We start from the raw sequence: 71718 nt of genomic DNA on the forward strand, positions 1-71718 counted from the left end.
TTGGTTAGTAAATGTGATGGTTGTCAGAAATTTTCACAGCGAGCTCATGTGCCGGCTCAAGAATTGAGGATGATTCCAATTACTTAGTTGTTTGCAGTATGGGGGCTTGATATGGTTGGGCCTTTCAAAAGGTCCAAAGATAAAAAGACCCACCTCTTGGTGGCGGTTGACAAATTCACAAAGTGGGTTGAAGCAGAGCCGGTCAGTAAGTGTGACGCGGCAACAACGGTTCAATTTATTAAAAAGGTGATTTTTCGCTTTGGCTTTCCCCATAGCATCATAACTGATAATGGCACTAATCTGTCCAAGGGTGCTATGAAAGAGTTTTGTCAACGTGAGCATATTCGACTTGATGTTTCGTCCGTAGCTAACCCTCAGTCCAATGGTCAAGCTGAAAGAGCTAATCAAGAAATTCTAAAAGGCATCAAGCCCCAGCTTATGGTTACATTGCTAAGGACGTCGGGTTGTTGGGTGGAAGAGTTACCTTCTGTGATATGGAGTATCAATACTACTCCCAACAGATCCACGGGTTACACGCCTTTCTTCATGGTTTACGGAGCAGAGGCGGTTCTCCCTAGTGACATCCATCATGACTCGCCCCGCGTGGCGGCTTACGTTGAAGCTGATAATGAACAAGCACGTCAGGATGCACTTGACCTGTTAGACAAGGAGCGTGACCTTGCGGTGGCTCGCTCGGTGATTTACCAACAAGACCTGCATCATTACCACAGCCGCCGGGTTAAGTCCAGAACCTTTCAAGAAGGTGATTTGGTGCTCCGGCTCATCTAGGATCAAACTAATATGCATAAGTTATCCCCACCTTGGGAAGGACCCTTTGTGGTCAGCAAGAACTTGAACAACGGGTCATACTACCTTATCGATATTCGAGAGCACAAGGACTCACGTAAGTCGGAGGAGGAGACCTACCGGCCGTGGAATATTGCTCATCTTCGGCCTTACTACACTTGAGCCGCCGGCTCTTATGATGTACATATTTTTGACAATGTATATATTGTGATGATTATAATAAAGCAGGGTCTCTGTTGTTTCATCTTCAAACAATCATGTGTTTTCGTCATCATAATTCAAAGACCAAATGGGGTCTGGATCGTATTCGAATCATAGCTATTAACCCCCTTTTGGTTGGCTTCCTGGTCGTATTCGAACCATAGCCATAAACATTTTGATCATTTGGGGGCTTGATCGTATTCGAATCACAGCTACTAACCCCTCTTGGACCAGCTCATGATCGTATTCGAATCATAGATGTTAAACATTTAGATCATTGGGGGCTTGATCATATTTGAATCATGGCTATTAACTCCTTTGTTCCGGCTTCCTGGTTGATTCGAACCATAGCCGTAAACACTTAGATCACTTGGGGGCTTGATCGTATTCGAATCACAGCTATTAACCCCTCTTGGTCCGGCTCATCATCGTATTCGAATCATAGCCGTTAAACATTTAGATCATTGGGGGCTTGATCAGATTCGAATCATGGCTATAACTCCTTTGGTCCGGCTTCCTGGTCGTATTCGAACCATAGCCATAAACACTTAGATCACTTGGGGGCTGGATCGTATTCGAATCATAGCTATTAACCCCTCTTGTTCCGGCTCATGATCGTATTTGAATCATAGACGTTAAATACTTTGGTCACTGGGGGCTTCCTGGTCGTATTTGAATCGTAGCTGTCGGTACCCCTTTGATCGATGCAATGCCAAAAACCATTTGGGGGCTTCCTGATCATATTCGAATCATAGCTGATAACCCTTATGGTTCGGCTTCCTGCTCGTATGAGCATAGCCTCGTTTTTGACATTTGGCTTGATTTCTTTATGTTTTTCTGGTTCTTCTTGATACTATCTTGCCTTTTGGTTTAAAGTCATTCCAGGCCATGCAACCTTTATTTTCATAGCTCATATTTGAAGCTTACCCGTGGTTTCTATTACCCGGTTTAACGAGAGGCGACAGCTCGCCCTTACATGAAGATATCCAGTCCTTGGAAATATTGGCTTCTGAAGCTTTGGGCCCTCACCCTTACTGCACAAAGTATCATAAGCCGGTAGTACAATTCAATATCATAGGTATGATAATGTTATTATTATATTTCAATTCGGGTTCAGCCAGCCCTATCTATAACTATGTTAAAACATCAGTAGTTATATGTGAGGTATTATGACCCACCCTGCGGTAAACGGCCAAGGGATCTTGTGATCTATTTTGTGTGCAAGATAATTCAAATTTTCATCCACACGAGTCAAACAATATGATAAGTGTAAAGAGGATAATTATAAAGTGGCAGCTTAATAGCGTTGAGCATAACACAAACGTGCACGATGGCACGGTAGAGCAAAGTTATTGCTACCCTATTACATGACTCCCGGAGTCCAGATGATTAACTATATTTTCATAAGGTCACAAATATGAACCGCCCAGCGGATCAATCTTCTTGATGGCCTGACGCTTCCGCATAATCCCTCTCCGCTTCTTTGTCCTGTTCTACATCCTGGAAGGTTGGTGACGACCAGTCAATGCCACTCAAAGCTTGGAACTCAGCTTCATCATCAATTAGCTTGGACGGGTCAACTTCAGGAGCAAAAGTGTGCTTATAGATTGGGGGGATCAGGTCTTTCACTTTGTAAGACGGTCTTGGCATCTTCTGATTTCCAACACCGTAAGCCGGTTGGTATTTGGTGAGGTCTGTCTCATTGGCGATCAGACTGGCCAAAGGACGTATATCCTTCACGAAAGCAGCAAAGTCCTTCTGGTCAAACGGAGTGACATCTTCCTTGAAGCTTGGATACCCAATAGAGATATCAGCTGAGTCTAACTCCGGTAACCATGCTTTAGCTTGGCTTAAGGCAATCACAGCCCCGGCTCTCGCTGATGATCGCTTCATTTCATTAAACCTCTCGGGCAAGACGGAAAGTTTCCTTAACACATCAACCAAGAGTGTGAGGGCTTCATTGGACGGAGAAATTGTGGCCAATGCGTGCTGAGAACCAGTGTAAAGCTGCTCCACCAATGTGCAAACCACCTTTCGCTTCACAAGCATGTCTTGGTTGAGGTTGCTACTCCTAGGGCCTGCATAATAATCACGGATGGGTTAAAAGCAGGTCATATCATCAAGGAAAATATTCAAATTTTATAGTCATAAGGCGACTTACCAAAGATAGCAGAAACCATCTGAGACACCTGGCATTTTAAGCCAGTGAGTTTAGTGGTCGCTTTCTGGAGAGCCGCCTCCGCCTTCTCAGCCCATTGTGTCAAGGCAATTTTCTCTTGAGCCTAGGCGGTTTTATCAACCTCAACGCCGGCTTTCAATTTTTCTGCCTCAGCCACACTGAATTCGAACTTTGAGTTCGCCTTCTGGGTCTCAGCCTCTTGTAGCTCCAGGTGAGTCTTCAAGTCAGAAAGCTCTGATTGAAGTTGAGCAGTGGTGTCTGTTCATACACCGGAGCAAAATCATAATTCAACGTTAGTTCAAAACATTAAGTCCCAAGCCTTTTGCAAGTAACAACACTTGGCACTTGGGGGCTAATGTCTACTGAAAGCTCTATTTATGTGGCGTCTTATATGAATAAGTCCCAAGCACTTTGCGAGCAAGAGTACTTGGCACTTGGGAGCTAATGCATATTGCTTGTATTGTTGCAATTTTACGACAACCCTTTGATGCTACAACCGGCCATAGCCGGCTCATGAGAACTACACAAGCTTTAAGCCGGATTTTGAAAGGATTGTTTCATAGGTTGTTATTCATGTTCATGGTGATCAAGTCTACATCATATTAAAAATAAACAGTAGACTTGGGGGCTAGCAGGATATGCATAACTTAAAGAATGGTGGGGCCTATACCTCAAATTTTTGGTGCATCTACTTCACCATGTTAACTTGAAGCTCACGGCTGCTGTGTACTTGACTGAGAAACCCAGAGTATATTTCACCAATGCTCAGTTGAGAATAATTGGCGACATAAAATCGCACTTTGCGCTACTCAAAATGTTCTTCCTTGGCAGAGTGCTTGGCCAGGACAGTAGGTCTCCCCAGCGCTGTAAAGCCGGTCTTAGTGATCACTACATCATCGCTTTGTGTGTCGGATGTCTTCACTAGATTGGATGCTTCAGGATTCAAAGGATCATCACTGGCTTGCTCCATAGGAGGGTCAGAAGTCACTGGCGGGTTATCAACCGACACTGATGGTGAAGGAACAAGGTCTTCAGGTGCTGTCTTCTGCTGCTCCAATTCATTGACTTTCGGATTTTAGACCGGCTTATTCATCTTTGCCCTCTTGCTGGGCTTGGCTTTTCCACTTCATGAGTCATAAAAGGTCGGTATAAGTATAAAAGGATCATAATGAGTAAATGATAAGTAAATTGCCATTACCCGGGAGTAGTCTTGAAAGCCGGCATATTAGATTGGATTGAGTCACCGGAAGAGGAATGAGACGTTTCCTGATAATTTGAGTTGGAAGCATTGAGTGGTTGACGAGTGAGACCCGCCAAAGGATAAAAAGAGTTTAATTCGGGGGTGACCTAATTTCGACACTTTCTCGGCGTGTTCAGTAAGCCGGAGGATAGTTCTACATCCTTCCTCGTCTGAGTCTGTCGCTGGCTCTCGTGCTGTTGTTGCTTCAAAAGAAAGTGTGGATCCACATGAGCTAAGGGTTGTGAAAATCTTACTTTCTGGGTTACTCTTTGAATTTTTTGTCTTGACAAGGGCTGGGAGTCGGAGGAAATGATAGTTACCTCTTCTTCAACAGCCTGACTCGTTCCCCTGATGATAATCAGTGTCAATAAGATGGTTGAAAAAGGAGCCAAGAGAATCAAGGGCTACCTCCGACTCAGAGGTGTCTTCCAGTTGAAGCAATTCAGAAGCGCTGGGCTTCTTTCCCCTCTTTTTGGTGGCTCTCTTGGCGGCTTTCTTAGCCTTCCTAGCTCTCTTAGCAGCTTCATGATCATACTATTTCTTCCAAAACTCATCATCAGCCTATGAAAATCATCAAAGATGAGCTAAAACAAGGTATTTAAGAATGAAAGTAAAATACGTAACCAAGTTTGGCGGCTTACTCTTGGAGCTGGGTTAGTCGAGCAGAAGGGGCTTAGGCCCCTTGCCGCGGTCTGCTAGGCTTTCATGGAGAAGGGATTTTGTCATCTCGTTGATGTCTTCGTCAGTTAAGTCCACGGAGCTGTGGCACAGTGGATCCTTTTTCTCACCCATGTAGGCACACATTAAGCCAGAGCGGCAGCTTAAGGGAATGACCTGCCATGAAACCCAGCATCGGACCAAGTCAATGCCAGTTAGGCCGTTTCCCAACAAAGCCTTGACCTTGGCAAAGGTAGGGGCGAGTTTCTTGCGTTCAGTGGTTGACATCTTGTCAGGAAGAGGATGATTTGATTCCAAATGCAGGGTGCAAAAGCCGAGCAGCTGGTTCTCGTCAGCCAGAGAAGTATCCTCGCAATAGCACCATGTCTGGTTCCAGTCCTTGGGGTGACTCGGCAGACGGGTGTAAGGAAAGATAGCATCCCTCCTGCGTTGATTTGAGATTCCACCAAGCTCCAGACTGGGTGTGTTTGAATACTCATTTTGCCGGTTTAAATAGAAATGCTCTCTGAATAACTCCACAGTGGGCTCCTATTGAAGGTAGACTTCACAGAACACATGGAAATTACAGATGTTTGACACGGAATTGGGTCCGATGTCTTGAGGATGAAGGTTGAAAAAGTGCAGAACGTCCCGGAAAAACTTAGAGCCAGGCGGTGAGAAGCCCCGGTTCATATGATCGGTGAAGACAATGACTTTGCCTTCCTTTGGCCGAGGTTTTTCTTCTTCTGGTTTTGGGGTGCGGTAAGACATGGAAACTTCTTTGGCAGATAACCGTTTTTCACAAAATCTTGAAGAGTGTTCTCCGTGACGATGGAAGGAACCAAGTTACAGGAAGTGATTGTTTTGGACGGCATTATGAAGAAAGAAACCTAGAAAGGAAAAGAACAAAATTGCCGGTTCAAATTTAAGCCGGAAGAAAAGTATTACAGCACATATTCAAATGGCGGCTTAAAAAGGGGCCTAATGGTATATGACTAGTTACAGCAGGTTATCTAAGCCGCCATGAGAAGTTTGATGTCTATCAAAAGAAAAATCTGTTGAACATTGCAATTAACTACAGCCGGTGATATGAGCCGCCATGACTAAGTGGATCTACCAAGATGCAGTTTTTTGCTAAGTACCGTACAAACAGGTTTCACATATTACAATTATTATTTCGGATCAGTGTCAGTTTAGAAAAAAGAAAATAAATCAATACCTAAAACCAGTACGGGGGAGTTCATAAGCTGTAATGAGATCTCTTTTCAAGGGAAAGGGGTCCACTGGTATTGAAGGGAAAGGCAAAACTACAACCGCACAAGTTCTATGTCATTTTTAGATACGGTGGAAGAACTAAGAAGGAACTACGAAGAACACGAAGAACAACCGAAACCCTAATGCGATCTGAAGCGTTGGAGGAGGAGCACTTACAGATGCAGATCCAAATACGGTGGAGCACCGGTATACTCTGGTCCGACACAGGTTGATGCAGTGGCCAAGGACGATGAGGATGAGGTGCTTCGCGGCGGCGGCGGAGCTCGAGTGGCAGAGAGTCGCGAGACAAGGAAGATGATGGAAAGGGTGGAGAATGAGAAGAGGTCGGTCGTGACTATTTATAAGGAGAAGGCTAATAAGTGGGCGTGAAAAATGAGGAGGCCAAAACATGGTTATCCAGCTGCCCAAGCGCCTCCATTGTTGGGATGATTATTAAAGTAAAGATGCGTTGAGATATGTTGGATATTGTGTGAATTTATGGCAGGCGACGTCATGGCGGGTTATCACAAATCCAGAAGATGACGTCATGGCGGGTTATGAATTCACAAATGGAGAAGGGAAGATTTCTTCTAAGTATTGAAGATTGACATGAACCAGTTCAAATCAATCTGGGGCCTAATGTTGGGGATATAACTATTAGGTATGACCCGCCCAGGAGGGGCCGGGTTATACCTATGGCGATTCATCATATGAAGCCCACGAGGAATTTGAGGATGGCGGTTTAGTTAAGGGCCCAAGGCCCAAAGGCGACTTAAGGCCCATAGGGGTAAACCGCCATATATGTAAAGACTTGTATTGTAAGGCATGTAAAGATAGTCACCGAGTCGGACATGTATCTATGAGCCGTCGGGACTCTGTGAGCCGCTGGGCATCAACCTGTGTATATAAAGGGACGACCCAGCAGCGGTTCAAGACAAGAGACAACAGATCGAAAGCTAGGTCAAGCGGATTCGCTCCCTGGTAATCGAGACATAAGCAATACCACCTCAAACTGGATTAGGCCTTTACCTTCACCGCAAGGGGCCGAACCAGTATAAACTCCCATTTCCTTTGTCCCGTTTAACCCCTTTAAGCTACCTAGTTGCGCTGGCTCCACGACTAAGTCCTTTTGCTAGGACATCTGTCGTGACCTTTCCACGACACTAGCCCTCCCCCTTTTCCTTCCCTAGGGCTGTCCAAACAAGTGGAGGGGCGCACCAGCCCCCTAGTGGGCTGGTCTATCCCTCCCTTTGGCCCATTAAGCCCATAAATTGCCGGGAGGGTGCCCGAAACCCCTTCCGGTGACCCGATTCCTTCCCGGTACGTCCCGAAACACTTCTGGTGTCCAAATACCATCATCATGTATATCGATATTTACCTCTCAATCATTTTGAGACTCCTCGTCATGTCTGTGATCTCATCCAGGATTTTGAACAAGAATCGTTCACCAAATCATATAACTCATATAACACTATATCGCTAACGAACGTTAAGCGTGCGAACTCTAGGGGTTCGAGAACTATGTACACATGACCGAGACACCTCTCCGGTCAATAACCAATAGCAGAACCTGGATGCCCATATTGGCTCCTACATATTCTACGAAGATCTTTATCGGTCGAATCATTATGACAACATACCTAATTCCCTTTGTCCATCGTTATGTTAATTGCCCGAGAATACGATCATCGATATCTTCATACCTAGTTCAATCTCGTTACAGGCAAGTCTCTTTACTTGTTCTGTAATACATCACCTCGTGACTAACTCCTTAGTCATTTGCTTGCAAGCTTATGATGTGTATTACCGAGAGGGCTCAGAGATACCTCTCTGATACTCGGAGTGACAAATTCTAATCTCGATCTATGCCAACTCAACAAACACCTTTGGAGATACCTGTAGAGCATCTTTATAATCACCTAGTTATGTTGTGATGTTTGATAGCACACAAGGCATTTCTCTGGTACCCGGGAGTTGCATAATCTCATAGTCGAAGGAATATATATTTGACATGAAGAAAGCAATAGCAATAGAACTGAACAATCATTATGCTAAGCTAATGAATTGGTCTTGTCCATCACATCATTCTCCTAATGATGTGATCCCGTTATCAAATGACAACTCATGTCAATGGTTAGGAAACCTTAACCATGTTTGGTCAACGAGCTAGTCTAGTAGAGGCTCACTAGGGACATGATGTTTGTTTATATATTCACACATGTATTAAGGTTTCCGATCAATACAATTCTAGCATGAATAATAAACCTTTATCATGAATAAGGAAATATAAAATAACATATTGCCTCTAGGGCATATTTCTTTCAGAAACCAGAATTGGGCACCACATTTGACTTGCTACAATTTCCCCTGTCTTTGCGATCAAATCATCTGAGAGAGAGGAGCTTCGGGCTTGTTACAATTTCATAACTGCACTGTACCACCTCAGTGGTTTCAGTCGACGAAAGAAAAAGGAAATCCTTGATGTTTCTTGTATCTATGTCATATGCTTATAATATTTTTGCTTTTAATGAATTGTTAGATCAAATGATTAAGATTGCACAACATGGTTCCAGGTGTTTGAGACTAACTGAACTTTGATAACTGCTGCTGGTATTGTATCATAGCAAAAATTCAATCGATCATGAATTGAGCAGTCCTCATTAAGAAGCGGCTCGGCGCGATGGCCAGGTCGCCACCAGACCGAACCTCGACACCCAGGTCGCCGCTGCCCACCAAGGTGGCCTCCTTTTCCTCTTTGTTGTATCCCATTCATAGTCATCGTCTTTGAGTTGACGTGATGATGATGATGATGCAGTAGATGGATGTTGAATAGGATAGAATATTCTGAGTTGATCGATACTGGGCAAGTACAGTCCAGATCCTCTTCATAAACAAGCTTCCTGAAAGTGTTCATTTTGGGGGCAGAGAAGTTCATCCACTGAATAAATAGCCCTTTATAAGCAAACTTGCTGAAAGTGTTCATCACAGATCCTCTTGATGATTATGTATTGAGAATAATTCTGCTCTTAAATTAGGCAAGGTAACACTTCAAAACTAGGCAAGGTAGGTATTAATCTGCAAGTTTGAGGGTAGAGAAGTGTTTATTTTCCTAGGTAGCAGCTTACATCTAGCATGTTCATCCATTGAATAAATAGCTCTTCCCATATGGGTTGATGTGATTTTATAGCAGGAGAGTGAAATTAGCAAGAGAGTGAATCCTTTATTGTTTTCTGTTGCCTTTTCTTTTCCACTTGTTTTTCATGTTATAATTTAATACAGTTTTACTATTTTAGCAAGTATGTTTCATTTAGCAAGGATGCTATGCTTCCCAGCAAACAAAATAAAACAATATCTAGAGCACGTTCATTTTTATTCTGTATATAGTGTTCTAAAACATAAGGAGATATTTGATCTCATTCGACATTAAACTATATGTAGTTGCAGGGCCCTTCAAAATCCATGTCAAAGGTTTCAACATATTGGAGATATTCAAAACAAGAAGAAATAAATGACTCATGTAGCCTTATCGAGTACATGTGGACTACTCGTAAAGTTGTAATAGCAATCTTTATGCCTTGACGTAAATTTGTCGGAAATTTTAGCATTGTTAGATGTACTCGGTGTCTTTGTTCACAGTTTTTTTTGTCATTTCTATTGTTTATTAAGGAAGCAAGTGATGTTCACCTCTGAAGCAAAACTGGTGCTACAGTCTGGTTGATTGTAGCCTGAACCAAGGTTATATTATTTTCAGATGATTTCAATCAAGTGTTGTAGCTTGTATAACTTGCAACCATATTTGCATGTAGCATTGTTATCATTGGACACACATCGTGATACCATACTCAATCATATATGCATGTAGTTCGGGAAAAAAGAATCAGATATACGTTTGTTAAGGGGAGTCCACTTTGAAACCAGATCTGAGGACTAGTAGTTGGATTAAGAGTAAGTAATGTTTGATTTGGTGTTCAGTAAGGTAGTTTCATGTCCTAGTCTGTCCCTGGTACTGATGGATCAAAAATGTTTGTGTGGATGCTATCCAAGAGTAGAAATAATCAACATGGCATGAATCATATATAGTTTTGATCTGTCGTTGCCGAAAACATTGTAGGGGGTTGGCTGAAAAATCATGAGAGACGTTTGTTATTATTGTATGTAATTAGGTAATTGCTGGAATGTATGATTTGGTCGTGCACTAAATTCCTCTGTTCTGGCTTAGCCTGCACAAGTTGAAATCGGAACAGGTCCGAGCCCAACCGGACCATGAAAAAGGGCAAAAGATGAGACCGTAGAAGACCATGGTTGCGGGCATCAATAAATGCAGTCTGCATGGCTATCAGGCGCACTATACAACAAGTCTGAAGAACATATCAATACTCCATCTTATACCATCATACATTCAGATGACCAACAACTCAGATAATATGATCATATAGTAGTACAACCCATATGGAATTTTTGCTATGTTTACAACTTACCTACGATGTTCTATAACTGAAATCTCTATTTCTAAAAAAACAATGATATCTGTTGTTGTTGCATATGCTGCTTAACTTGCTTCTCACCTAGATTGAACTGAACGCATGAACACCTGGTGGAATTCGGTACTTTGGAGAGCTTCAAGATCACTGTTACTGGGGTAATGAGGTTAAGTTCTATGAACATCATGTAGATGCTCTCTTTGCCATGTTCTGACACAAAAGGCCACACTTCGACTACTACGTATACACTATCAATAAAACATATGCCAAGCCAGACCAGCGCACGGTAACCTAAAAAACAAACTATACCTTCCATATCACACAACACTCTACATTCATCTGAATTGCTTGCTTTCTCCTAACAAAATTTTCAGGTCCACTATATGAAAGAGAACCTGTTGGAGTACATTGATCCAGATGATCATACACTCATGGTCAAGCTCGCCAGTGGGCGGTCTGCTCGCTGAGTGTCGTATTATGGTAGGAACTGGCAAGAGGGCCACTATCGCCACCAACTGGTTCGAGTTTCATCACCGTGGCAACATTTGTGAAGGAGACTGTCGGTGTCAAAACCGGCGGATCTCGGGTAGGGGGTCCCGAACTGTGCGTCTAGGCGGATGGTAACAGGAGACAAGGGACACGATGTTTTTACCCAGGTTCGGGCCCTCTCGATGGAGGTAAAACCCTACTCCTGCTTGATTGATATTGATGATATGGGTAGTACAAGAGTGGATCTACCACGAGATCAAGGAGGCTAAACCCTAGAAGTTAGCCTATGGTATGATTGTTGTGATCGTTGGTGTCCTACGGACTAAAACCCTCCGGTTTATATAGGCACCGGAGAGGGCTAGGGTTACACAGAGTCGGTTACAATGGTAGGAGATCTACATATCCGTATCGCCAAGCTTGCCTTCCACGCCAAGGAAAGTCCCATCCGGACACGGGACGAAGTCTTCAATCTTGTATCTTCATAGTCTTGGAGTCCGGCCGATGATGATAGTCCGGCTGTCCGGACACTCCCTAGTCTAGGACTCCCTCAATAGCCCCTGAACCAGGCTTCAATGACGATCAGTCCAGCGCGCATATTGTTCGGCATTGCAAGGAGGGTTCCTCCTCCGAATAATTCATAGAAGATTGTGAACACTAGGATAGTGTCCGGCTCTGCAAAATAATTTCCACATTTCCCCGTAGAGAGAATATTATGTACACAAGTTCAATCTGCTGACGTATCTTGTAGCATGACGTCACGCCACTACCAAGCCTTTACTTGAATCGTTTTTTATTACACCACCTCAGCGCGTTTAGCGAAGCGGTTTCCCTGGCACGTCTTGTCGAAGCAGAGATCATGTTCCCCTTATTCCGGGATTCTCATCAATACGGACGTGGGTAACCCAACCGCGCCATTGATGGTGGCGCTTGGGAGATAAGCGAGTTTTACCAGGCCGGTGGGGACACATAGTTTTTGTTCGCCCATATATAAGGGGATAAGGATCCACCCTTTTTACCTACGCCTTCTTTCTCATTTGCTTATCCATCTCCGCGCACTCGAGCTCCAGCGCCCAAGTCCGCGCATCTCGTCTCGACCTTCTCCGACCATGTCCGGAGCGGGAGGCAAATGGTTGGCCTCCTCCGTTACGGAGGAGCACATCACAAAAATGCGCAACGCCGGATACCTTTCCGGTGACATCGCGCACCGGCTGCCCGACAAGGGGCAGCTCATCCCCACCCCCAGGCCCCATGAGAGGGTCGTATTCCTTCCCCACTTCCTCCGCGGACTGGGCTTCCCGTTGCATCCCTTTGTCCGGGGGCTCATGTACTATTACGGCCTGGATTTCCACGATCTGGCGCCAAACTTCATCCTCAACATCTCGGCGTTTATCGTCGTGTGCGAGGCCTTCCTCTGCATCCAGCCCCACTTCGGCTTGTGGCTCAAGACCTTCAATGTCAAGCCGAAGGTGGTGAAGGGCACTCAAGCGGAGTGCGGAGGCGCCATGTTGGGCAAGATGCCCAACGTCATCTGGCTCGAAGGGGCCTTCGTGGAGTCCGTCATGGGGTGGCAATCGGGGTGGTTCTACATCACCGAGCCGCACGACCCTAAGTGGGCGGCGGCCCCCGAGTTCAGATCTGGTATCCCTATGCAGCTCACCTCCTGGAAAGAGAAGGGCTTGCTATGGGGCAGTTCGGAGGAGCTGACAGGACTCCAGTCCTGTCTTCAGACCCTGGTGAACAAGAAGCTTAGGCTTGTCAATGTGATCCAGGTCATGCTCATCCGCCAGATTCTCCCCTGCCAACAATGGGCCTTCAACCTGTGGGAGTTCGATCCGGCACAGCACCGGACTCTGAGCGGGCTCTTCGACACGATGTATGAAGCCGTATGGAGGGTGCTGTTCAAGGGCGGAGAAGCCCCCGTGTCCGCGACTGAAGATCGCGGATTCAGCACCAAGCGCCCGGCCGGTGAGGTAAGCATCGTTATCCACTATGGGACAGTTGTTTTCTTTCATAGTTTGACTCTATGTGGGATCTAAAACTCCCAACGCCTTTGACAGGACTGGCAGAGGACGTCTGGACAGGTAGACTGTCCGGCTCCCCTTCCCGAAGACCCAGCGGATGCCCGCTTAACGGGGCTGCTGGTCCTGACACTCTATGTGGTGCCAGAGAAGAAGGCCAAGAAGAAGGCCACGAGAACTCGAAGAAGTTCCCGGCACCAGGTGATATCGGACTCATCGTCCGATGGCTCCGAGGCGGACTCCTCCCTCGAAGACGAGGAGGAGAAAGAGGACTCTCTCCCAGAGGAAGGAGAGAGGAAGAGGAAGGCTTCCTCGACAGGGGAGGCCGAAGGGTCCAAGAGGGGAAGAACTATTCCCCCGGACAGCTCCGCCAACGCCAACGTTGGCGACGAAGAGTGGCCCTCAAGGGCCAGGCCTCCGGCAAGATCGTAAGTATCCGGATTCCTGAATGATTTATAATTTCTCTTTTGCTTCACATAGTGTCCTTCTAATGACGCACACTGCCTGTAGTCCGGCCGATGATGATCTCCCCGCTTCATCGAGCGGGTCATTGGCTCCGTCGGATGTAGACTCCATCCCGACTGCCTCCACCCCTCGCGACGCTGAGGACGCCGAGGTGGGATCCCGGGAAGGGACCCATCAGGAGGAGGCTCCGGAGGTGCCACAAGGCAGCCTCCCGGACTTTGCGCCGGACTCCACGCCGGAACTCGAAGTGGTTCCGGAGTCCGGCAAGCGGCTCCTTCGCAAGAAGGGCAAGACTGTGACGCCGGCGGCCTCCGTCCAACCGGAGGAGCCGGACAACTTGTTGGAGGCGCTCAAAGGCACTTCCATCGAGGAAGAACACCGCACTATTATGAGTGCGGTGATTTAGAAGGTTCAGCTTGCTAAGAGCGGGCTGACCGAAGCCTGCAGTAGCCTTCTAACAGGCTTTGAGGTAAGAAGTTATAAATATGCAATGTAATACCGCATAGACAGTAGCCCCTGATACTCGGTTCGGTGTTCGGAAAGAAAAACCGGATTGAGGATCTAAAAAAGATATACGCAGGAGTGCTAAGAATTATGTCAATATGGGTTTGCAGGCTGCACTGCTGACCTCTGCCGCACTGACTGCAGAGGTCGGTGCTTTGAAGCAGGACCTCGAGCGGTTCGAGCAAGAGCTCGGCCTTGCCAAGAAGCAGCTCGAGGATAAAGAAGGTGCATAACACCACTTTTAAATGTATACCTTACAGAAAAGGATTTTGGTTGCAATAGAAATAACAAGGATAATGTGGGTACTGCAGGGGCCACGAATGAGGTGGCCACCCTGAAGGAGGCCGTGTCCGCGGCCGAACGCAATGCGGCCGCGGAACGGGCGGAGCGAGAGAAGCAGGAGGCGCGGGTGGCGGAGGTGCGGTAAGAGCTCCAGGCTCTCATAGAGAAGCATGAGAGTTTAGAGCGTGACTCGAAGACTCGAGAGTCCGAGCTTGCCTCGGCTCTTGAAAGTGCCAAAGCCGCTAAGGCCGAGGCCCATAAGGCCCTCCAGGAGATTGAGGCGGTGAAGAAAATAGCGGCGGGTAAGGCATTTTTCATGCAAAGCAAGCATGTTAATGTAAACTACCAAACACTTACCCGAATTCGGAGCTCTCCAGGGGCGTTTGCAGATCTGCCTCGTAGCGTGTCCGATGCCGCCGCATTCTACCAAGCCGAGGAGGGGAGCTCAACGGAGAAGGTCTTCTGGTCTCAGTACGCTGAGGCCGGCCATCTGGTGCCCCCTAGCGACCAGCTGAAGCAGCTGGTCGAGCTCCACAAGGTAGCCGAGCAGGCCATGAAGGGCCTCATAGTCCGGCTGTGGCCTGGGGAGGCCATGCCTGGGAGCTACTTCGGCCTCGTGGGGCGGTTGGTGGATGCGTGCCCCTGGGTGTAGGTCATCAAGCGCTCCGCATGTATTGAAGGTGCTCGTCGGGCCCTTGCCCGCGCAAAGGTGCACTGGGGCAGGCTGGATGCGGAGAGGCTTATCACTGACGCGCCGCCAGCGGGCAAGGAGTATCGTACGCCCGAGATGTACTACAAGACTGTCCTGAAGGGTGCCCGCAAGATTGCGGATGAGTGCCCCAGAGATGTAATTATTGAGTAAATTCGCAATGTGTTATCCTGTGCGCTGAAAACTTTGTTCATATGCGCTAAGCAATGCTTATTGATTTAAAATATTACCTTCTGTGCGGCTGTTTATTAAATCTGAGAGATGGAAAGTCGTCGGCTTCAGCCCCCATGCCACGAGTGCTGGGGTGTTCGGGATAAACTTGAGCACTCTTGTTCCCATTTTTGGGTCCATCTAGGGAGGCGCTCAACAGAACGAACAAGGCAACCGGACTTATAATGCTTGAACACTCTCACTTAGCCATAGAATTCTATAATTTTAAATTTTGGCGAAGCCCCTAGTATTCGAAAGACCGAGTTCGGGGCTCTATCCACGCCTTGGCCGGACATTATCCGGTTCTTTGCTCGAAGCGGCATAAGTCTTTAGGGACTCAAAAAGACCTCTCAAACAGCGACCAGTCTCTCGCCTTATCATGACAGTCAGTTTTAGCTTTCTCCACTGAGGCGCTCGCCCAGCTCAACCGGGGCGCAATCGCAGTGGTTCTCCCATTGCTACCTTAGCCGATGGAACGGAACGTAAGGTACCAAAACATGGGAGCCGGGCAAACCGAACTATTGACCCAAGACATGATTCGGAGCCGATTCATATAATGCTATAAGTTCGGGGTGCCGCACTTGTGAAAGTGTTCGGACTTATCACACCATAATGCGGGGAACATAAGCCCCTGGTGTATTCGGCCGTACCAAAATATACGGATGCGAGATGTCATTGATGAACATATATATAATGTAATGCAATTATAGGCAAAAAGCGCTGCATTGTTTATTCAAGAAATTCTGCTATTAGCGCAGAGCGATACAAATACTGCGGTAAGCAAGGGATTGGACTAATTAAGCGTGTCCCCATCCAGGGGTGGGCTGCGGACTGATGTATTTAACAAATGTAATGCTCGTAATGGAGACCACCTGAGTGTTCGCCGCAGCCTTTGTCCCTCCCTGGCTGTTGCATCGTGAGTTCGGCAGGTTCGCCGCCGGACAGAGCCTCTGGTGAACGGAGTCCTGTGTATAAAAAGAAGGAAAGAAAAAAAAGAGCGACACACTTGGGAGCCCCTGGTGTGGTCGAGCCGCACTCTGGGTCTGTTGTGGTCGTGCCCCTCCCCCTATGCCCATGGTATCTCCAGAGCGTAATGATGTACGCGGAGGGCTGGCCTTGCAATCATGCGAGGGCTGGGGTTGGGGCCGCATTGCTACGCGTGCTCGGAACGTGCCAGGTGGTCTTGATTGATGTTGCTCCGGGCGCGTTTGGCCGTGTCCAGTCGTTTAACGGCCGGACTCGAAAATTGCCTTAGAAGGCTGTTCTGTACTTCTGCCGCGAGAGCCGCTATATGTTCCTCCGTTCGGAGGGAGCGTACCGTATTACCGTTGACCGTGATGACTCCACGAGGGCCTGGCATCTTGAGCTTGAGGTATGCATAATGCGGCACCGCGTTGAACTTTGCGAACGCGGTTCGTCCGAGCAGAGCGTGATAGCCGCTGCGGAACGGGACTATGTCGAAGATTAACTCCTCGCTTTGGAAATTATCCGGGGATCCGAAGACCACTTCCAGTGTGACTGAGCCTGTAAAATTAGCCTCAACACCTGGTATGACGCCTTTGAAGGTCGTCTTTGTAGGTTTCTTCCTTGAGGGGTCTATGCCCATCTTGCACACTGTATCCTGATAAAGCAGGTTCAGGCTACTGCCGCCGTCCATCAGGACTCTCGTGAGGTAAAATCCATCGACGATTGGGTCTAAAACCAATGCGGCGAATCCGCCATGGCGGATACTGGTCGGATGGTCTCTTCGATCGAAAGTGATCGTGCAAGAGGACCATGGATTGAACTTCGGGACGACTGGCTCCATCGCATATACGTCCCTTAGTGCACGCTTACGCTCCCTCTTGGGTATATGGGTTGCGTATATCATGTTTACCGTCCGCACTTGTGGGGGGAAGCCCTTCTGTCCTCTATTGTTCGGCGGCCGGGTCTCTTCCTCGTCATCGCTGTGCAGCCCCTTGTCATTGTTTTCGGCAATTAACTTGCCTGCCTGCTTGAATACCCAACAATCTCTGTTGGTGTGGTTAGCTGGCTTTCCGAGGGTGCCATGTATCTGGCAAGAGCGGTCGAGTATTCGGTCCAAATTGGACGGGCCCGGAGTGGTTCTTTTGAATGGCTTCTTCCGCTGACCGGGTTTAGAGCCCCGGAATCTGGCGTTGACTACCGTATCCTCATTGTTGTCGTCGTTAATGCGGTGTTTGTTTTTGTTTCGACGCGACCTGCCATTGTGGTCCTTAGTATCCAGACTACCAGCATTTTTACTGAGGTTGTTGCTGCGAGCTAGCCAGCTATCCTCTCCCGCACAGAAGCGGGTCATGAGTGATGTGAGGGCTGCCATGGATTTCGGCTTTTCCTGTCCTAGGTGCCGGGCCAGCCACTCGTCGCGGATGTTATGTTTGAAGGCTGTGAGGGCCTCTGCATCTAGACAGTCGACGATTTGATTTTTCTTTGTTAAGAACCGTGTCCAGAATTGTCTGGCTGATTCGTCTGGCTGCTGAAATATGTGTCTTAGGTCATCGGCGTCTGGTGGTCGCACATATGTGCCCTGGAAGTTGTCGAGGAATGCGGCTTCCAGGTCCTCCCGACACCCAATTGACTCTGTGGGCAAGCTGTTAAGCCAATGTCGAGCTGGTCCTTTAAGCTTGAGTGGGAGATACTTGATGGCATGGAGATCGTCTCCGCGGGCCATATGGATATGAAGGAGATAATCTTTGATCCAAACCGCGGGGTCTGTCGTGCCATCGTAGGATTCAATGTTTACGGGTTTAAACCCTTCAGGGATTTGATGATCCATTACTTCGTCAGTGAAGCATAGTGGGTGTGCGGCGCCTCTGTATTGAGCAATATCACGACGTAGCTCAAGAGCGCGTTGTCTGCTGTGTTCGGCCCAGCCGGAGTTGCTGTGTCCGGCACGACGGTATTCGTCGTAGGTCGTGGGGCGCCCACGTGATCCATAGATAGATCTGGATTGTCTTGCCTTGTCCTCCAATATATCCCGCAAGTCCGGCGCGTTACCCCGTGGCTTCGTACTTTTTGAGCGGTGCCGGGGTACGGTTCTGGTGGAGGGCCTAGATGCCTCTCTGTCGCGGCCACGAGGTGGTCGGTCTGCCGTATTGTGCGCTGGTGATGAAGGTTTGTATGCTTCCTCCTCTAGTCGGGGGAGCAACTTGCGTTTTGGGTAGCTTTTGGAGGGGCGTTCGAGTTCATACTCTTCGGCCGCGAGGACCTCGGTCCATCTGTCGGCCAGCAGGTCTTGATCAGCTTGAAGCTGTTGCTGCTTTGTCTTTAGGCTATTTGCTGTGGCCATTAGCCTGCGTCTGAAACGCTCTTGTTCGACGGGATCCTCAGGCACGACGAATTCGCCGTCATCGAGGCTTGCCTCGTCTCCGGAGGGAGGTGTAATTATCATCCTCGACCTCTTCATCTGCTGCTCTCTCGTGAGGGCTGGCTTCTGCGTCCTCCTATGCTCAATCTTGCTAGAGGGGATTGTCTTCGGCACTTTCTGGGGTGTTATTATCTCCTGTGCCGGAATCTCCATTCTTGCTTCGGCGGGATTTAGAGCGGCGGCCGCTGATGTCGGCGCTTGGGCTGTTTCTTTAAGGAATCTGCCTCTGCTGCTTCTTAGCCGTCCCCATCTTTTGGGGTGTCCACCATGTATATGTCGTATGACGAGGTGGTCTTCCAGTGCCCTGTAGGCGCTGGTTCTTGATCGTCTCCGGCATCGTCGTCCATACCGTCGATATCCTCGGAGTCGTAGTCTAGCATGTTGGTTAGATCGTCGACAGTGGCTACAAAGTGGGTGGTGGGTGGGCTTTGAATTTCTTCGTCGTCCGCATCCCAACCATCCTGGCTGTAGTCCGGCCAGGGCTCTCCAGATAGCGAGAGATGCTTTAGCGATTTTAGGATGTCGCCAAAGGGTGAGTGCTGAAAGATGTCCTCAGCGGTGAACTCCATGATCGGCGCCCAATCGGATTCGATTGGCAGGGGCGCGGGAGGTTCGGAGTCCGGCAGGGAGTCTGGCACCTCGGAGTCATGAGCTTTATAAGGGACGAGGTCAGTGTTCGGCTCCATCGCCATGGAAGTTGCAGCTCCCGAGGCGGTGTCCAGCCACCCGTCCTCGATCTACGCAATCGGCTTCGGACTATGGGTCGGAGCGGATTCGTGTGCGGCCTCCAAGGTACTGTTCGGCGGCAGAGTTAGATCATGCCCATCGTGACAGTGCGGCACGCTCGGCTGCGACTCGGATCCATCAAAGATCAAGTCTCCGCGGATATCCGCCGTGAAGTTTAGGCTCCCAAATTTGACCTGATGGCCAGGGGCGTAGCTTTCGATCTGCTCCAGATGGCCAAGTGAATTGGCCTGCAGTGCGAAGCCGCCGAATACGAAGATCTGTCCGGGGAGAAAAGTCTCACCCAGGACTGCGTTGTTGTTGATTGAAGAAGCCATCAAGCCTATCGGTGACGACACAGAGGAACTCTCAATGAAAGCACCAATGTCGGTGTCAAAACTGGCGGATCTCGGGTAGGGGGTCCCGAACTGTGCGTCTAGGCGGATGGTAACAGGAGACAAGGGACACGATGTTTTTACCCAGGTTCGGGCCCTCTCGATGGAGGTAAAACCCTACTCCTGCTTGATTGATATTGATGATATGGGTAGTACAAGAGTGGATCTACCACGAGATCAAGGAGGCTAAACCCTAGAAGCTAGCCTATGGTATGATTGTTGTAATCGTTGGTGTCCTACGGACTAAAACCCTCCAGTTTATATAGACATCGAGAGGGCTAGGGTTACACAGAGTCGGTTACAATGGTAGGAAATCTACATATCCGTATCGCCAAGCTTGCCTTCCACGCCAAGGAAAGTCCCATCCGGACACGAGACGAAGTCTTCAATCTTGTATCTTCATAGTCTTGGAGTCTGGCCGATGATGATAGTCCGGCTGTCCGGACACCCCCTAGTCCAGGACTCCCTCAGAGACATCTGAACTTTTCGTTTCAAGCTCACTGCAAAGTGCCGCCTCACCGTGCACCACCTCTAGATGGACCATCGAAGCCTGTTGATGGGCCATCGAAACCTCTAGATGGTCCATCAAGGACAACGCAAGTCTTCTATGAATATAATCTAGCACTCTTAAGTACTCCTAATCAAGCTTTAAAATATCGATATCATGTTCGTATCGGTTTTGCTTTTACATATCAGGCGTCGAATATCGGGTGATATATCGGGCCATATGTAGATATATCGGAGAAAACATGTCCAATGTTTTTCATTATTCTTGTTTAACACATTTATTTTTAGTAAAACTAAATGTATGGTGTCAATGCTTTAACATAACACTTTTAGATTCCTAGTTTATTAACTTGTTGATTAAGAAACTATTAAGGAAAGATTCACAAAATCCTTACTCTATGGGGAAAAGATTCACAAAATCCTTACTCTATGTGCAGGGGGCGCCGTGATGTCAAGTCATTGGCAAAGATGCACACACAGATAATACCCCAAATGAACTAACATGGCATATCTCTTAATCATTTCTAAACATGTACCAAGAGTCACATTCAAGTATTGCCCCTTATTTCACAAGTTTTGGTTCATTGGCCCTATTAAACCTACAAAAAAAATCACAAAACCACAAAAAGGAAACAGAGTGGGAAATAGGAAATGTAGTATTCAGTAATTTCAAGGAAAACCCGGAAATAGGAAACACGCATAATCAAGGAAAAATAACTCCAATCCACATCACACGTTGACCATATATAACACAAATCACATATATAAGCAAGGATAAATTTGGTGTGCTAATCATGGTTTAATATTGAAAATATAACCAAGAAATCCAGCAATAATAAGCATTCAGTTCCATTATAAAGATGTACATATGGGACTGATCCATGCTAAAATGTGTTGTTACTGGAATAATCACTCTACTGGAACTTCCACCATCAAGTTCTTTGAACATTTTCATTGGTTAGCTTTAGGAACCTGCAAATCAAAAAAGAACAATGTAGTTACTATACAGTATCACATTTTAAACTATATGTAAGCACATATGCATGGTTCTCAATGAAATAGATGCAAACATAATATGCACACACTGATTCCCTCCGTTCCATAATAAGTGTCATGGTTTTAGTTCAAATTTGACATAAATAAAATATTGTACTCTTTTATTCCTAGATGACCATGGCATGAAAGCCATCATTTGGCAAGAAAAGAATGTTAAACTGAAACCAGCTTGAAAAAATAGTCCTCAAAGCTTTTCAATTGTATAAACACTATTCGAATTGTATAATGTTCAGAATAATATACACTAATGTCGGTTTCCCAGGAGTGGCAACCTTAAGATCAACACCCAAGATGCATATATATGTAATCAACACAAGATCCATCATTAGCCCACGTGTGCATAGATGACTACACAACCCGATGCATATTTCCAAGAAAATTTACAGTACTGTGATGTGCATATAACAATTCAACAACATTTTGAGCTAGCTATAACCAGTAACAATCGATCAACTGACATACCACACCACTTAAATCAACAAAACACAATCTCATCGTGGACTAGCCTACCAAAAGTATGAATGAAGAATATATTGTTGGACGGAAAAATATCCAACAAAGCTTATGAGTTTGTGTTCACGGTCTCCCCCAAGAAAGAAAATGGATGCCAACAAAGCTGTAGAGCATGCATTCACAAGAAAATGCAAGATAGCCCTCCAAGAAAAAACTACCATGAGTCCATGAGCATGAACTCATTTGAAGGTGTTGCTTTCTGTACCTTCCCTACTATACTATCTGCCAACAAAGGGCCATTTTCTAACAGTACATTAGTAACTGATGATTTAACATCACTACATCGATAACAATATCAATTGGCTTTGCTGCAATCACATCAAAATGAAACCACCTCTCTTTTTTCACAGGAACAATTCGATTTGGTCAATGTCACTGTCTTCTAGGCTAGGAGGGTGACATGAATGTTTCTGTACTTTCAGGTTTTGGACAAGTCTTGTGTCGTAAAAAATGGATAACCTGTGTTCAAACTATCTTGATGTCTCGGGATAAACATCCCCTATGCACTGATCGGTCTCGGTCATCAAATACAAATTTTCTATGACACATGTCTGCAAGCTAGCTGAAGTGCAGGGTGCAATTGGTCAATAGTCTAATCAAAATCATGACTTGGCTGCCTTTTGCGTTACATTTCTATATCAATATATTATATTCAGTTACGGTGTGTTGTGAGTAATAGTCTAGACAAAATACATAATTGAAGAGTTCATTGTGAGCCATAAAAAGGTACGAAAACAAAAAGAAGAATAGACACGTGAAAATTTACACAAAATAGAAGACTAGCACACAAACCTATCAGTGAAGTGCGGCATGCCGGCACGCACAAACCGGTGAGTTCACCTTGTTGGCTTTAGATAAGATTCCATGCGGCTTTGCACAAAGGAGAGATACTTTCGAAAGTAGCACGTACGGATGTAGTCACACCACGTCAGACGAAATGGACATATTCCATCCTGGAAAGAAGAATACAGATCAGAGGGTACAATATATATTATAATGGAAGGAACAAAACAAGTAACTTGATTTACCTTTGCAGCCTTCTCAGGAATATGTACATCACAATTTCTTAGAACATGAAACTGTCGCTCTCCTTTTTGTATTAGCTTTTTATTGTCATCCTCTTCATTCTCCAACTTCTCTTTGTTCTCCTCCTTTCTCTTCTCCAGTTTCAAAACCCCCAGTACCGAGTTATAACTGGCGACCTCAGTTAGGTAAGTGTTTTTTGTCATAGTGTCTACCCATGTTTCTATGTACGAGCACTGTCGGTGTCAAAACCGGCGGATCTCGGGTAGGGGGTCCCGAACTGTGCGTCTAGGCGGATGGTAACAGGAGACGAGGGACACGATGTTTTACCCAGGTTCGGGCCCTCTCGATGGAGATAAAACCCTACGTCCTGCTTGATTAATATTGATGATATGGGTAGTACAAGAGTGGATCTACCACGAGATCAAGGAGGCTAAACCCAAGAAGCTAGCCTATGGTATGATTGTTGTAATGTATGTTGTGTCCTACGGACTAAAGCCCTCCGGTTTGTATAGACACCGGAGGAGGCTAGGGTTACACAGAGTCGGTTACAATGGTAGGAGATCTACATATCCGTATCGCCAAGCTTGCCTTCCACGCCAAGGAAAGTCCCATCCGGACACGGGACGGAGTCTTCAATCTTGTATCTTCGTAGTCTTGGAGTCCGGCTGTCCGGACACCCCCTAGTCCAGGACTCCCTCAGTAGCCCCTGAACTAGGCTTCAATGACGATAAGTCCGGCGCGCATAATGTTCGGCATTGCAAGGCGGGTTCCTCCCTTGAATAATCCAGAGAAGATCATGAACACCAGGATAGTGTCCGGCTCTGCAAAATAAATTCCACATTCCACCGCAGAGAGAATAAAATGTACACTAGTTCAATCTGCTGACGTATTATGCGGCGTGACATCACACCGCTACCAAGCCACTGCTTGAATCGTTTTTTACTATATCACCTCAACACGTTTAGCGAAGCGGTTTCCTTGGCACGTCTTGTCGAAGCAGAGATCGTGTTCCCCTTATTCCGGGATTCTCATTAATACGTGCGTGGGTAACCCAACCGTTCCCGTCGCCACACCTCCTCTATCGAAGGTGAATCCCAAATGGTCACGGAGACGGCTCTTGGTATTTTTCCCCTTTATAAGAGGACCAAGGCTCGTTCTTGTTCTTCAATCTCGCATCGAATCTCCTCCTCGCTCCCAGTTCCAACACCCAGAGCCTCAGATTCGAGCGCTTCGGATCCTCAACCATGTCCGGCTCCGACCTCCAGGGCCGGTGGATGCCCTCCTCCGTCACGGAGGAGGACATATTGAAGTTACGTGAGGCCAAGTACCTGGCCTACGAGGTTTCGCACAGGTTGCCCGCCCAAGGGCAGGCCGTGCCCACCCCCGAGCCCGACGAATATGTCATCTTCGTATCCCACCTCCATCGGGGTTTAGGCTTCCCGACGGACCCCTTCGTGAGAGGGCTCATGTTCTACTACGGGCTGGATTTTCATGATTTGGCTCCGGAGTCCATCCTCCATATCTCCGCATTCATTATCATCTGCGAAGCCTTCCTCCGCGTCACTCCCCACTTCGGCCTGTGGCTGAAGACCTTCAATGTGAAGCCGAAGATGATCGGGGGGCGTCAAGCGGAGTGCGGCGGGGCGGCCATAAGCAAAAAGGGCGATGCCCCGTGGCCCGAGGGTTCCTTCCAAGAGGAACTCGGACTGTGGCAGCAGGAGTGGTTCTATATCACCGCTCTGAAGGGCAGCAAGCAAAAGCCGCCGCCTTCATTCCGCCCGGGACCTCCACGCCAACTGATGTCGTGGGTCAACCAAGGGCTCAATTGGGGGCCGTCCGAAGACGTGCCCTCACTGCAGGGACGGATTCGAGACCTCCAAGCGAGGGAGATCAATCTGGTCGTGGTGATGCAGGTTATGCTAATCAGGCATCTTCTGCCCTGCAAACGCCGTCCTCTCCGTCTATGGGAGTTCAACCCGGAGGGACCTCGGATTCTCCAACACTTCATGGGTGCAACACCCGTGGAGATGTACAAGTTGTTCTTCGGACCGCAGGTGGCGTGTCCGGAATTAGCCGAGGACGCAGGCCTAAGCCGCAATCGCCCGGATACTCAGGTAAATAGCTCAGAGTCCGGACATTCCGTTTATCTGCCTTTCTAGAGTTCGCCTCCTGACCCATTACTCTTCACAGGAGTGGGTGGCGCGATCAAGGCTGATAAGGTGTCCGGCCCCCCTCCCAAAGACCGCACTGGAGCCCGTGCTGGTCAGAATGCTGGAGGTCGCGCCCACAGAAGGGAGCGATGGGGAAAATAGAGGAGCTAATATTTCGCCCAAAGGGGCGTCTGAAGAGGGGGGAATTAAAAACCCCTCCCTCCAAGGGGATAAGAGGACCGCCTCCGAAGATCCGGAGGCCAAAGCCCCTAAGCGGGGAAAGAGATCTTCGCCGGGGGGTCCGGCGTCCGGGGAGAGTCCGGACACACAATCATCGCCAAAGGATCAGCCCTCCAGCGAGCCGTGAGTATGAAAAGGGGGAGTTAATTAGTAAGGAAATACCTCCATTTGTGCTTCTGTGGGTGACCGAAATGTTTATCTTGCAGGTCGGATCTGCAGCCTTCTCAGATGAGTTCATCTTCGGGGGACCTTCTTCCGGAGATGATGGAGAGCGAAACGCCTCCGTCTTTCACGCCGTCAGATAAAGCGGACGAGCCTGAAGTATCGTCACGGAGGGTATCCCCGAGTCCGGAGGGGCCAGAGAGTTCGGCACACACTAGTATCCGGCCGGGAGAACTGAAGAATCTGCTTGAGAGGGCGTCCATTTCAGAAGATCACCGTGCGTTGATGCGTATGGTGATTGGAAGGATTTCGTCCGCCGAGAGCGGATTGCGCAATGCCGCCATGAGTTTGCTGGCGGGGTTTGAGGTACACGAAAATGACGCATCCCTTTGTCTATTAACAGTTTTGCACATAAAAATGCGCCCTGTATAGATAGTAGCCCCCGAGACTCGGTAGGTTGTCGAAGACGACAGCGTGCCGAGGATCAAGATCGCAAGTAATTAATGTCGCCATTCCTATGCAGGTGGCGGATAGTCCAAGGGGTAGCCGGACTAGTGGAGTTGCCGAGTTAATGCGGCAACTTGACGTGGCGGATGCGGACATCACGCTTGTCAACCGGCGACTTGACGAGTCGCAAGGTAAATGAGTTGTCCGCAGTCGCTTTATTAAGGGGGTCAAAGCCCTCCTCTTGATAAATTATATGCTGTTGTACAGACGGTGCTGCTGCTGTGGAGAGCCTTCGGGCCGAACTTGCTCAAGCTAAGGAGCAAGCCCGAAGGAGTGACACGGCTGCCTCGAGGGCGGCCGAGGAGTTGAAAGCCAAAAAGGCTGCTCTCTGCCTAAGCAGGGAAGAGGTGGCCGAATTGGCCGTAAAAGTGAAAGATGCTGCCGACCGCAATGAGGCTCTTGAAAAGGAGCGCCTATCAGAGCGGGAAGACCTGAAGAAGGCCACCGCCGAGGCCAAGGATGCCCGCTCTGCAATGTAGGCCATGAGGGAGGAGCTGCGCCAGGCCGGAGATATTGTGGCTGGCAAGCCTTATCTGCTGCGTCGCCGGTTTATGGATCAAAAGTATGCTCAATTTGATCGGCTATGGAGTCCAGAGGATCCGTATATGGACTTAGCGGTAAGTGCGGCTGATGCCGTTGAGCACTTCCGGAGCCAGAAGGATCACAAGACGGAAGAGCTATTTTGGTCTCAATTCCATAGTCCGGATCGCTCACTTCCGTTGACCGACCGGTTGGCCGAATGGGCCGAGCTAAATAGGTTGTTCGGACTTGCCATGACTGACATCGTAGCTCATGTCTGGCCAGAGAGGCCCAAGGCGACGAGCTACTTCGGCTTACTGCAGCAATTCCTTGGGGCGGTGCCGCATATCAAGGAGATGAAGCGGTCGGCCTGCATCGAGGGCGCGCGGATGGCTCTTGCCCGCGTGAAGGCGCATTGGACGGAGATGGATGCCACCGCTGTTGCCGCCCCGGGCTCGGATGAAGACCGGCTCCCCGCCGAGCACTATTTCGGGGAAGTTATGCGTGGCGCTCATGTAATAGAGTCGCAGTGCTCAAAAAATGTCACGTTCAAATGAACGTTTTAGCTTGTAAAACGATGATTATGCTATAACTGCTTTTTATACTTGTGCGTCCCAAGTAGTAAAACTTCTCCTATGCGGCCGTTTACGTATACACTTGTATAACCTGAAAGATTGCAGTCTTCGGCTTCAGCCCCCACGCACAAGGTGCGGGGGTGTTCGCAAAAATAGCGCGTTTTCACACTTAATCCGACGTCTCGGTCTTGTTAAGGAGGTGGTAGCGTAGCAAACGAGGCAATCCGGACTATAATGCTTTATCACTTTCACTTAGCCAGTGGAGCTCGAGGGTGGGGCTACGATATAGCCCCTTGGGGCACCGCACTTCTCCGAGTTCGGGGCGCGTGTGTGCCTGACCGGGAAACGGTCCTTCGTCAAAGCGGGGAATTCTAAACATTCCGGTGGTCGATCGAGTGGTTGCCCAGTCTCTCGCTATATCATGACAGTCAGTTTTCGGCTTTCTCTACTGAGGTGCTCGCCCAGCCGAACTGGGGCACAATCGCAGTAGTTCTCCTGGTGCCATGTTAGCCGATGATACGGAACGTAAGGCAGCAAAACACAGGAGCCGGGCAAACCCAACATTTGACCAAAGACATGATTCGGAGCTGATGCATATAATGCCTAACTCGAGACGCCGAACACTCCCTGAGGTGTTCGGTCTTTATAATAATGGGCAGAACAATGCCCTAAGCCCCTGGTGTCTAGGTACAGGCATGGTCTTCTGACGCGGCCAATGCCAAAACGTCAGGCTCCGCTTTGGCTATAGGAAGAAACCAAGGGATAATAACAACAAGAGACAGTAAAAAAGGTCTACGCAGGGTCTTAATCTGAAAAGAATCCTCACAACGGGTCCCTACTGCACGTCTGCACCTGTGTCTCCATTGCGCCGTTATCCTGGACGGGTATGCATGTTGTTCATCTGTAAAAAGAGAGGAACGCTCAGTTTGAAAACAATTTGTGCGAAAAATATATGTGTAAAAGAAGAAATATGAATAAGTAAAGCGGGATTTGTACGAACCCGCGGTTGTTTGTGCGCACAGCCCACTGTGAAGAGGTGTGCGGCTAGGGAACCCCTAGCCTGCTGAAGCCGGACTCGTCTATCCGAGTCCGGGGTCTTTGAGTGACCCTCGCACTGAAATGATGCCACGCGGACCGGGCATCTTGAGTGTAAGAGACGCGTAATGCGGTATGGCGTTGAAACGGACAAAAGCCTTTCGTCCCAATAGTGCTTGATATCCACTTTTAAATGGGACGATGTGAAAAATTAGTTTTTCGCGCCGAAAATTGTTCGGTGATCCGAACACAACTTCTAGTAATATGGAGCCTGTGCACTTGGCATAAGGGCCTGGCGTCACTCCTTTGAAGGAGGTGCGGCTGTGTCGAATTTTGGTAGGGTCTATCCCCATCTTGCGGATTGTGTTTGAATACAGCAGGTTTAAGTCACTGCCTCCGTCCATTATGAGATTATGGGATTTAATATCAAGGTAGTCCGTCCCGCGCTTCGAACGCTTCTGGAATAGTCCAGGTGGTCAAAAGTGATTGGTTTTGATATCCAATCTCTATGGTCTGCTGGGTTGGACTGTGCGAGGCTCTTTTTAGGAAGTGCCGCACTATTTTTCCGTATTATCACATGAAGTGAGTTTACTGCTTTGACCTCTTGTGGGAAAGTCTTGTTTTCCGGTGCTCTGCTGGTGGGGTTTATCTTCTTCGCTTGACGCGTCGAGCCCCTTGTGTTCGGCGTTTAGTCGGCCGGACTGTTTAAAAACCCAACAATCCCTGTGGGTGTGATTTGCAGGCCTTCTGGGGGTACTGTGGATTTGACATATCCGACCCAAAATCTTGTTTAAGTTGGACAATTCATCGCTGTCATCCTTAAGAGGCGGTGTTTTGTTGTTTGGCCGCGAGCTTTTGAATCCGGCGTTGACTGCCGTGCTCTTTGGGCTTTTCTCTTTATTTCGGCGCTGCACTTTTCTGCGCCGTGATTTTCCGTTTCCATCTCTTATCTCGGATGTACTTGGGTCGCTGGTGCTGCATCTTGCTAGCCAGCTATCCTCTCCCGCACAAAAGCGGGTCATGAGGCTTGTTAGTGCGGACATTGTCCTCGGTTTTTCTTGGCCGAGGTGCCTGGCAAGCCATTCGTCTCGGACATTGTGTTTGAAAGCTGCTAAGGCTTCGGCTATTAGGTTCTTTTTGGTGAGAAACCTGTTCCAGAATTTCCGCGCTGACTCTCCGGGCTGTTGAGTTATATGACTTAGATCATCTGCATCCGGAAGGCGGACATAAGTCCCTTGAAAATTTGCTCTAAACGCGTCCTCGAGCTCTTCCCAACTTCCAACAGTGTTTTCTGGGAGGCTTTTAAGCCAATGACGGGCTGGCCCTTTAAGCTTGAGGGGTAGGTATTTTATGGCGTGGAGATCGTCTCCTCTGGCCATGTGTATATGCAGTATATAATCTTCTATCCAGACTCCAGGGTCTGTTGTTCCATCGTAGGCTTCTATTTTTATGGGTTTAAATCCTGCTGGGAATTCATGGTCCAGCACCTCATCGGTGAAACATAGTGGGTGTGCGGCGCCCCTGTATTTGTGTGTGCCGCTATCTTCGGACACTTGACGTGTTGCCTTGCTTCTTGGGGCCTTCTTCTTTGGCCCGTAGATGGACCTGGCTGGGCCATCTGTCCTTCCAAGTTCGCTGGTTGGTTTATGTGTGGCGCCGCCTTCCGAATTTGGCCTGTCATCCGGTCGTCTATCCAACCAGGCTGCCTCTTTATTTTTTGACTGTGGGGGCTCTATGGCTTCGTCGTCGAATTCTGGTAGCAGCTTGCGCTTCGGGTAGCTCTTTGATTGGTGCCATTGCCGTATTTATCTGCGGTTTTGAGCACTTTGTTCCATCTCATTCTGAGTGTGTCTTCCGCTGTTTTGAGCTTCCGCTTTTCCTTCTTCAGGCTTCTTGCAGTGTTGACGAGTCTTTTCCGAAGGTTTTTGCTCTCCGGCGGCGTGTCCGGCATGAGGTCGTCCGGACTGTCTTCTTGCAGTGTGACTGTCTGGACTGATTATCTGACTCGTCATGTTCGGACGGTTGCTTATCTGCATGTTCGTCGTCCACTTCTGTGCCCTGCTGTAATGCGGGGTCCTTGGGAGCGTTGTTGTTGTCGAGGCGGGACTTAGGGCGGCGTCTGCGTCGCCGTTTTGGTTGTTTATCGGCGGGGTTATCTTCTGCCGCAGCCCGTTGGTCCTCGTCATCGCTCTCCTTTGGGGTATCCACCATGTATATGTCATATGACGAGGTGGTCCTCCCATGCCTTATAGGCTCTGTTTCTTGTTCGTCTCCGACATCGTCGTCTATTCCATCGATGTCTTCGGAGTCATGGTCTAGCATGTCGGTTAGATCGTCGACAGTGGCTACAAAGTGGGTGGTGGGTAGGCTCTGAATTTCTTCGTCGTCCGTACCCCAACCAACCTAGCCATAGTCCGGCCAGGGTTCTCCTGATAACGAGAGATGCTCTAGTGAATTCAGGATGTCGCCGAAAGGCGAGTATTGGAAGATGTCCGTGGCAATGAATTCCATAACCGGCGCCCGATCCGATTTGATTGGTAGGGGCGCGGGAGGTTCGGAGTCCGGCAAGGAGTCCGGCACCTCGGAATCACGAGTTTTGCGAGGGACAAGATTAGTGTTCGGCTCCATCGCCGTAGCAGTTAAAGCCCCCAAGGCGGCGTCCATCCACCGATCCTCGATCTGGGTGATCGGCTCCGGACTGATGGCCGAAGCGGATCCATGTGCGGCCACCAAGGCACTGTTCGGCGGCAGAGCTAGATCATGCCCATCGTCACGGTGCGGCACGCTCGGCTGCGGCTTGAGTCCGTCGAAGATCAAGTCTCCGCGGACATCGGCCGTGAAGTTTAGGCTTCCGAATCTGACCTGACGGCCAGGGGCGTAGCTTTCGCTCTGCTCCAGATGGCCAAGCGAATTAGCCCGCAGTGCGAAGCCGCCGAATACGAAGATCTGTCCGGGGAGAAAAGTCTCACCCTGGACAGCGTTGTTGGTTGAAGATGCCATCAAGCCTATCGGTGACGACACAGAGGAACTCTCAATGAAAGCACCAATGTCGGTGTCAAAACCGGCGGATCTCGGGTAGGGGGTCCCGAACTGTGCGTCTAGGCGGATGGTAACAGGAGACGAGGGACACGATGTTTTACCCAGGTTCGGGCCCTCTCGATGGAGGTAAAACCCTACGTCCTGCTTGATTAATATTGATGATATGGGTAGTACAAGAGTGGATCTACCACGAGATCAAGGAGGTTAAACCCTAGAAGCTAGCCTATGGTATGATTGTTGTAATGTATGTTGTGTCCTACGGACTAAAGCCCTCCGGTTTATATAGACACCGGAGGAGGCTAGGGTTACATAGAGTCGGTTACAATGGTAGGAGATCTACATATCCGTATCGCCAAGCTTGCCTTCCACGCCAAGGAAAGTCCCATCCGGACACGGGACGGAGTCTTCAATCTTGTATCTTCGTAGTCTTGGAGTCCGGCGGACGATGATAGTCCGGCTGTCAGGACACCCCCTAGTCCAGGACTCCCTCAGGCACCCTACGAAGAAATCTTCCAAATTTCCATTTGGATCGTCGCCATCTTTACCACATAACATAGGTTTTACATTTGTCATGTACTCGGTATGCAAAAGAACCAAGAGTTCTGTCCTCTCTTTTGCTGACAGCAGGGAGCAATCACCTTTCCCTGCTTCAAGATTGGGCAGAGGATCTGATAGCAAAAGATCAAGCATCTCACTTAAATCACTAGGGATGAGGTCTTTAGGGAAGCATCCTCTTATTAACCCAACAACACACACTACATTGTCTTCTGCTTGATTTTCCTCAAAATGTACAAATTCCACCCCATAGAATTTGACTTTGGACCCATTCAGAAAGATATGTTTGCGCCCTATTATCTTCATTTTGATACATTTGTCACGAGAGAAGAGCTTAACAAGGTATGCAAGGATGGATCTGATGATATACTTGGCAATGTTTGTCACAAACAAACACTCCTCGCCAGTTTTTTATCCAACAATATGTTTTATTTTCAATAATGGTTGCTCTGCAAGAAACTCCTCAAGGCTAACATTATAACCCTCAAATGCTGACAAATCATGACCATTCTCCATAAGGATCGTATAGTTTTCGCCATTCAAGTAGAGGGAATGAGATGCTATGCAAGATCCCAATTCAGGTGACAAACTACAATATTGAATGGGACACACTTTAATCTGCAAATGAATTTTCATATAATATTATTAGCTAATAAACCAATATTCTACTAATATAGTGCATATTAGTTTTTTTAAGTCAAACTTGTAAATTTTAACCAAATTTATAGATAAATTATCAGCAACCAATATCAGGTCCAAATAGTGCTCTTTTTTAAAGTTCCTTTCACAACCAATTTTCAGTTTTTTGCAAACTTGTTTTGGGCACGCACATCATACATTCAGGCATCTTGTATGCCAAAAAAATAGATTGAAAAAATGCTATTTTATTTGATTTTACTTTTCACATCCAGGTGCCAAATCGCCACTCTTGGAAATGGACTTTTCTCTTCTAGATATAGATAATTTGTATATAAACTGGGCCAGAGTTTGTTAAGATTGACTATTGTGAAAACCAATGCACACTATATTATGGGACAGAGAGAGTAACTACAGTAAATTACGTTACCTTATTTTGTGGAACAACATCTGAAGGTAGATATGTGACAGCAGTCTCTCCATGAATATCCACAAGCTTCAGGCAAAAATAAGGTCCAACCTGAATGTTTCAAACATTTAATAATGTTTAGGCATGAGCAGTGCATATCTTATAACTGTTAGGTACGAGTTAATGAAATTAATAAGGATGAGAATTTACACCTCTTTCAGATCCAATGGCTCGCCTTCGGCAATATTGGGGAAATCATTAATCTAGATGATATAGAATAAACTAATATTAGGAAAAACATAAACATGAATTCATATTCATACCGAAACAGAGCCAGTCTTTCTGAAGTAGACTTATGGGTGTGTATTGGCATTCACAAAAATCTTTTTGAAGTAGACTTATGGGTATATTGGCAATCTCAAAAATCTTTCTGAAGTAGACTATGGGTGTAGTGGCATTTACAAAAATGTTAACATGACAAAAAACACTTTAAAGGTGGGCTGATTGGATACCTTTATATTTCTGAAGTAGACACAATCATCTATCCTTGTGAAGACATACATATTATCAGGAGCTTCAGATGTCTTGTGTTGAGGTGAAGAAAACACCTATGGAGTTTGACATAGCATTCAGGCATTCATACATGAAGTACATAAATAAAAAGATAAATAAACACTAACTACAACACATTCTTACCATCTCCAAAGCATTCTTTACACCAGCCCATTTTTTATCACTACAGAAGTTTAATGAGAAAGCACAAGCTGCACGCTTAACTTTCACTTCTGACATTTCTGATACAAATGCTGCAAAAGAAAATGAAAACATAATTAAATCATCAACAAAAAGTAAAAAATCACAATAATAATTTAAGATATGTGTGGAGGAGCGTTCTCGCACTAATTCACGACGATATGATGCAAGGCGTCTCGCATGACGTAAGGATACAACACGTCTACCCAGCTTATTCTAGAATAAACTGCCCCCTACCCAGCTTATTCTAGAAGCCCAACCAAAATTATCTTTTAGAAGACACCTAGTGAAGACTTAACTAGTAGGCTTCTAAAATGAAAATTTTGGTTGGGCTTCTAGAATAAGCTGGGTAGGGGGAACTTATTCTGGAAGCCCAAAAAGGCCACCAAAAGTACTGGCCCTAAGGCATGCCCAGCGCAGACGAAACCATCAAAAGGTGCCCCACGTGGGTAGCAGGCACTGCCAGGGGGAAGCCCAATGCCGAGGGTTCCATCAAGGTTTTGTCCTTTGCGGGTGCTGGGCACGCACTCGTGGGCGACCTGTTAAGAGGGACATCATCACCAAAGGCTACGCTCTATGTGAGGGTCGTCACACTCATGCCGCTTCACCCAACAAGGATTACTCGATATATGATATTGTGTGGGGATATTCAACTGGAATATTCCTTTAGGATTCCCTTAAAGCCCATAATATCCCTCACTGTATGTTGTAGATCAAGGGGCAAAACTGTAGTCTCACAACTCTACCCTCCATTTATTATCTAGGCTTGGTACTACGAAAATATGTGGTGATATATATTGAAAAACAAACTTTAAAATCTATTGAATTTTACCTGGATTTACAAGTAACTGAGTAGAATTATTTTTCGATATATTAATTATCCAACAAAACATCTCCTTATCTCTTTGAACCCACTGCCACAAAAATAAGACTAATGTAAACACAATGAAATGGACATCACACAATATACAAATAAATAAACTTCATGATTACCTTAGTAAATTAAATTTTTAGATGAGTTTTATTCTTCTTACCTCAAAGAAAAGACATAAACCACATCTGGTTCGACTTATCAGATCTTTCACTGTGTTGGGATCACATTCATATGCCTTCCCTTCACTCTTGTAAGGCAGAAGAAAGGTAATCGACCTTAGCAAATGTCCATACCTAACAAAAATATTTAATTTAGATTAATACGGATTGTTGCATGGTTGCATGGTTACAACACGCACATGGTTGATTCGTAGAATTTGAAAAAAACATAGGGAAACTTAGGAGTAGAATAAGTTTGTAGGATTGCGTGTTTGATAGCATGAATAGGAAAAACACATGAAACCCTAATAGGCATACTCAGATTAAGTAGAACATATGCAAAGGTAAGATTAAATTAATACTATTCTACTAGTTAATACTATTTGCCTTGATCTTTGTGCATAATAAAAATCTAATTTGAGGTGAGTGGATTGTAAAATTCCTTGTTTTCTCCTATGAAGCTCAAACCCAAAAAAATAATCCTATGATCCATTCCTTTGAATCACATGGATAAATAGTGTAACCATAGGGAACTTCCTATTATTATGCTCTTCCTTCACCTCTCTATGAATCAAAGTGGCCCTACAAAAATAACCTGTGTGGCATGTCTGGAGCATAAGCAACAATAACAGTCAATGATGCACTCAACCGAATGTCCTCTGGCACCGGCTCTGGCTTCCACTTCTTTGCCACCGGATCTGGCTTCCACTTCTTTGCCACAGGAGCAACCTCCGGACCATCCTGCCCGACCAGCACGATGTGGCCTTTCCCCTCTTTTCTCTTCTTACCCGTGAGCGGCTCACTGGATTCCCAGATCGATTCCCTCGATGATGCATTCGGTTCACTCACCGGATGTGTCTTCAGCTTCTTTGAAACAAGCACAACCTCCGGATCCTCTTCCCGGACCAGCCTATCCACGTCGCACCTTTCCCCCTTTTGGTACCCGGCAGCTTCTTCCGCTTCTTGTTCAGCTTCTTTGAAACAAGCACAACCTCGGGATCCTCCTCCCGGACCAGCCTATCCACGTCGCGCCCTTCCCCCTTCTTGGTACCCGGCAGCTTCTTCCACTTCTTGTTCACCTTCTTTGAAACAAGCGCAACCTCCGGATTCTCTTCATCCTTATCCCTAATTGAATTTTCCCCGGGGCTCAATTTGCCCTTCATCAGCTCTTGGAGTTTCCTCAACGACGACGGCGGCGCCATTGGTGGTGGAGGAGGAGATGGAGGTGGCGCAGCTAGGGTTTAGATATTCCCATTTTTTGTTTTGGAAGAGGAGGCTAGGCCTGGATTGGACCAGAACTAATATAGAGCTCTTTACGTCAAAAAATTGCCCCCGTGCAAGAACCGGGCCAGCCCATTAAGCTACGTGAACCGAATGCACTTCCATTTCCCATTTCGACCACGAAACACTTTAGCGACCCAAACTGTAGCGTTTCAAAATGTAAACATTTTTCTAAAAAAATCAGATCTGAAACATTTTTTAAAACGCAAAGAATTTTTGAAAATTTACGATATGTTTAAAAACCTAAACCTTTTATGAAAGCACAAACATATTTTCAAATTTGTGAACAGTTTTTTAAAAAAAGAACATTTCCTAATAACATGAATATTATTCCAAAATTGCAATGCTTTTAATAAAATAAAAATAAAAAATAACTTTTTTAATAATTGATTTTAAAAAAACATAAAGAGAAATGGGAAAAGGAAAAGAAAGCCCCGATAATAGGAAAAAAGAACCCTCTAAAAGGTTCCCAAAACTGGGACCTATAGTAGAACATTAGCAATCTATAAGCGGGGCGTCCCATTTACATCGCTTCCATCCCCTCGATTGTGCGAAACGCCAACATTTTTCACAATGGATTTTGTTGAAAATATGCCCTAGAGGCGATAATATTTTAGTATGATTTATTTCCAAGTTTATAATTATTGTTAATATTCTGTGCTATAACTGTTATGGTACCTGAATATGCAATTCGGAAAAAACTATGAGCATGTCTAGAGTTAGAAACGGTAAAACAAGATTCCTAGTCTTGCCTCTAGGAATAGCTCAAAGTGTTGACTGTAGATTCTGCTTTCGTGATCATGGGCATGACCATAATGCCGGCAATATTTGAGAGCATGAAGTTGGTAGAACACTCATGTTGAATTGACCCAAGTTGTTTGTTATACTTGAAGATGAAATCGTCTAAAGTCTATAGTCCATAACACGAGAGTTAACATTTGTATGACTCCTTAGACTATGAGAGTATCGAGTCACTCCATACCGGACGGTGAACTTTGGGGTTGTTCCAACGTCATCCGTAATAGGGTGATCACAATGGCAACTTATAGGTTCATCAAAAACATATGATGAGGGATTATATAGCCCAAAATTGGAATTTACTCCTTCGATGATGGAGTGGTATCCTTAGGACCCTCTCGGTGTGACGGCATCCACCATCATATGGCCAGACATAGCGTGAATTGGATCACGGGGATGCCGAAACACGGGAGTGAGAAAAGGAACAAAACCACTAACAAGGAGACTAGTATAGCGAACATGTGTTGGTCTCACGGGGATACTGATATATCTCACCTCAGTTTTTGTAAAGTACTATGAAGCAAAAGGTATAACATATTATAACAAAAGGTTCACTAGAAAATCGTTAATGTGAGAATAGGGGGAATATTTGTTGGAAATATGCCCTAGAGGCAATAATAAAATAGTTATTATCATAATCCTCGTTCGTGATAAATGTTTACTATTCGTGCTAGAATTGCATTGATCGGAAACTTAAATACATGTGTGAATACATAGACTACACAATGTCCCTAGTAAGCCTCTACTAGACTAGCTCATTGATCAAAGATGGTTAAGGTTTCCTAACCACAGACATGAGTTGTCATTTGATAACGGGATCACATCGTTAGGAGAATGATGTGATGGACAGACCTAACCATAAGCTTAGCATCACATCGTATCACTTTGTTATTTGCTACACCTTTCTTCATGTTAAGTATCTATTCCTTACACAATGAGATCATGTCACTCCCGGATACTGGAAGAATACCTTGTGTGCTATCAAACGTCACTTCATAACTGGGTGATCATTGATACGTCCATTTTGCATCATGTTTACCTACTGTTATTTACTATGTTTTCATGCATAATATGTTGGGGAACGCAGTAATTTCAAAAAAAATCCTACGATCACGCAAGTCTATCTATGTGATGCATAGCAACGAGAGGGAGAGTGTTGTCTATGTACCCTCGTAGACTGAAAGCGGAAGCGTTTTATCAACGAGGTAGTCGTACGTCTTCACGATCCGACCGATCTCAGCATCGAACGTAAGGCACCTACGTGTTCAGCACATGTTCAGCTCGGTGACGTCCCTCGTACTCTTGATCCAGTTGAGGCCGAGGGAGAGTTCCGTCAGCACGACGGTGTGGCGACAATGATGATGAAGTTACCGGCGCAGGGCTTCGCCTAAGCACTACGATGATATGACCGAGGTGGAATACTGTAGAGGGGGGTGTCGGTGTCAAAACCAGCGGATCTCGGGTAGGGGGTCCCGAACTGTGCGTCTAGGCGGATGGTAACAGGAGACAAGCGACACGATGTTTTTACGCAGGTTCGGGCCCTCTCGATGGAGGTAAAACCCTACTCCTGCTTGATTGATATTGATGATATGGGTAGTACAAGAGTAGATCTACCACGAGATCAGAGAGGCTAAACCCTAGAAGCTAGCCTATGGTATGATTGTTGTTCGTCCTACGGACTAAAACCCTCCAGTTTATATAGGCACCGAAGAGGGTTAGGGTTACACAGAGTCGGTTACAATGGTAGGAGATCTACATATCCGTATCACCAAGCTTGCCTTCCACGCCAAGGAAAGTCCCATCCGGACACGGGACGAAGTCTTCAATCTTGTATCTTCATAGTCCAGGAGTCCAGCCAATGGTGATAGTTCGGCTATCCAGACACCCCCTAATCCAGGACTCCCTCAGTAGCCCCTGAACCAGGCTTCAATGACGACGAGTCCGACGCGCATATTGTCTTCGGCATTGCAAGGCGGGTTCCTCCTCCGAATACTTCATAGAAGATTTTGAACACAAGGATAGTGTCCGGCTTTGCAAAATAAATTCCACATACCACCGTAGAGAGAATAATATTTACACAAATTCAATCTGCTGACGTATTCCGTGGCGTGACGTCACACCACGGCCAAGCCTTTATTCGAATCGTTTTTACTGTCCCACCTCAGCGCGTTTAGCAAGGCGGTTTCCTTGGCACATCTTGTCAAAGTAGAGATCGTGTCCCCTTATTCCGGGATTATCATCAATACGGGCGTGGGTAAACCAACCGTGCCATCAATTACGGCGCTTGGGAGATAAGCGAGTTTTACCAGGCTGGTGGGGACACACAGTTTCGTCCGTCCATATAAGGGGATAAAGATCCACTTTTCACACACGCCTTCTTCCTCCTTTGCTCATCCATTTCCGCGCACTCGAGCTCCAGCACCCAAGTCTGCACATCTCGCCTCAACCTTCCCCAGCCATGTCCGGAGGGGGAGGCAAGTGGATGGTCTCCTCCGTCACGGAGGGACACATCAAAAAGTTGAGGAAAGCCGGATACTTGTCCAGCGACATCATGCATCGGCTCCCTGACAAGGGGCAGCTTATCCCCACCCCCAGGCCCCATGAGAGGGTGGTGTTTCTCACCCACTTCCTCCGCGGACTAGGTTTTCCACTTCACCCATTCGTCTGGGGGCTCATTTTCTACTACGGCCTGGATTTCCACGATCTGGCCCTGAATTTCGTCCTCAACATCTCGGCATTCATCATCGTGTGCGAGGCCTTTCTCTACATCCGGCCCCACTTCGGCTTATGGCTGAAGACCTTCAATGTCAAACCGAAGGTAGTGGGCGGCCGCCAGGCGGAGTGCGGAGGTGCCATGGTGGGCAGGATGCCCAACGTTTTATGGCTCGAGGGCTCCTTCGTGGAGACCATAAAGGGGTGGAAATCGGGGTGGTTCTACATAACCGAGCCGCGTGACCCCAAATGGGTAGCGGCCCCCGAATTCCGATATGGCTTCCCTACACGGCTCACCTCTTGGAAAGAGACGGGCCTGACATGGGGTGATTCGGAAGAGCTGACCGGACTCCAAACCTACGTCCAAACCCTGGTGAACAAGAAGCTCAAGCTTGTTAACATAGTCCAAGTCATGCTCATCTGCCAGATCCTCCCGTGCCAACAATGGGCCTTTAATCTGTGGGAGTTTGATCCGGCACAGCACCAAACCTTGAGCAGGCTCTTCGACACCACGTATGAAGATGCCTGGAAGGTGCTGTTCAAGGGCGCCGAGGCTCCCGCATCCGCTACCGAAGATCGCGGATTCAGCTTGCAGCGTCAAGCCAGCGAGGTAAGATATTTTACCCTTTATAGGACACTTGTTTTTCATAGTTTGAATCTATGCGGGATATAAACTCCCCTACCTTTGACAGGCCTGGCAGAAGACGTCCGGGCAGGTTAACTGTCCAGCTCCCTTGCCAGAAGACCCAGCGGACGCCCGATTGATGGGGCTGCTGGTTCCGGCACGTCACGTGGTGTCGGAGAAGAAGGCCAAGAAGAAGGCCACAGGAACTCGAAAGAGCTCCCGGCGCCAGGTGTTATCGGACTCATCATCCGATGACTCTGAGGCGGACTCCTACCGTGAAGATGAGGAGGAGGAAAAGAAGGCCTCTCCCCCAACGGGGGGAGAGAAGAAAAGGAAGGCCGCCCCAACTGGGGAGGCCGGAGGGTCCAAGAAGGGAAGGACCCTTCCTCCGGACTACTCCACCAACACCGACGACGGCGAAGAGGAGTGGCCGCCGAGGGCTAAGCCCCTAGCGACATCGTAAGTATCCGGATACCAGAATAACTCATGGTGCTTCATTTGTCGTATAGAATCTCTTAACGCCGAATACAACCCGGCAGCCCGCCCAGGGACGGGCTCGACACTTCAACGAGCGACTCCCTGGCTCTGTCGGACGTGAATAGCACTTCACTTCCGGCCGTCTCCTCTCCTCGCGATGCGTATGACGCCGAGGTGGGGTCCCAAAAGGGGCCCAGCCAGGAGGAGGAGGTCCCGGAGGCGCCGCAAGGCAACCTCCCAGACTCCGGGCATAAGGGGGATCAAACCCCAAAGGGCTCTAAGTCCTGCCCTGGGCCGGACTCCGCACCGGAACCTTCGGTGGCTCCGGAGTCCGGTAGGCGGCCCCTTCGCAAGAAGGGCGAGACTGCGACACCTGTGACCTCCGTCCAACCGGAGGCACCGGATAATTTGCTGGAGGCGCTTAACGACGCCTCCATCGACGAGGAGCACCGCACTGTTATGAGTGTGGTGATCCAGAAAGTTTAGTCCGCAAAGAGCGGGCTGACTGAAGCCTGTGCCAGCCTTCTAACAGGCTTTGAGGTATGTATTTAAGATATGTAAAAATATTACCACATAGACAGTAGCCCCTGATGCTCGGTTTGGTGTTCGGAAAGAAAAGCCGAACTGAGGATCTAAAAAGATGTACGCAGGAGTCTAACATAAGTATGTCGATATGGGGAATGTAAGTTGCGCTGCTGACCTCTGCCGCACTGACTACGGAGGTCGATGCATTAAAGCAGAGCCTCGAGCGGTCCGAGAACGAGCTCGGCCTTGCCAAGAAGCAGCTCGAGGACAAGGAAGGTAAGTAATACCTTATAGAAGTATATAAAAGATGTGGTTGCAAAAAATGACAGGAATCACGTGAAAATTGCAGGGGCCACGAACGAGGTGGCGACCCTGAAGGAGGCGGTGTCCAAGGCCGAAAGCAGTGCGGCCGCGGAACGCACCGAGCAGGAGGAGCAGGAGGCGCGGGTGGCAGAGGTGCGGCAAGAGCTCCAGGCTCTCGTGGAAAAACACGAGAGTTTGGAGCGTGACTCAAAGACTCGAGAGTTCGAGCTCGCCTCGGCTCTTGAGAGTGGCAAAGCCACTAAGGCCGAAGCCCAAAAAACCCTCCAGGAAATTGAGGCAATAAAGCAGATAGCAGCGGGTAAGGCATTCTTCATGCAAAGCAAGCACGTGAAGTGAATTACTTGTTACTTACCCGAATCCAGGAGCATTCGCAGATCTGCCCCGCAGTGTGTCCGATGCTGCTGCATTCTACCGGGACGAGGAGGGGAGCTCGACGGAGAAGGTGTTCTGGTCTCAGTATGTCGAGGCCGGACACCCGGTGCCCTTGAGCGACCAGCTGAAGCAGCTGGTTGAGCTCCACAAGGTGGCCGAACAGGCCATGAAGGGCCTCATAGTTCGGCTGTGGCCTGAGTGTGCCATGCCTGGGAGCTACTTCGGGCTGGTGAGGAGGCTCGTGGATGCCTGTCCATGGATTGAAGTCGCCAAGTGCTTCGCCTGTATCGAAGGTGCCCGTAGGGCCCTTGCCCGTGCTAAAGTGCACTGGGGCAAGATGGACGCTGAGAAGCTTGTGACGGACGCTCCACCACCGGGCAGGGAGTATCGCAAGCCCGAGATGTATTATGCGGGCGTCCTGAAGGGTGCCCGCCTTATAGCGGGTGAATGCTCCCAAGATGTAATTTTTGATTGAGCTCGCATTTGTTATCCTGTACGCATGAAAACTTGTTCATATGCGCTAAGCAACGCTTGTTAATTTAAAATATTACCTTATGTGCGGCCGTTTATTAAATTTGAGAGATGGCGAGTCATCGGCTTCTGCCCCCATGCCGCGAGTGCTGGGGTGTTCGGGATAAACTTGAGCGCTCTTTTTCCCATTCTTGGGTCCTTCGAGGGAGGCGCTCAACGCAACGAACAAGGCAACCGGACTATAATGCTTGAACACTCTCACTTAGCCATAGAATTCTATAATTTTAAATTTCGGCGAAGCCCCTAGTATTCGGAATTCTGAATTCGGGGTGCTATCCATGCCTGGGCCGGACAAAGCCGGCTCCTCGCTCTAGGCGGCATAAGTCTTTCGGGACTCGAAGACCTCTCGAACAGCAACCGGCTCTCGCCCTATCATGACGGTCAGTTTTAGCTTTCTCCACTGAGGTGCTCAACCCAGCTCAACCGGAGCACAATCGTAGTGGTTCACCCAGCGCTACCTTAGCCGATATAACGGAACGTAAGGTACCAAAACATGGGAGCCGGGCAAACCCAACTATTGACCCAAGACATGATTCGGAGCCGATGCATATAATGCTATAATTTCGGGGTGCCTCACTTGTGAAAGTGTTCGGACTTATCACACCATATTTTGGGGTACTTAAGCCCCTGGTGTATTTTGCCGTACCAAAGTGTACGGATGCAATATGTCATAAGTGAACATATATAGATAATAAAAAGGGAATGCAATAATGGGCAAAAGCTGTGCATTGTTTATTAAAAAAGCTGCGGTAAAAGCAGAACGATACAAATAGTGCGATAAGCAAGGGACGGGACTATTTGACATGTCCCCCTCCAGGAGCGAGCTGCGGGATGATATGTAAAACAAGTATACTGCTCGTTATAGAGACCACCTGTACATTCGACGTAGCTTTCTGCCTCCCTGGCTGTTGCATCGTGTGTTCGGTGATTCTACTGCTGGACAGGGCTTCTTGATAAAGGAGTCCTGAAAGTAAGAAAAAGGAATTACACAATCAGGAGCCCCTGGTGCGGTTGAGCCGCATTCTGGGCCTGCCATGGTCATGCCCCTCCCCCTATGCCCATGGTATTTCCAGAGCGTAATTATGTACGCATAGTACTGGTTTCGCAATGTCGCGAGCGCTGGGGTTGGGGCCGTATTGCTACGCGTGCCCGGGACGTGCCGGGCGGTCTTGTTGTAGGTTACTCCGGGCGCGCTTGGCGGTGTCCGGACGTTTAATAGCCGGACTCGATAATTGCCTTAAGAGGCTGGTTTGTACTTCCGCCGCGAGAGACGTCGTATGATCCTCCGTTCGGAGAGAGTGTTCGGTGTTTCCGTTGACCGTAATGACTCCTCGAGGGCCTGGCATCTTGAGCTTGAGGTATGCGTAGTGCGGCACCGCATTGAACTTTGCAAATGCGGTTTGTCCGAGCAGTGCGTGATAGCCGCTGCGGAACGGGACTATGTCGAAGATTAACTCCTCGCTTCGGAAGTTATCCGAAGATCCGAAGACCACTTCAAGTGTAATTGAGCCTGTACAATTGGCCTCTACACCTGGTATGACGCCTTTAAAGGTCGTCTTTGTGGGTTTAATCCTTGAGGGGTCTATGCCCATTTTGCGCACTATGTCCTGATAAAGCAGGTTCAGGCTGCTACCGCCGTCCATCGGGACTCTAGTGAGGTGAAATCCATCAACGATTGGGTCTAGAACCAATGCGGCGAATCCACCATGGCGGACGCTAGTGGGGTGGTCCCTTCGATCGAAAGTGATCGGGCAGGAGGACCACGGATTGAACTTTGGGACGACTGGCTCCATCGCATATACGTCCCTTAGTGCATGCTTCCGCTCCCTTTTGGGTATGTGGGTTGCGTATATCATGTTCACCGTCCGCACTTGTAGGGGGAAGCCCTTCTATCCTCTATTGTTCGGCGGCCGGGGCTCCTCCTCGTCGTCGCTATGCAGCCCCTTGTCATTGTTTTCGGCATTTAACTTGCATGCCTGCTTGAACACCCAACAATCCCTGTTGGTGTGGTTGGCTAGTTTTTTGGGGGTGCCGTGTATCTGGCACGAGCGATCGAGTATTCGGTCCAAATTGGACGGGCTCGGAGTATTTCTTTTGAATGGCTTTTTCCGCTGACCGAGTTTAGAGCATCTGAATCCGGCATTGACTACCGTATCCTCAGCATTATCACCATTAATGTGGTGCTTATGCTTGTTGCGACGCGACCTGCCGTTGTTTTCCTTGGTATCTGAATTACCAGGGCTCTTGGTCATGTTGTTACTGCGAGCTAGCCAGCTGTCCTCTCCCGCACAAAAGCGGGTCATGAGTGTTGTGAGGGCTGCCATGGATTTCGGCTTTTCCTGTCCTAGGTGCCGGGCAAGCCATTCATCGCGGATGTTATGTTTGAAGGATGCAAGGGCCTCTGCATCCGGACAGTCGATGATTTGATTTTTCTTGGTTAGGAACCGTGTCCAGAATTGTCTGGCCGATTCTTCTGACTGCTGAATTATGTGACTTAGGTCATCGGCGTCTGGTGGTCGCACATAGATGCCCTAGAAGTTGTCGAGGAACGCGGCTTCCAGGTCTTCCCAACAACCAATTGACTCTGCTGGCAAGCTGTTAAGCCAATGCTGAGATGGTCCTTTAAGCTTGAGTGGGAGGTATTTGATGGCGTGTAGATCATCACCGCGGGCCATGTGGATATGAAGGAGATAGTCCTCGATCCAGACCGCAGGATCTGTTGTGCCATCGTATGATTCAATGTTTACGGGTTTGAAACCTTTAGGGATTTGATGATCCGTTACTTTGTCTATGAAGCATAGTGGGTGTGTGGCGCCTCTGTATTGGGCTATGTCACGACGTAGTTCAAATGGGCTTTGTCTGCTATGTTCGGCCCGGCCGGATTTGTTGTATCCGGCATGACGGTTGTCGTCATGTGTAGCGAGGCGCCCACGCGATCCGTAGATCAACCTTGTTTGCCTTGCCTTGTCCTCCAATATGTCTCGCAGGTCTGGCGCACTTCCCCGTGCCTTGGTATTTTTTGAGCGGTGCCAGGGTGCGGCTTGAGTGGAGGGCCGAGAGGCCTCTCTGTCGCGGCCACGAGGTGGCCGGTCAGCCGCGTCCTGCGCTGGTGATGTAGGTTTGAGTGGTTCCTCCTCTAATCGGGGTAGCAGCCTGCGTTTCGGGTAGCTTTTGGAGGGGCGTTCGACTTCGTACTCTTCGGCCGCAAGGATTTCAGTCCATCTGTCAGCTAGCAAATCTTGATCAGCTCTGAGTTGTTGGTGCTTTTTCTTGAGGCTACTTGCCGTGGCCATAAGCCTGCATTTGAAATGCTCTTGTTCGACGGGATCCTCAGACACGACAAATTCGTCGTCGTCGAGGCTTGCCTCGTCTTCGGAGGGAGGCATGTAATTATCGTCCTCTACCTTTCCGTCTGCCGCTCTCTCATGGGGGCTGGCTTCTCCGTCCTCCTGCGCTGAATCCTGCTGGAAGGGGTTGTCTTTGGCACTTTCCGGGGTGTTATTGTCTCCCGTGCAGGAATCACTATTTTTGCTGTGGCGGGATTTAGAGCGGCGCCGCTGACGCCGGCGCTAAGGCTGTTTCTTGGAGGGGTCATCCTCCGTTGTTCCATCGCCGTTCCCATCTTTTGGGATGTCCACCATGTAAATGTCATATGACGAGGTGGCCTTCCAGTGCCCTGTAGGCGCTGGTTCTTGGTCGTCTCCTACATCGTCGTCCATACCGTTGATGTCTTCGGAGTCGAAATCGAGCATGTCGGTTAAATCATCGACAGTGGCTACAAAGTGGGTGGTGGGTGGGCTTTGAATTTCTTCGCCATCCGCATCCCAACCTTCCTGGCCATAGTCCGGCCAGGGCTCTCCTGACAAAGAGAGAAACTTTAGCGAATTCAGGATGTCGCCAAAGGGCAAGTGCTGAAAGATGTCCGCGGCGGTGAATTCCATGACCGGCGCCCAATCGGATTCGATTGGCAGGGGCGCGGCAGGCTCGGAGTCCGGAGAGGAGTCCGGCACCTTGGAGTTACGAGCCTTGCAAAGGACAGGGATGGTGTTCGGCTCAATCGCCGCAGAGATCACAGCCCCCGAGGCGGTGTCCAGCCACCCGTCCTCGGTCGGCGCAGTCGGCTCCGAGCTGAAGGTCGGAGCGGACACTGGTGCGGCCTCCAGGGCACTGTTCGGTGGCAGAGCTAGATCATGCCCATCGTAACAGTGCGGCGCGCTTGGCTGTGGCTCGAACCCGTCGAAGATCAAGTCTCCGAGGACGTCAGCCGTGTAGTTCAAACTTCCAAATCTGACCTAATGGCCAGGTGCGTAACTTTCAATCTGCTCGAGATGGCCAAGCGAATTGGCCCGCAGTGCAAAGCCGCCGAATACGAAGATCTGTCCAGGGAGAAAAGTCTCACCCTGGACCGCATCATTGTTGATGATTGGAGGAGCCATCGGGCCTAAAGATGACGACATAGAGGAACTCTCAATGAAAGCACCAATGTCAGTGTCAAAACTGGCGGATCTCGGGTAGGGGGTTCCGAACTATGGGTCTAGGCAGATGGTAACAGGAGACAAGGGACACGATGTTTTTACCCAGGTTCGGGCCCTCTCGATGGAGGTAAAACCCTACTCCTGCTTGATTTATATTGATGATATGGGTAGTACAAGAGTAGATCTACCACGAGATTAGTGAGGATAAACCCTAGAAGCTAGCCTATGGTATGATTGTTGTTCGTCCTACGGACTAAAACCCTCCGGTTTATATAGGCGCCGAAGAGGGTTAGGGTTACACAGAGTCGGTTACAATGGTAGGAGATCTACATATCCGTATTGCCAAGCTTGCCTTCCACGCCAAGGAAAGTCCCATCCGGACACGGGATGAAGTCTTCAATCTTGTATCTTCATAGTCCAGGAGTCCGGCCAACGGTGATAGTTCGGCTATCCGGACACCCCCTAATCCAGGACTCCCTCAGGGGGGCACCGCACACGGCTAAGAAATCAACTTGTGTGTCTATGGGGTGCCCCATCCCCCGTATATAAAGGAGTGGAGGAGGGGAGGGCCGACCCTCTCTATGGCACGCCCAAGGGGGGGAGTCCTACTCCCAGTAGGAGTAGGTTTCCCCCTTCCCTACTTGGAGTAGGAGAAGAAGGAAGAAGGAGAGAGGGAGGAGGAAAGGGGGGCGCCCCCTACCCCAATTCGGATTAGGCTTGGGGGGCGCCCTCCACCTGGCCGCTTCCTCCTCTCTTCCACTAAGGCCCAATAAGGCCCATTGACACCCCGCCACCATCATCATCCCGACGCCATTAACTTCCCCCTGGCACTCGCCGACGCCGGAGCTCGCCGCAGCGAGAACGGGCACGGTCCGGCCAATCCAACAGTGTGCGGTGCACTGTGTTCGTTGCCACCCCAGTGTTCCTGTGCTCATCTCCATCCATTCACAATGCCCGTGTGAGCTGCGTCACCTTCCATCTCGCTCTCTGATGCCGTTCGTCACCGGGCGCAGTGTGCAGGTGTCCTCCGGCGGAGCTCGATCCCCTCACTCCGCTCGGCTATAAATCTAGCCCCCCAGCCTCCTCGAGCATCCCCAGCTCCTCTCACACACTCCACAAACTCGTAGGTAGCCGTATCCTGGCCGGGCAGGCCTCGGTGCGCCGTCCCCGAGCTCGAGCTCGCCGGTGATCCCCTTTGCCCGTCCACACTACTCTAGCCCCTCCCAAGCTCAGGCGACTGTTCCCGGGCCTTCACCATTGTCGGTGTTCTGGGAACGGGGGTCCCCAGACTTGCCTGCCTGCGGCCTGCGGCATGGCTCAAAGGAGGCCCAGCACGGCCCATCTTCATCAACACAAGCTCAAGACCCTCGCGAGGGGCCAAGCCTCGCGGGGTGGACGACAAGGAGCTTCCTCAGCCACGGCCTCATCAGGCTGGCTCACGAGGAGGCAGAAAGTTCAAGGTGGGGTACCTCACGAGGTGCCCATGACGCAAGCCATGACGACCAAGGGCGCCAGTCGGGCGTCAGCCCACGCAGTGTCCTCCTTTCCTCTTTGGTGCAAAGGGAGCAAGCGCAAGCGAGAGCATCAACCAAAGGCATCCATTTCGGTGCAACAAGACCAAGACCAGCCCAATGGCAGGAAGGAAGTCATTGTGGAGCCCAAGCAGGCATCACCACCACAGCCTTTGATAGGCGAGGACCAACTTTAGTCAGGATAAGTGTACCCGATGTTCCCCTTCAAAATGGCCAATTGTTGGCGCCCTTCCCGCTCAATATTTGGGAAGAGGCCCAGGGCATTTGCCTATAAATAGGACTAGCCACCCCCAGGGTAGAGACATGTGAATCAAGAGAGAGAGAGAGAGAGAGAGTGAGAAGGGCGGCTGAACTCCTCCTAGCAGTTCATCGTCCCAGCCAAGAACAGACCCTCACGAGGCTGTTCTCCCTTGTATTGTTCATCATCAGCCCAAGAGGCAATCCACCACACCACACACTGGAGTAGGGTATTACACCATAATGGTGGCCTGAACCAGTATAAACTATGTGTCTCTTGTGTTGTTTCTACCGTAGTTTAGATCCTAGCGAGTCGGCGAGTAGCAGGTAGGTAGAGGATGAAATCTCCGCGCGCACCCCAGTGTTCGAACCTCAAGGGTCTGCCGGAACCCGAAATCCCACATTTGGCATGCCAGGTAGGGGCTGCACCGGAGTTTTCCTCTCCGCCACCGTCGCGACCTGCCCCGCGATGGGCAGCACGCCGCCCGCTCCGGTCGCCAGCCCCAGCCTTGCAACGGGTGCGGTGGCTAGACAAGTTCAAGCCGACGATGCTGCCACACTACAACAGCGCGACCGATCCGCTGGCCTTCCTGCTGGCGTACGAGGAGGCCGTTCTCGAAGCTGAAGGTGACAACGGGGTCATGGCCAACTGGCTTCCCATGGCCCTCACCGGCGCTCCGCGCGCATGGCCGCTCCACCCGCCGGCGGCCTCTGTGGCCTCTTGGGAAGAGCTGCGCGGCCTCTTCCTTGCCCACCACGTCACGCTGGCGCCCCTAGTCATCGCGGCCCTCTTAGGCGGCTCGCAGGCGCCGCCCTCCAGTCACCACGTCAAGCCATTCGTCCGTCGGGTCGGCGCCGCCTCCATGTGACAGGGGGCTCCCCCGGATCGGTCGGAGCCACAGGCCAATCTGGCCTTCAGCTTGGAGGACCACCCCTCCAACTCGGCCTGCTCGGGTGCGCTCCCCATGCTGTGCACCCCCACCATCTGCCAGGTGGCCGTCACCAGGACTCTCATCGGCGGCGGCGCGGGCCTTAGCGTGCTCTCAGTTGAGGCCTTCAACCTCCTCCGCATACCCTGGGAGCGGCTGCAGCCCAGCCGGACCTTCTCGGGCGTCGGGGGTGGGTCATCCAGCTCCTTGGGACAGATCCAGCTCCCAGTAACTTTCGGCACCTACGACAATTTCCGCACGGAGCTGGTCGATTTTGATATCGCCCCCATCGGCCTCCCCTACAACGCCATCCTCGGCTATCCAGCACTGTCCCAATTCATGGCCGCGACTCACCCAGCGTACAACCTTATGAAGATGCCCGTGAGTAGCGGTGTCACACCGTGTCTGGGGACACCGGGGATGCACTGCGAGCGCTCAAGCTCGCCTTCAAGACGACGGCGTCAGCACAACCCGCCAACGCGGGGACCCCCGAGCCCAAGGGGGCTGCACCAACCAAGAAGAAACAGTTGTTCACCCAAGACAAGGCGAAGACCAAGCAGATACCCGTCGACGAGGACGGGTCCACTAAAACCACTTTCACCATAGGCGCCAACCTCGAGCCCGAGCAGGAGGAGGCCCTGGTCAAGTTCGTGCGCGCAAACAAGAAGGTATTCGCCTGGGAGCCCGATCAGTTGGCAGGGATCCCACGGGGCGTAATCGAGCACCACCTCAACGTGTGCCCCAACATGCGCCCCGTGAAGCAGAAAGCGAGGCGGCAGTCCACTGAAAAGCAGGCCTTCATCGTCCAGGAGACCCGCAAGCGAGAAGCCGCGGGGGTCATTCGCGAGGTCCGATATCCAGATTGGTTGGCCAACCCTATGGTTGTACCAAAGAAGGGAGGGAAGGAGCGCATGTGTGTCGACTTCACCAACCTCAACAAAGCGTGCCCGCAAGATCCGTTCCTGCTCCCTCGCATCGATCAGATCGTCGATTCCACTGCTGAGTGCGACCTGTTATGCTTCTTGGATGCCTTCTCCGGGTATCACCAGATCAAGATGGCGGTGGAAGACGTGGAGAAGACGGCCTTCCTGACCCCGTGTGGGGTGTACTGCTATACATGCATGCCGTTCGGACTGCGCAACACGGGGGCAACCTTTCAGCGGCTCATGCACATCACCTTGGGCCTGCAACTCGGGAAGAATGTGGAAGCTTACGTCGATGACATTGTGGTGAAGTCTCGCAAGGCCAAGACCCTGATACAAGACCTGGAGGAAACCTTCGCAAACCTCAACGCAGTGAACCTGCGGCTCAACCCGGAGAAGCGTGTGTTTGGAGTCCCCTCGGGCAAGCTCTTGGGCTTCCTCGTGTCCCACCGAGGCATCGAGGCCAACCCAGAAAAGGTCAAGGCGGTCGAGGACATGAGCCCGCCAAATACCCTCAGAGAAATGCAGAAGCTCGCTGGGCGCATGACTGCACTAGGGTGCTTCATCTCCAGGTTAGGGGAGCGAGCGCTGCCTTTCTTCCAGCTGATGAAGAAAAGGGGGCCCTTTGAATGGACTGAAGAGGCCGACAAGGCGTTCCAAGATCTCAAGAGATACCTAACCAGCCCTCCGGTGATGGTCGCCCCACGCCCTCAAGAGCCCTTGGTGCTCTACCTTGCCGCCACTCCCTACTCCGCCAGCGCAGCTCTGGTGGCGGTTAGAGAGGAGCGTCGGACCAAGGCCGCGGCAGCTACCCGTGTCAAGGCGAAGCAGGACCAAGAAGGACTCGCAGAGATCACTACCACGGCTGAGAAGGATCAGCCGCCGCAGGGGAGCGCACCGGGAACGGAAGGACTCACAGAGATCTCAAGGGATCAGCCCCCAGGCAACCAGCTTCTGGAGGCTCCACCGCCTCAGGAGGCGCCACGGCCTCCAGAGGACGCCACCAGCACCGACGCTCCAAGCCTCGTCAAGCACCCAGTGTACTTCGTCAGCATGGTGTTGCGGGATGCGAGGGCACGATACCCCATGCCTCAGAAACTCCTCCTCGCGCTACCGGTGGCCTCACGCAAGCTGCGGCACTACTTTCAGGGTCACCCTATCAAGGTTGTCTCAGCGTACCCCTTGGAAAGGGTGCTCAGGAGCCCTAACTCAGCCAGAAGGGTCGCCGAGTGGAACATTGAACTACAAGCGTTTTAGCTCGAATTGAGCACGACCAGAGTCATCAAGGGGGGCGCGCTAGCGGATTTCATGGCCGAATGGATGAAGGCTCCGGGCCTCAAGGCCGGCGAGGATTGATCCCTCTCCCCGGGAAGCGAGGCGCCAGAAGGCTGGGCCATGTACTTCGACGGGGCGTTCTCCAGGCATGGCGCTGGGGCTGGCGCGATGCTCATATCTCCACTCAGGACAAGCTCTATTACGCCGTGCAGCTCTATTACCAGCAAGGCGAAAAGGTCTCCAACAACATAGCGGAGTATGAAGGTCTAATAGCAGGCTTGAAGGCCGCGGCTGCCCTAGGGGTAAAGCGCCTTACCATCAAGGGCGATTCGCAGCTCCTCGTCAACTTCTCCAACAAAGTGTACGAGCCAAAAGATGAGCACATGGAGGCCTACCTTGCGGAGGTCCGCGGGATGGAAAAGCAGTTCTGGGGGTTGGAGTTGCAGCATGTGCCCCGTGGCACCAATCAGGAGGACGATGACATCGCCAAACGAGCATCCAGGCGGTTACCTCAGGAGCCTGGCATCTTCGAGGAGTGGCTCTTCAAGCCCTCGGCCATGCCATCACTATCAAACACGGCGCAGCCTCGGGAGGAGCACCCCCAGCCACCTGCCTCGGGAGCCCCGGTCTGTGGCCCAGCCTCAGGAGCGCGCCTGCTCCTGACAATGGAGCCTCGGGAGGGGTGCTGGATCACAGAGCTCCGGAGTTACTTAACGCAAGGGACCCTGCCGGAGGAGGAAGCGGAGTGTGTGGCGCGGCAAGCCACAGCGTACTGTATCAGGGATGGAGAACTCTACCGGAAGTGACCAAATGGTGTGTCCCTACGCAGCATATCCAGGGAGCAAGGGAAAGAGCTGCTGGCGGATATACACGGTGGAGACTGTGGGCACCACTCGTCATCACAGACCCTCGTGGGCAAGGCATTCTGCAGCGGCTTCTATTGGCCTACTGCGCTCAATGACGTTGTCGAACTAGTGAAGGCTTGCGAAGCCTGCCAATTCCATGCCAAGCAGATCCATCAGCCGGCAGGAGGTCTACAAACTATACCCCTCTCGTGGCCATTCGCAGTCTGGGGGCTGGATATCCTTGGCCCGTTTCCTCAGGCGCTGGGGGGCTATCGCTACCTCTACGTCGCTGTGGACAAGTTCACCGAGTGGGCCGAAGTGGAAGCCATCCACACCATCCCTGCGGGTTCGGCGGTCAAGTTCATCAAGGGCATCGTGAGCCGGTTCGAGGTGCCGAACCGCATCATCACCGACAACGGTTCGCAGTTCACTAGTGACCTCTTCAAAACATACTGTGCTAACCTTGGAACGCAGATATGCTACGCTTCAGTGGCGCACCCCCGAAGCAACAGCCAAGCCGAGCGGACCAACGCGGTGGTCCTGAGGGGCCTCAAGACCAAAACATTCAAGAAGAAGCTGGAAGCCTGCGGCAGAGGTTGGTACGATGAGCTTCAGTCCGTGTTGTGGTCCATCCGCATGACTGCAACCAAGCCGACTGGAGAGACCCCGTTCTTCTTGGTCTATGGAGCTGAAGTGGTCCTCCCTCATGAGGTCAGACGTCGTTCCGCATGGGTCCTGGCGTTCGACGAAGCGCAGCAGGACGCCATGCGGGGGATGGACCTTGTGCTGGGGGAGGAGCGTCGCCGAGAAGCCGCGTTGCGAGCGGCAAGATACCAACAAGCACTGCGGCGATACCACTGCCGCAACATCCGCCCCAGAACTCTTGAGGTAGGGGACCTCATGCTCAGGCGGGTTCTCTCCAGGGAGGGACTGCATAAGCTCTCTCCCATGTGGGAGGGCCCGTTCAAGGTTATTCATGTTTCCAGGCCCGGCTCCGCGCGCTTGGAGACCCAGGAGGGGATGCCAGCCCAGAATGCGTGGAACATCCAGCACCTCCGGAGGTTTTACCCCTAAAAAGGCCTAGAGCCTGTGAAGAAGGCGAATGCCTATGAAGATTATCTTTTTGGAAAAGGCCCAGAGCCTGTGAAGAAGGCGAATGCCTGTGAAGATTATATTTTTGGAAAAGGCCCAGAGCCTGTGAAGAAGGCGAATGCCTGTGAAGGTTATCTTCTTGGAAAAGGCCCAGAGCCTGTGAAGAAGGCGAATGCCTGTAAAGGTTATCTTCTTGGAAAAGGCCCAGAGCCTGTGAAGAAGGCGAATGCCTGTGAAGGTTATCTTCTTGGAAAAGGCCCAGAGCCTGTGAAGAAGGCGAATGCCTATGAAGGTTATCTTCTTGGAAAAGGCCCAGAGCCTGTGAAGAAGGCAAGTGCCCGTGAAGCTGTCATGTTTTGGAAAAGGCCCGGAGCCTGTGAAGAGGGCCAATGCCCGTGAAGCTTGCTTCCCCGAAGAAAGGCCCGGAGCCTGTGAAGAAGGCCAGCGCATGTGAAGCTCGCCGCCCATGACACTCTCACGTAATAATGAGTTGGGGTTGTACACGCCCTGGAGTCTCAGGAGCGCCGGCCTCAGGCCCTGGGGCTCCCTCCCACGCCTAGTGGCAGCACTTAGCTGCGCGCTGGTGAGAATACGTCGAAGACTAGACTAGGTGCCGGACGCGGCTTTTTCATTTGCTTTCTGCAGTTGGCTAGTTCATTCTCATTTGAAGTTTTATTGAAACTATCGTCGTCTTTTGACTTATGGCTCTTTGGCTTTTCGCCCTCCTGCCTTGATTTCTCTTGTGCAAGGTCTCGCGAGGGGGCAGCCCGAGAGCCCTCGCGAGTCTTTCTATCCTCATCGTTCAAGGTTTCACAACCCGGGTCCACTACAGGAGCACCCCTCCAGTCCATGCCTCACGGGCACCGCGACACGAATACAGGACCTGGGTTGGTCGCCCCCACGGCTGAGGCTGGGAATTACCTACGCGCGGGTGTGCGGCCGGAAGGAACAGTACCAAAATAACGGAAACAGTGCGATGATTAACAACGGTAACCCAAACACGCCCCCACGGGGCCCCACACTACTGTCTTTTTACGCAGGAAAAAGGAAAAGAAAGAACAAATTAGGCGCGGCTCGCCCTACACCGGCCCTCAGGGATGACTCGAGCCGCCTCCGGGGCTCAGGCGGACTCCCTCTCGCACTTCACCGAGGCGCGACGGCGGGCAGACCCGCTACCACCCTCCAAGCAGGCATGACGGCGTGGAGGCTGACCGCGGCCGCTGCTAGAAGAGTCGCTGCTCGAAGAAGAACCAGTGAAGCTTGAGGAACCCTGGGCGCCGCCAACCACACGCGCGCTGTCCTCTCCGTCCTCGCCGGGGCTGGGTCCTCGACCGCGGTCGTCGTCTTCAGGGCAGCAACCTGCGCGGCGACCATCTTCCCCAAACACCCTCATGTAGAGGGTGGCATCGCCGTCGAACTTGAAGTGCAGGGTGCACCGACGGCTCAGGCCATGCACACGGGCAAACGTCTGCCAGCCGTGGGTCAAGGCCAGGCTCCCGGCTGCGGAGACCTCCAGCGAAGCCCACGAGGCCCGGCTGCAGCAGCCATCTACCTGGAGCCAGAGGCCGCCTGGGGCGCCAGCCGGGAGCTCACCTAGGAGGAAGCAAGGGAGCTGAAGCCGGGCGCTAGTCGGCTCCGCCGCCCACACCATGAACTCTGGCAGCACCTCCGCAGTGTGGAAGCGCGGCCTAGGGGGTCGCACGGCCGAAGCACGCCCCCAGCCGCGGCCAGCCGCCCGTCACCGCGTGGGAAGTCACCTCCGCGACCGCGGGTAGCCGCCATAGAGGCCACAGGGTGTTTGCGAGGGCGGCCTCGACCGCGCTTGGGCAGGGGAGAGGCAGGCTCGACCTGGCGGGCCTTTCCTTTCTCTGCGGACGAGAACTTCCTTGACGGGGCCATGAAGAAGAAGGAGAAGCAAGAGAGGATAAACTGGAAGGGCACGCGACGTGCCGTACTTAAAGCCAGAGGAGGCCAACCGCCGACCTCCACGATCGCAGGTAATCATGACTCGCTTTGCATGCAGGGACTTGTCAATTCGTGTAGTTGCTGAGGCGTCATGGGGAAGTGGAGACGCCCACGTCCAATCAACCGCCACACGGCGCCCAGGGCCGCCGGCTGTTAGGGCCCGCGGTGCTTCACACTTGCCCTTTCGCCTCTCCGCTCGGCCAACTCCGAACGCGCCTTGGGCCCGGGGGCTACCGTCCCTAGACTTGCCTGCCTACGGCCTGCGGCGTGGCTCAAAGGGGGCCCAGCACGGCCCATCTTCATCAACACAAGCTCAAGACCCTCGCGAGGGGCCAAGCCTCGCGGGGCGGACGACAAGGAGCTTCCTCAGGCACGGCCTCATCAGGCTAGCTCACGAGGAGGCGGAGAGTTCAAGGTGGGGTACCTCACGAGGTGCCCATGATGCAAGCCATGACGACCAAGGGTGCCAGTCAGGCACCAGCCCGCGCAGTGTCCTCCTTTCCTCTTTGGTGCAAAGGGAGCAAGCGCAGGCGAGAGCATCAAGCAAAGGCATCCATTTCGGTGCAACAAGACCAAGACCAGCCCAACGGCAGGAAGGAAGTCATTGTGGAGCCCAAGCAGGCGTCACCACCAGAGCCTTTGACAGGCGAGGACCAACTTTAGTCAGGATAAGTGTACCCGATGTTCCCCTTTAAAATGGCCAATTGTTGGTGCCCTTCCTGCTCAATATTTGGGAAGAGGCCCAGGGCCTTTGCCTATAAATAGGACTAGCCACCCCCAGGGTAGAGACATGTGAATCAAGAGAGAGAGAGAGAGAGAGAGAGAGAGAGAGAGAGAAGGGCGGTTGAACTCCTCCTAGCAGTTCATCGTCCCAGCCAAGAACAGACCCTTGCGAGGCTGTTCTCCCTTGTATTGTTCATCATCAGCCCAAGAGGCAATCCACCACACCACACATTGGAGTAGGGTATTACACCACAATGGTGGCCTGAACCAGTATAAACTCTGTGTCTCTTGTGTTGTTTCTTCTGTAGTTTAGATCCTAGCGAGTCGGCGAGGAGCAGGTAGGTAGAGGGTGAAATCTCCGCGCGCACCCCAGTGTTCAAACCTCAAGGGTCTGCCGGAACCCGAAATCCGACAGCCGTGCTTCAGTGGTACCGTCCAACTCGGTTGGAGCCACTGGGGCGGCCCCTCGTCGCCGTCATCTCCAACTCCGGCGACCTCATCCCTCTGCCGCCGCTGGAGAAGCTCTTTCCATCCTGTCCGACCACCCCTAGCTGTTCTACGGGTACGGGCAGGTGCGCCTCTCTCTGCTCTTTCAATCCCTCCTTCAGATCGGGCCATGTCGCCCTCCACGCTGGCATGGGCTCCGGCGAAGCCCCGCCGTGCCCTATCTCTCTCTCCCCCTCCCTCTCACCTGACTAGCGGGGCCCGCTATCAGTCACTCTGCCGCAGTCGAAGCGGTATGAGTGGAGGCGGCCTGCAGGGTTTACGCTTTCGACGTCCCCCCCAGTTCTATTTATATTAAATCAAATTCAAATAATTCCAGGAAACTTCAAACAGCCACAACTTTTTAACCATAAGTCCAAATGAATTGATTCTTTTTGCATTGTCTTCTGTATGAAGATCTCTAGCAGCACACCAAAGATGAGATTTTTCTCTGCTGCCTAGATTTTCTGGTGAATTTCAGAGTGTTTCTTGATGTTTTCTTCTTGTGTTTATAATTGTTTTCAGAAGGTGAAGCTTGTCTTGAGGATCACCAAGAAGAGTGTGACCCTCCTCTGCACTAAGGCAAGCCACAACAACATTTTCATGGTGCCATTGCAATATTTGTGATTTATTTTCAACTTGAATGATTAAATTTAGTTCATGCATTTAATCACTAAGATGAATATCTATTTTCATTCTGTATAAAGCTAGAATATGAGTACTTGTTGAGTTAAAGTAAGTTAAGAAGTTAACTAAGTTAGTTTTAAGTCATGTTAACTTATGGAGAAATAATTTGCTTATGGAAAAGAAATAGTTGTGATAATATTTTCTTGGTTAAGAAAATAATTATGATAATTTATTGCCATGATTAGTTGCTGCATAAACATAACAAGAATAGTGCCATGAGTTTCTGAAATGTTTGGCTAGTGCTTGATTTAGTTGACCCAGTAATGTTCGGAGGATTAGTGAAGATGTTATATGAGTGCATTTGCATGGCATATCATGACACCGGTTATTTTTACTTTAAGTTGAACCTGGTAATAAATCAACTTGAACATATGGTTGATCGGTTCATGGTGCCACTGAATCGAGTTTTCCCAGTGCAACCACATTTGCCTTTATGGGAAGGCCTTTATTCGTTCCGTTGTCATACCTCTAGTCGGTGCCTCCAACGAGGGAATGTTATGGGCGTGCGGTACCCTAGCCCAGTAAGCAGACATAACCTTGTGTGCTTGTTGATGTTGTTTTGGTACCTTGTCCCCGTTTGGGACCGTTTTGCCACGATGGGGGCCGTTTTGCCACGATGGTGGCCGTTGGTGTCTGGGGTAGACACGGGGCCACCCATGACTTAGCCAAGTGGGGAGTTAGTCGGATTGGCCGAGAGAGTGTCATGGCAATGGAGGTGTTTTGTTGGAATGTCGTTGGTCCATCCGAATGGGAGTGTGAGGCCATGGGTTCCCTGGTGTGGGTACAGTGCGGTACCTCTGCAGAATGTATTAAACCTATCGATAGCCGAGTCCATGGTCACGGACACTCTCGAAAGTAGGTCACACCATGGGTCAATGTTTAATAAATATTGCACACTAATTTAATAACATGGCACTATTGGATGGTTGGAAAACCATGTTCATGTTCATGACCAAGTTGTTGGTCCGTTTGTGATCCGAAAAAGATCACCGTTTGGTTATGAGGTAACCCGTTTGATGACCAAGTTGTTGGTCCATTTGTGATCCGAGAAAGATCACCGTTTGGTTACGAGGTAACCCGTTTGATGACCACGAGGTTGGTCCGTTTGTGATCCGAGAAAGATCACCGTTTGGTTATGTGGTAACCCATTGGTAAGCAAGTCCGTGGGACTTGAGGCACGAGAATTCATTCACTGCATCCATAGTATGATTTTGCATTGATGATTAAATTGGTTAATATCATGATATTGTTTGTCATTATGTTTATGATTGTTGTGAGCTTGCAAGTACATTCAAGGTACTGACCTGGCGTGTCATGCCAGATTTTAGGAAAGGTTCGTTGGAATGGAGTGTTGTTCGAGTCTAGATCGTGTTCACATCGGTGTCCCTGTGGTATGGAATCCCGCTTCGTTGTTGTTCCGCTGCTGTGTAGTTTTCATGATCGAGGCCCCCTCTATGTTCATTACATAATGTACATATTGTTCAGCCGCACTGTGTGTGCCGCTTGGCCTCCTAACTTGTTGTAATATGAATCATGTTCTGCTAGCATCAATAAAGCGGTTGTTTTCTGTACCAAGATGTTGGGTGTTGCTAGAAGACATGGTCTCTCCGGTGGCAATGCAAGGTAATCCGGTTGCTTTGAGCCGGGCTGCCACAACACTTGGTATCAGAGCCGCGCTGACTGTAGGACACGCTAGACTCATGTCGCGCTACTAAACGTTAGTTAGCATAAAAGTTGAGTGACGATAGTGTTTCTAGCTGATTGTTGCATAGCATGCATTTGGTTATTTTATTTCTAACCTGCTAATGGTTGTGAGTGTAGATGGCGCCGGTGCTGTATCCGTGCCAGTTGCAGCTGATGCCGTACACGTCGCCGCTTCTCCTTCGCAACGTGTGGCATCAACTGTATCCTCACGGTGACGACCCAGTCCATCGTGTGTACCGGGAGCGTCTGTCAGACTCAGTGTATGAGTATCACGCTGTGGTTACTCTGTGCACCAGTTCCTCTTACACATCTTACACTCGCACTTCCAAGAGCGGTTACGCTTCTACCGCTTCTCATGCTGTCCAGTTTGCTGCATTTGAGGTCCTCATCAAGCTACGCTATAACGAGGTCCGAATGCAGAACCATCCAGGTTTCTACTATTATCCCTCCCTGCACGAAAATGGTCGTGTCCATTTTCCTACTATTGATCCGGAGTCCGATAGTACTGCTAGCCACCTTTCTCATTACATCACTGCTAGCTACCTTCTGATCCACGAGCAGGCTCGAGAGCTGACTCGTGCCCGCATTGCTTTAGCCGCTACTAGAGCTGTCACTACTCCATCGTCTACAGGACTTACTCCTTATCTCCCATCCAGTTCTAGCTCACCTGTTGCACCGATTACTCCTTCGAGTAGCTCGGGCACCTCGACCGTGAACCCTCTTAGTGCTCCTGCTGAGTGGGTTTCTCTTCTCACTACCCCTGTAGCCTCGATACTTCAGCCCCATCATGCGCCTGCTCCTGAGGGTGAACACTCGAGGCAGCGTCATCATCTTACATTTAACCCGGAGGTCTCGGTTAACGCTGCCAGTTCAGGATCCGAGTCCGCTTCAGGAGAGGATGCCGCAGCACCAGCAGAGTCTTAGAGCGCTCAAGTATTCACAGTTATCAGGTTTATGTAGTCGTATGAGTCATGATGTTCCGTTTGATGTATGAGAGTAGTTGAACTTATTAAACCATTTATCTTTTATGTACGGGACTATGTATAATTATGTTGGACTTTCTTCTAATCGGTGTGTTTCCTTCGGTATTTCGTTTTCTTTCGGGTTTTGTCGCTGGATTTTCCCCACTATATTTCTTTTTGGATGTTGTTCATCTCGATGATGTTGTCTTGGGAAAAACAATAGGATGACGCGGGGAGGCAGCAATAGCGACGCTTGTGAGGATACCCCTGTTAGTCATTCCGCACAACAGGCAGGACACTCCCCCGAGCCGTACGTTCCACCACCGCCTCCACTGCCAAATCCACCCTCCACCGAGCAAATTCACTGTATGTTTGAAGAAAAGCGAAACAATGATCTGCTTGAAATGTTGAGAAGTGTGCAAGCTATTGTTGGACAGAATGGAAATCAGAACGGTCATCACTCCAAACTATCAGATTTTCAGAGAACCGACCCTCCTAGTTTTAGTCAGGTTTCTGATCCGTTGGATGCAGACGACTGGTTGCGAACTATTGAGAAGAAACTTGAGATTGCCCGTACAGATACAAATGACAAAGTCCCATTTGCAACTCATTATCTTGAAGGTGGTGCCGCAATATGGTGGGAAAATGAAAAAGTAATGTGGCCTGCCGATGAACAAATCAAAGATTAGTTTCGCAAATATCATATCCCTGCTGGAATTATGAAAGTCAAGCAGCGCGAATTCCTCGCGGTCCTCCAAGGGAGTCAGTTTGTGAGTGAATATTTGAATAAGTTCAATCACTTGTCCCTCTATTCTCTTTATGATGTGGCCATCGAAGAAAGCAAGATTGACCGGTTTCTTGGAGGATTAATCAACATCTTTGATACACCCTCAGCATGTTTGATTTCACTGATTTCCAAACTCTGGTAAACAAGGCCCTCATTGCTGAGAGGGATCACAAACTGATGCATGACAACAAGACTTCAAATAATGATCACAAGCGCAAGTTTGAGCCAAGAAAGGAGGTCCAGCCTATGCAAAAAGCTCGTACCTGGCAGCAAACACAAGTAGAGTACAAGCCCAATTGGCAGCAAAGTGTCAACAAGACCACTACACAAGTCAAGAATGTCGTAACCAACCCGGTGCGAGAAGAGTGCCAGTGCAACCATTCATGTTTCAATTATGGGCAAACCGGACATTACGCCAGACAGTGTCCTAAGGGCGGCAGGAATCACGTTCCATTCAGGCTTAAAGTCAACTTTATGGGGTCATACCCTATCCAGCAAAGCATCACCGGGCAAGTCCATCACCTCTCCGCAAACGAAGCCCAAGAAAACCGCGAAGTCGTCATTGGTATGTTTTCAGTTAATAGCATACATGCCATAATTTTATTTGACTCTGGGGCTTCCCACTCTTCTATTTCACGGAGTTTTGTTGCCCAAAACAAACTTCCTTGTTCGATTTTGAGCAAGAATATGCTGGTACAATCCTCGAGATCTTTGCTCAGAAGCAATCTTGTCTGCCATAATCTGGAGATAAATATCAACTGAGTCCACTTTCCAACTTCCTTGATAGTCATTGAGTCTGTTAAGTTGGACATCATTTTGGGAATGAATTGGTTGACACAATACCAAGTATGCATTAATTGTGTGACCCGAGAAGTCACCTTGACAAGTCCATAAGGGCAGGCTACAAAGTTCCATGCCCGCAGGAGCATACCTTAGAAAGATATGGTTTTCACCACTATGGCTGAATTGGAATTAATTCCTGTGGTCAGTGAGTTTCCCGGTGTATTCCCTAAAGAGCTGCCAGGCATGCCACCAGACCGAGAGCTCGAGTTTGCAATCGATCTTGTGCCTGTAACCGCACCGTTATACAAGAAATATTATCGGATGTCGTCATCAGAATTAGTGGAGCTAAAGAAACAGCTTGATGAGATGCTCCAGAAAGGTTACATCCGTCCCAGTTCCTCACCATCGGGATCACCTGCTATATTCGTGGATAAGAAAGATGGCAGCCTCCCTATGTGTGTGGATTACCGTCAGCTGAATGATGTCACCATCAAAAACAAATACCCACTGCCCAGGATTGATGACTTATTTGATCAGCTCAGTGGGGCAAAAGTGTTCCCCAAAATTGATTTAAGGACATGATACCACCAACTCAAGATCAAAAAGGAAGATATTTCTAAGACCGCATTCACTACTCGGTACGGTCTTTATGAATATACTGTTATGTCCTTCGGCCTCACCAATGCCCCTGCTTTCTGTAGGATCGAAAGTATGTCTAGAGGGGGGATTAGACTACTTGACCAAATAAAAACTTAACCTTTTCCCAATTTTAGTTCTTGGCAGATTTTAACAACTTAGCACAAGTCAAGCAATCTTAACACAGTTCAAGCAAGCATGCAATGAGTATATAAGCAGTGGAAAGTAAAGCATGCAACTTGCAAGAATGTAAAGGGAGGGGTTTGGAGAGTGCAAAAGCAATAGGAGACACGGATGTTTTTGTCGTGGTTCCGATAGGTAGTGCTATCGTACATCCACGTTGATGGACACTTCAACCCATGAAGGGTAATGACTGCGCGAGTCCACGGAGGACTCCACCCACGAAGGGTCCACGAAGAAGCAACCTTGCCTATCCCACCATGTCCATCGCCCACGAAGGACTTGCCTCACTAGGGTAGATCTTCACAAAGTAGGCGATCTCCTTGCCCTTACAAACTCCTTGGTTCAACTCCATAATCTTGTCGGAGGCTCCCAAGTGACACCTAACCAATCTAGGAGACACCACTCTCCAAAAGGTAATAGATGGTGTGTTGTTGATGAACTCCTTGCTCTTGTGCTTCAAATGATAGTCTCCCCAACACTCAACTCACTCTCATAGGATTGGATTTGGTGGAAAGCTGATTTGAGTGGAAAGCAACTTGGGGAAGGCTAGAGATCAAGATTCATATGGTAGGAATGGAATAACTTGGTCTCAACATATGAGTAGGTGGCTCTCTCTCAGAAAATGGATAATGGAAGTGTAGGCATAATCTGATGGCTTTCCTTACGAATGAGGAGAGGGTGGAGGGGTATATATAGCCTCCACACAAAATCTAACTGTTACACACATTACACCAAACTCGGTTGGGCCCGATCAGAAATCTCAGTCGGACCGATTCAGTTCATATGTGACCGTTAGACAATTTCGGTGGGACTGACATGCATCTCGGCAGGACCGATATCATTACTGTTAGGGCATAACGTAATCTCGGTTGGACCGATTACTCAAACTCGGCTGGACCGACTTTGGTAATAAGAAAACCAGAGAGTTGGTCAGGCAAACTCGGTGGGACCGATTCACTCGTCTCGGTGGGACCGAAGCGTTACGAAAAGGAAACAGAGAGTTCGCATTGCAGACTCGGTGGGAACGATCGCTCATTTCCGTTGGACCAAAATGTTACAAAGGGAAACAAAGAGTTTGCAATCCCATCTCGGTGAGACCGAGATCCCTATCGGTGAGACTGTAACAGCCCAAAACTGGGTTATCAATTTTTGTGCTGTTATTCCTTCCCGGCTTCATTTTTCAAAATCTTTCTCCTGAGTTTGTTGGATGACCCTGAGAATTCTTGTCATTTCCAACCTTCCAAGGTTGCTCATGTCTTTTTCAGTGGGCAATACCTCAGTTGCATCATCTTAAACCCTCACAAACCCTAATTCCAAATTTTTGGGGTTTTAATATGCCCTTGTGATTTCAAAGGGGCTATCATTTTCCTTGATCTGTTGATCATCCCATCTATTCCTAGAGACCCTTCTATCCTTCTAAACCTTGGATATGCAAAAATATTGCCAAGTCCCATGCAATATTTTTGAATTATGATTTATTCCTTTTCTTGCCTTTCTGAGGAATAAAATCCAAAGGCATAGCTAGACATCTCCTAAATTCATGTGAATTGGTGGAGTGGATAATTATGCCTAATCCAAGCTCTGGCAATCATATTGGCCATAATTAAATAAGGAAAATTGCCTTTTCTTATTTAATACCAATATTGCATTTCTACCATTTCCTAAAGGAACTATTATTTTTATAGCGGGGAAAATTCCTACATAAATTGTGGAGCTTGTCCTTGTTATATAATCACTAGTTCCATCGTCAGCTCATGTTCCTCCGTTCAAAATTTTGGCACATGATCCAATGCAAGTTTCTGCCTTCTCTAAAATTTTTGCAAAGGAAGTGCCTTATTACTAATTCCATTTGAGCTTCCATTTGGCAGGGTGATTAATATTCATAAATAAGCCAAGCAAACCAAAGATGAGCCCAATCCAATCATCCTAGCTCCCTGTGCAATTTTCCAAAGTTTCTGACCAGAGTAAAATTTTGTGAAGGAAGTACCTTCATAGTGATTCCAAATGATATTAAACTCTTACATCTTGTCAAGTATCCCAAATAATTATCCTTCACCCAAATTCAGATCATTTCAATGATCTATGTGAGCACAGGGGCAATTCTTGTATTCTGTCAAAGCTGATGCTTGTGAAGCAAGTACCAATTTGGCTAGCCCAATTGGTGTGATCCTTTTAAAACATCTAGTTATGACCAAATCATTAGTATTTGCCAAGTTATAGCTCAATCCAACCCCCCTAGTGATTGCTTCATCATCATTTGATTTCTGGACATATTTTAGCAGTTGTTAAGCAACTATGCTAAATAATTGTCCCAATGACCTCATAAACCCCAGGACCGTAGCCCTTTAGACCCTAAGACTCCCAGACATCAAAGTTTGCATTTACCCTCTCTGGTTTTACCTCTAGGACATTGACAAGTTTACTTCAGTAAACTTGTGGAGCTTGCTTTACTCAGCTCACTTTGTCTCTGCCCGTTCCTTTACCATAGTAACTATACATCTTCGAATGACTACGCGGTAGACATGGTTTAACCTCATTAAAATCTCCAGAGCGCGCTATGCCAGTGGTGACCACGAGTGCAGCCAGCCAAAACAGTGGTCTAGCCACTGTTGGCCTCGGCATCGTTGCTCCAGCTAGTTTTGGCTCGACCCCGCATGTCCTTCAGCTCCACATCATCGTCGCCGTTCGCCTGGACCCCGCGCCCCCTTCGTTTTCTTCTCCGATGAGCCGTGCCAAGGGTCGAGCAGTGCGTCCGTGGCCATCGTCGGTTTCCTCCCCGGTGTCCTCTTCCTCCTATCGTCTGCGAGCGCTCCCCATCTCCGTGAGCCTCTGCAGATCGGCTGCATCCCCTCGTCGCCTCCCCGCTGCCTCCCGTGAGCCTTGGCCGTGACTGCCGACGCTGCGCCGTCGTCGATGCACGGACACGTCGCTCGCCGCGTGCCACCTTGCCCCCTCTTTCCCGAGCTCTCCCCGCGGCTATTTAAGCACGCCTCGAGATCTCTTGCAGTCCACCATCCCTCCCTGAGCCTCTCCCCGATCCCAGAGCCCCTCCCTGACCTCCATTGCCGCCATGGCCGCCGCCTCGGTCCTCCTAAATTGAAGCGACCCGAGCCACCCCTCCTCTCCCTGATCGCACCCACGTCCTCCCCGTGCTCCGGTGATCCTCCCCAGCCCCTTACCTCATCACCGGAGTACCTAAAGCCGCCGCCCCCTAGATCCAGTGCCACCGCGGTCACTCTCCTTTCCGGTGGCCATCTCCTCCCCGCGCCTCCCCGGCAGACGTCCCTCCTCTGAATGGATGCGATGGGCCACGCCGAGCTCAACGGTGGCCGCGCCACTACCGGAGACGACCGGAGCCGGCCAGCCCCCTCGCCTGAAGCTCGCCTCTGCCTCGGCCAGTCGTGCACCCGAGCGCGAGAGGAAGAAGAAGCCGGCCAAGTGGGCATTGACCTGGCCAGGCGGGCCCTGCGACCCCACTTGTCAGCGTCACTGGAGCCCGGCCCTGCCTCTGCCCTTGACCCAGTCCACGCCACGTCATCCAAGTGGAAGCGCCCGCCGCGAGCCATTTTCCTGATTCAAAGACGTATTTCAGAAAAGACGCGTTCGGTTTAAAACTGCCAGGGTCCTGTTTGTAGAAGTATTTTTACAGATTAGTCCCTAAGTTTTAAACGTTCGTATCTTTTTACCTGTAGCTCCGTTTGAGGTAAATCCAACGCCCACGTCTTCGTCTCGTCGAGCCCGTTCCGTTCCCATTGTTTTCACTATGGTTTGACACTGTGAAAATGACCATTTTTGCCTTGTCCGTAAACAGCCCCCTTCGAGAGAGAACTGTTTCCGGCAAAGTTTTCCGCGGTCGTTTCTCACTTCTTCCCGGAGTATTTGTCGACCCCCAGGCAAGCCAACCTCTTATGATAAGCCCCGAACTTGCATATTGACCTTGCTTGCACCTTGTGTGTGTGTAGTTGCAGTTATTTCTTATCATTTTCTTCTGCAGCTATTCCGTTATGCTTGCCATGCATGCTTGTGTATTCATAATATCTTTTGCCAGACTAGTTAGAATGTTGTTATTAATGATGCCATGTCACTACTCTAATTTATTTTCATGTCATCGTTATAAAATGATATGATGATGGTAATGCACCGTGGATATGTTAGTACTTGGTATTGCCATGTTCTTTATGCTGTAAGTGTTCACTTGAGAAGCTCGATGTTTTGTTAAAGCATTTGTATGATGTATGTTCATTGTTGCATTCATGTTAAAATGCTTGTATGATGATTGATGATGGAGAAGATAATAATATGACTTAATAACAAACCCCTCCGTCATCAATGGGATCGACTCATAGTGCCGCCAAATCAAACGTTTTCTAGTGCAACCACATTTGCCGATATGGGACGACCGTAATGCGGTCTATTGTCGTGCCTCTCACCGGTGCCTCTAACGAGGGAAGGTTATGGGCGCGCGCTACCCTAATCAGGTAGGCGGACATAAGCCTTGTGTGCCCGGTTTTGATTTGATTTTTGCGCGAGGGTCCCAGAGTGGATGGGGCCACGACGGTGGTCGTTGTGTCTGGAGGTAGACACGGGGCCACCCAGGACTAGCCCGATGGGGACTGAGTCGGAGTGGCCGGGAGAGTGTCACGGCAGTAGATCGGTTTTGTCGGAATGCCGTTGGTCCACCCGAATGGGAGTGGGAGGCCATGGTGAAAGGGCTAGTTATCGACTAGAGGGGGGGTGAATAGGCGATTTTTATGAAAGTCTTCAAAACATGAGAGTTCCGAAGACAAACAGTAGAAACAACACTATTCGAGTGCAGCGGAAGGTAGACTACACTAGACAAGCCATAGTCAAGTATTCAATGAATTGAAAGCACGAAGACTATAAGCAGCTAGGTAGTAAGGATCAGAAAGGAAGATAGTGCGAAGCCAATCAGGATAAGTAGTCACGTAGTGAAGTCAAACAGACAATTGCAAGCAGGCAATGACTTCACGAAGACAAATGGTAAATAAAGAGAAGTGAGAGATAGAACCAGTGACTTCAGAAGGACAGGGGTTTGTTCGACCAGTTCCAGTTGTTGTGACAACTGTACGTATGGTTAGGGAGGCTGAGATTTAACTCAGAAGACTGTATCTTCACCTTATTCCCCTTGAGCTAAGGACTCTCAGTCCCTGCCCAATCACTCTGGTAAGTCTTCAAGGTAGACTCCCGAACCTTCACAGACTTCGTTCACCGGCAATCCACAATGACTCTTGGATGCTCAGAACGTGACACCTAACCGGCTGGAGGATTCACAATCCTCAAGTGAAATAAGTCTTCAGATCACGCGGACCGAAGGACTTAAGTGATGCCAAACACTCTTTCGGCTCTGGGTGGTTTGGTGTCCTCGCAAGGATTCTCTCTCTCAAAGGCTTCGGAGGTGGGTTGCTCTCAAACGACAAAAGCCGTATCTAACTCTAAGCAGCCACCAATTTATGGTGTAGGGGGTGGGCTATTTATAGCCATGGGCAACCCGACCTGATTTGTCTGAAATGACCCTGGGTCACTAAGGAACTGACACGTGTCACAACAGTTAGATTTCAAACACACGCGGCAGCTTGACTTGGGCTACAAGTAAAGCTGACTTATCCGACTCTGGATAAGATTTGCTCTCATTGTCTTCGCTCGAAGACATAGGATTTGGTTGAGCATCACTTTAGTCATTCTGACTTTGTTCACTTGGACCCCACTTAACAGTGCGGTGGTTCCTATGACTCAACAACGAAGAAAAGAAACAACGAAACAGCTAAGTCTTCGCGCTCCATAGTCTTCATACATGTCTTCTCATGTCATAGTCTTCAACGTGATTAGCTTCACAGACCACCATTGTCTTCAATGTCTTCACACATTTTTAGGGGTCATCTCCAGTAGGTAAACCGAATCAATGAGGGACTACTACATGTGTTATCCTGCAATTCTCACAAACACATTAGTCCCTCAACCAGGTTTGTCGTCAATACTCCAAAACCAACTAGGGGTGGCACTAGATGCTCTTACAATCTCCCACTTTTTGGTGATTGATGACAAACTGGTTGAAGTTTTCAACTGGGATAAAAGTATGTGAAATTGTAAGGGATTAAGGCATTGTCTTCATATATGGCAAGAGGCTCCCCCTGAAGATGTGCATATAAATGTTTTGCGTTGGAATGCAAATGCACATGGCAGGTTGTACTTGTGGAGATTCTTCTCACCATATGAAGACAATACATCATGCATGAAAAGATATACAAGGATAATGACATGCATAATGAAAGATGGATGTCTGCTATCGGTGTCAAAACCGGCGGATCTCGGGTAGGGGGTCCCGAACTATGCGTCTAGGCGGATGGTAACAGGAGACAAGGGACACGATGTTTTACCTAGGTTCGGGCCCTCTTGATGGAGGTAAAACCCTACGTCCTGCTTGATTAATATTGATGATATGGGTAGAACAAGAGTGGATCTACCACGAGATCAAGGAGGCTAAACCCTAAAGCTAGCCTATGGTATGATTGTTGTAATGTATGTTGTGTCCTACGGACTAAAGCCCTCCGGTTTATATAGACAGCGGAGGAGCCTAGGGTTACACAGAGTCGATTACAATGGTAGGAGATCTACATATCCGTATTGCCAAGCTTGCCTTCCACGCCAAGGAATGTCCCATCCGGACACGGGACGGAGTCTTCAATCTTGTATCTTCGTAGTCTTGGAGTCCGGCGGACGATGATAGTCCGGTTGTCCGGACACCCCCTAGTCCGGGACTCCCTCAGTAGCCCCTGAACCAGGCTTCAATGACGACAAGTCCGGCGCGCATAATGTTCGGCATTGCAAGGCGGGTTCCTCCCTTGAATAATCCAGAGAAGATCATGAACACCAGGATAGTGTCCGGCTCTGCAAAATAAATTCCACATTCCACCGTAGAGAGAATAAAATGTACACAAGTCCAATCTACTGACGTATTATGCGGCATGACATCACACCGCTACCAAGCATTTACTTGAATCGTTTTTTATTATACCACCTCAACACGTTTAGCGAAGCGGTTTCCTTGGCACGTCCTGTCGAAGCAGAGATCGTGTTCCCCTTATTTCGGGATTCTCATCAATACGGACGTGGGTAACCCAACCGCGCCATTGATGGTGGCGCTTGGGAGATAAGCGAGTTTTACCAGGCTGGTGGGGGGCGCATAGTCTTCGCCCACCTATATATAAGGGATAAGGATTCACCTTTCCACCCACGCCTTTTTCCTCCTTTGCTTATCCACCTCTGCGCACTCAAGCTCCAACGCCCAAGCTCGCGCATCTTGTCTTAACCTTCCCCGACCATGCCCGGAGGGGGAGGCAAATGGTTGGCTTCCACCGTCAAGGAGGAGCACATCACCAAGCTGCGCAACGCCGGATACCTTTCCGGCGATATCGCGCACCGGCTGCCCGACGAGGGGCAGCTCATCCCTACCCCCGGGCCCCATGAGAGGGTCGTTTTCCTTCCCCACTTCCTCCGCGGACTGGGCTTTCCACTTCACCCCTTTGTCCGGGGGCTCATGTTCTACTACGGCCTGGATTTCCACGATCTGGCGCCGAACTTCATCCTCAACATCTCGGCGCTCATCGTCGTGTGTGAGGCCCTCCTCTGCATCCGGCCCCACTTCGGCTTGTGGCTCAAGACCTTCAACGTCAAGCCGAAGGTAGTGAAGGGCACGCAGGCGGAGTGTGGAGGCGCCATGTTGGGCAAGATGCCCAACGTCCTCTGGTTCGAAGGGGCCTTCGTGGACTCCGTCAAGGGGTGGCAATCGGGGTGGTTCTATATCACCGAGCCGCGCGACCCTGCATGGGCGGCGGCCCCTGAGTTTAGATGTGGTATCCCTACACAGCTCACCTCCTGGAAAGAGAAGGGCTTGCTATGGGGTAATCCGAAGGAGCTGACGGGACTCCGAGCCTGTATCCAGAAGCTGGTGAACAAGAAGCTCAGGCTCGTCGACGTGGTCCAAGTCATGCTCGTCCGCCGGATCCTCCCATGCCAAGAACGGGCATTCAATCTGTGGGAGTTCGATCCGGAACAGCACCAGGCGCTAAGCGGGCTCTTCGACACGACGTACGAAGGCGCCTGGAGGGTGCTGTTTAAGGGCGCCGAAGCCCCCGCATCTGCGACGGAAGATCGCGGATTTCGCTCGCAGCATCCAGCTGACGAGGTAAGTGATTCAACCCCTTTACGGGACACTTGTTGTAAATAGATTGATTCTAAGAGGGTTTCAATCTCCCTTTTCCTTTGACATGAATGGATGAAGAAGGCCGAGAAGCTCATCTGCCCGGCTCCCATGCCAGAAGACCCAGTGGACGCCCGTCTAGCGGGGATGCTGGTTCCGGCACCGCACGTGTTGCCGGAGAAGAAGGCCAAGAAGGTGGCCACGGGGACTCGAAAGAGTTCCCGTAATCAGGCGTCCGACGACAAGGCAGACTCCTCCCCTGAAGACGAGGAGGAGGAAGAAGACTCTCTCCTGGAGGAGGGAGAGAGGAAGAGGAAGGCTTCCCCAACAGGGGAGGCCGAAGGGTCCAAGAGGGGGAGAACTATTCCCCCGGACAGCTCCGCCAACACCGACGTTGGCGAGGAGGAGTGGCCTTCAAGGGCCAGGCCTCCGTCGAGATCGTAAGTATCTGGATCCCTGATATGCAATTTCTTTCGTGTCACATAGTGTCCTACTAATGTCGCATACTGTCCGCAGTCCGGCCGATGATGATCTCCCCGCTTCATCGAGCGGGTCGTTGGCCCCGTCGGATGTGGATTCACTTCCGACTGCCTCTACCCCCCGCGCCGATGAGGACTCCGAGGTGGGATCCCAGAAAGGGACCCATCAGGAGGAGGCTCCGGAGGCGCCGCAAGGCAGCCTCCCGGACTTTGCGCTGGACTCTACGTCGGAACCTGTAGTGGTTCCAGAGTCCGGCAGGCGGCCCCTTCGAAAGAAGGGCAAGACCGTGACGCCGGCGGCCTCCGTCCAACCGGAGGCGCCGGACAACTTGCTGGAGGCGCTCAAAGGCGCTTCCATCGAGGAAGAACACCGCATTGTTATGAGCGCGGTGATTCAGAAGGTCCAGATCGCCAAGAGCGGGCTGACCGAAGCCTGCAGTAG

General features: G+C 49.7%; 1 protein-coding gene and 1 long non-coding RNA gene across 4 annotated transcripts; both read right to left on the minus strand.

The window, feature by feature from the left end:
* Positions 1-21206: 21206 nt before the first annotated feature.
* On the minus strand, positions 21207-23478 carry LOC123065517 (uncharacterized). Its single transcript, XR_006431054.1, has 3 exons — positions 23104-23478; positions 22868-23028; positions 21207-21478 (listed from the first exon to the last, which is right to left on the minus strand). It is a non-coding gene; the product is annotated as an uncharacterized lncRNA (long non-coding RNA).
* Positions 23479-28081: 4603 nt separating this feature from the next.
* LOC123070331 (ribosome biogenesis protein BRX1 homolog 1) lies at positions 28082-35984 on the minus strand. Of its 3 annotated transcripts, none has more exons than XM_044493478.1 (8): positions 35309-35984; positions 34716-34848; positions 34514-34595; positions 33625-33734; positions 33441-33536; positions 33141-33191; positions 32950-33039; positions 28082-28155 (listed from the first exon to the last, which is right to left on the minus strand). In XM_044493478.1, the coding sequence occupies exons 1-8, from the start codon at positions 35317-35319 to the stop codon at positions 28126-28128; spliced, it is 603 nt and encodes a 200-aa protein (XP_044349413.1). In that variant the 5' UTR covers positions 35320-35984; the 3' UTR covers positions 28082-28125. The 3 variants fall into 3 exon arrangements, with proteins under 3 accessions (XP_044349413.1, XP_044349412.1, XP_044349414.1); XM_044493477.1 differs by lacking the exon at positions 28082-28155 and adding an exon at positions 31681-32501; XM_044493479.1 differs by lacking the exons at positions 28082-28155; positions 34514-34595 and adding an exon at positions 31681-32501.
* Positions 35985-71718: the final 35734 nt, after the last annotated feature.

The sequence above is a fragment of the Triticum aestivum genome, chromosome 3B (assembly GCF_018294505.1).
Source record: "Triticum aestivum cultivar Chinese Spring chromosome 3B, IWGSC CS RefSeq v2.1, whole genome shotgun sequence".
NCBI classification, from domain to species: Eukaryota; Viridiplantae; Streptophyta; class Magnoliopsida; order Poales; family Poaceae; genus Triticum; species Triticum aestivum.

Excerpts from the sequence above, each read along its gene's own strand:
- LOC123070331 (XM_044493477.1), bottom strand. Across the intron at positions 33,735-34,513 it reads TCAGTTACTTGTAAATCCAG|CATTTGTATCAGAAATGTCA; the intron begins GTAAAATTCAAT and ends TTTCTTTTGCAG. Across the intron at positions 33,537-33,624 it reads TAAAGAATGCTTTGGAGATG|GTGTTTTCTTCACCTCAACA; the intron begins GTAAGAATGTGT and ends CAAACTCCATAG.